The following is a 63,609-nucleotide window of genomic DNA, read 5'->3' as shown; positions in this document are numbered from 1 at the left end:
AGTTGACCTGCAACCTTTACTTATACCAATTACGACATTACCGCTCTTGCTGCTGGTTTCACTACAACTACTGCCCCAGCAACTACTACAACTACTACTACAAGTATCACTACTATTCAATCAATATCATGATCAGTTCCAGACGATTCTTTGCATATTTTTATTAGTATCGCATCAATTTCAGATGTTATTGAGAGTACATATCTTTGAGTACGATGCTTTGAAGACGACACAAGAAGACATTCAATGATATTAACAGACATTAGACGGAAGACTCGACTTTTCTACAGCAACATGAAACGAAGAGAAAACGAGACATGAACCTGATGATTATATGTGGCCAACAGAGTCACAGATGTGAAACCAAGAAGCTTTGCAACAAATAATGAATGAAAAGAAATTATACCGCTATATCAATCCGCTTTGTCACAACCCGCGAGGAAATAAGCAACAACAACAATAACAACAAGAAAGACAACGTGCCATCAGCAATAGATATCGAATCAGGAGAATTACAGCTCATGTTCAAAATTCGATGATTTTTTTGAGTGTATTTTATGTTCAAGCAGACCCTCTCATGACCAAACAGATATCATAGAATTATAAACCTGTCTATCGTTGCCAAATTACATTCCCCACCCCGAAAACAGATCCAAAACAAAGAAAAAGGTGTGTATATATGCGTGTTTGTGTGTGTATATGAAGAAAATGTTTCAATGATCGTAAGAAAAACAAAAATTGTTATCCATACAACGATAGATTTAAAAAAAGCAGTAAAGGCGAAATAGTTGCAAATAAACACCATTAGAATCTAACTTTCTTTGCTTATATTATGTATGAAAAATAATGAGAACGCAATTGTAAACACGTCTTTCACAAACGTCAATTTGTTGGTTTCCTGTTTTCTTTAACCTGGCCTCTGACGATGTCTTGTGAGCTTATTCAATTAAATTTCGTAACTGGAAAAGGCTTCTTTTCTTCTGACTGCTGTGTACTTGCCTCCATCCTCTTTGTAGTTCTACGTTTCCTCTTTATCACACGCTTCTTGTCCATTCTGGACACACCGAGGGTCAAGATCCATGCTTAGGAGAAATTAACCTCAGTCGTACTCAGCATTTCTACGCATGCTATTGCAACATTGACTGAACTGAGTAGAATAGAACTACTAACTTGTTTAATTTTTATTTTTTATTAATGAAACTGAAAAACTAGTCAAATTTTTAAAATGTTGAAATTCCAAGAAAACATAAAAAATCCAAAAATGTAAAATGAGTCTACAATTGATCTAAAAATGATATTTGGTGTACACAATGTTTGTAACGCATTAAATCACAAGAGTAAGTTTATAAATAGCGTTTGATACATAGACAAATATAACAGAACAACATATGTGTATTTTGCTAGGCAGCAAAAAAAGTATTTGCAAAAGCAATAAATCAGATAAATCAGATTAATTGCTGCTTTATTATATTGATTAAAAGTTACTTTATTTCTTAAATTTTCTCTAAGTTGAAAAGTAGTGCTGGCCACCATATTATTCAATGTTTGTCCGGAGCAGCCGCTACATTCTACTTTTAGATATGAAGTATTCAGTCGTGACGTCACACGATTGCGACTGCAAATAAGCAACGCTTTCATGCAGCCACTGTGCCTTCAGAGGATACCTTTCTCTGTTCCTAATGGTGGCGATATAAGACAGGGTTGAATGTTCGCAAGACCATTATAGTATGGCCAAGTCTGATCGTACACTGAATGAGTCTAAAAAGTATAGGTCTGATTTGTATGCTGGCCAAGTACGAATAGAACTTTCTAGAGCTGGGGTATTTTTTAATGTTTAATTTTCATATTTCATTTATTTCTTTTTATAATTATTTTTTTTTTGTAAACTGGTGTCAATTTTTGTTGATAATGCTTTCAGGACGCACTCATGTATAGTAGTATTAAACAATCCTTGATGACATATTGTGTAGAGAAAACCAAATGAGCCACTGCATTTTCAGGATTTGCCTGTGTTTGTACCAGGTGGTTTCAGAACCGCACAAAAGAGTCTGCAAAGTCAAGTATGTAAAAAGACCGAAATTCCATCCCAAAAAACCCACTGTCTTTATTTGTTTCAGTTACAACTAGGATTAACTCTAAAAAGATCCTTGCTACTAATATCTTTCAATATTAACCAATCCCGGCAGGCCAACCCAAATATCTTATGTTTACCCATTTCTAGACTGTATCCCATTATTCATATTATCGATAACATGGGTTCTATATCAGCCCTTGATTGACTTGACATTACTGATGAAAAGTAATTGAATTTCATAAGAAAACTGTTGGGATAGTTCTCCTTGCCAAATATTACATTAGCGAAGTATAATTTATATCATGGTTCGTTTAGGGAAATATTTAAGAATTTGAGCTTCATTTCCGAAATCATGCCCAAACTTCTATTCGTCAGTATGGACACAAAGAGAGTCTGTGTAGAGAAGGTTATATGAGCCAAAACCATACATGGTAAACAAAAAGTAATGATGTGTGTTATGTATATATAATTTAATTATTTGTTTGTTAGTTTAACTGTTTTTTTTTTTAAATTTCATTGCATGTTATTGTAATGTAACATTGTATACTGGACTTGACCTTGTCAAAAATTGAGTTCATTTGTGCTTGACCTGATTGTTTTTTTTATTTTTAAAAATGTATTTCAGTTATTTTCTATATATATGAGCTTATTATCAGGATTATTTTTGATGTAAACAAAGAAGGAGTAAATATGTTAATCAGGGTCAGGGTTTCGGAGATTCCTAAGTAAATTTTATAGGCTATTGTGTTGTAAATAAACAAGGCTCATTAGATCATTCTAGAAGGCTATTTTCCATTATGTAATGGTTGTTTTTAGAAAATGCAAATTGTGACCTGAGGTCAAACAGAGAACTATATTTTCTTGTTACTTTGATGATTTCACCATTAGTGCTTTAACATCAATCACTTTAAGTTGTATTATGTTGTGACCAGTTTCGGCTGAATTTTATTTTCTTCAGATTATCGAATTTAAGTGATTAATTTCTCTGGAAATAAAAAAGTGCTCTGACATAATTCTTGGATAAAGACCTTCATTGGAATTTATGCTGAATCCAAACCTGGAATAATATTTCTGTGATTCAACAAGATATTTTTGACACATCAACACTTCGCTGACCATAGCAGACAATTCATCGCCTTCAATTTTGGATCTCTTCGGGACTTGAACTGAGTTTTATTCAGGACTTTGTATTATTAGAACTCATGTATTTTATTCTTGGATTATTTTGGGGTTTAATTCGCAATACCGTAGGTTCTTTCTTCTCATTTTTCACTTTGTATTCTAGCGAAATAAATTTTTGGTTAAATTTTACAAAGCTTGTTGTCTTCACTCATTTCTGTTACTTATTTTAAGAGCATGTAACACGTGTCATCAACATTTTCCTAAGTGATCTTACCGAGAAAAATGTTTCAAAACACATCTAGGAAAAATCACATTGCTGACCATAATTATTGTATTATTGGTAATTAGATAAACCTTATATATCTGATTGCTTAGATAGTACCCATTGGGGAGGACTGTCCAACATGCATGGTTCGAATGTACACACTCTAATCACTGCATCCTCCATCACCGTTCATGAGAGCAGTTGCCGTATATGAATGTGTGTTTCATATCATATTAGAAGTCACTCAGAGGCATTGAGAGGCTATTCATTTTTCTTAATATCCACAATGAGAACCTTAGTTTTGCATTTCTGGTAAAATTAATTGTGCATGCATATGCGAACTATTTTTCTCTGTAATATGCACGGTATTAATTCAGTTTCCATTGTAAACCTATGCAAACACCATGGTATAAATTTACTAACTTTAAATTTGTGAGTGCATACGACCAAAGACAATTTATTAGTATAGACTCATTCGTAATGGCAGCTTCTGGGTAGAACCAAATGAACCTCTGGATCTAGAGGTGTTTGAACCATATGCTTATTTATTCAGTTCCAAATAGAATGGCATCTGAAAAGATTCTTTTTACTAAAAACTAACGCTCGATATCAACCAATCCTAGCAAGCAAAACCCACATATACTCTATTTTAGATTCACCCATTTCTAGACTAGTCATCATTGCCATATCATTAGTACAGTGAGTCCAATAGGCACTCTTGATTTACTCGACATACCTAGGAATAGTAGTTGAATGCATAAGACAACAGTGCTTTAGGCAACATTGAATATTTGAGCTTCATTTCAGAAACTTAGGAAAAATCTTAAAATAAATCCGTCCGACCATGAGGTTTGTAATTATCTGTATAGATACATTCTTTATGACAGCTTCTGTGTGACGTAAGCAGTACGAGGACAAAACACGCACTGAATGAAATTGGTGGGATATAAAGTCGCGAAGAGTCTTCACCATTAAACACAGTTTTAGAGGCATATGTAATCATAACTGAAGTATGATGTTTCAAAGAATAACTAGGACATAACAAGTTGATGACCATAATTACTCCATAAATAGTACATTGTATAAACTGTATAAATGTGATTACATCGATACTAACCAATGCACAAAGCACTGCACCGGTCATATATTTATCTTCACACCCTACACGCTTCACACCCTACACACCTCACACTCTCTCTATTCATGGAATTAGATGGCATATCTAATAGCGCGTTTAATAACCTGCTAAAGGTCACTCTGAGATATAGAAAAGGTAATCAGTTTGCTTTTTATCCACAATAGATCCATACGTTTGCATATTTACATGGAATCACTGTTTGACGTATTTTCTCTCTAGGACTTTCGGTCCTATTTCAGTCCGGAAAGTAAACCTATGCAAAAAGTAAGGTAATGAAAATCCGAAAACTTTAAATTTCTGCTTATTCATGATCAAATCTATATTTATCAGTATAGATATAGTATCAATGAGGGCTTCATTGTAGATAAAACCATATGAGCGAAGTCATTTTCTACATGTATTAGAACTATGTTTTGAATAGAGCATCAAATAGTCAAGTGCTCATTTCTGAGTCTTCGAAACTTACGTCTGTAAAACGACATATTCCATCAATAAAACACTGTCTCGATCTTGTAGGTGCAACTACGATAAGCTCTCACACGATTATTTAACTAAAATCTAACTTTCATTATCAGTCAATCCTGGCAAATAAAGTCTGTATAAACTATATTTTATGTTCACCCATTTCTAGACTGATTCCCATTTTTACGTATCATTTTCACCGTACCGTGAGTCCAATATCCACCCTTGATTTACTTGAAAGACCTATAGCAGTTGAAACATAAGAGAACAGTGCACATAGTACTGATTGTCAATTATTACTTTAGTAAATATTAAATTTTATTGCATGTTCATTTGTATCAAGAATAGCATTTCAAGCAGCATATGCGTACTTGAATGTCATTTCAGAGAATCAGAAAAAATTAAAATATATCTACATAATCACGTGTTACCCTTTTTTTAACTGTCAACATTCATCTCTCTGCAAGACTGGAATTGAATACCAGACTTGTGATATTATGCACCAGTTGATTAAAAGATCAAGCCGAACAAATGTATGTGTATGAATTAAATTACTTGACTGAAATTACCAGAAAATCACAAAGAACAGAAAATTTAAAACTAAAGAAAGCCAATCAAAATACAAAATATGAAGCTTCAAAACATTCACTGAACGAAGTTGGTGGGACTCAAATTTACGAGGGTCATCACCATTAAAATTGGTGGTTGAAACAAAAGTAACCTTATTTGAAGGATTAATGTTTCAAAACAACTAGGATATACCATATTGCTGACCAAATTTACTCTATAAATAGTTGAATGTATTAATTTCATATATCTGATTACATAAATATAAACTATTATGCAGTAGACTCCGCATGGCATACACAAATCTATGCACTCTACACACTCCGCCCCTTCCCCTTTTTATGGCAACGGTTGCCATATCTGAAAGTGTATTGGATATCCCACTGAAAGTCACTCCTAGGTAGACTAAAGGTATTTAATATGCCTGTTGTCCACAAATAGAAGCAAAGTTTTGCATAGATAATACAATTACTTTGCATGCACATGTGGAATCACCTTATGTCTGTTTCGCTCTATATGACTAACGGTACTAATTAATTTCTCATAGTAAACATATGCAAACCCCAAGACATTAAATTAAATTTGTGACAGCCCATGGTCAAGCGCATATTTATCTGTGGCGACACATTCTTTATGACAATTTCTGAGTAGAGTAAGCGGTATGAGCCCAAAACATGCACGGAATGGAAATGGTGGGACATATAGTCACGAGGAGTCATCGCCATTAAGCAAGATGTTAGAGGCCTATGAAACCATATCTGAAACAGAATGTTTCAAAACATAACTAGGAAATATAACATGGATGACCATAATTACACCATAAATGGTGAAATGTATAAACTATATAAATGTGTTTGCATCGGTCTTAACCAATGTGCGAAACAATCCAAATGGTATAGACAATTCTGTACACCCTACGTACGTCAGCCCCTCCCTATCCTCACACCCTACGCACGTCACCCCCTCCTTATGCATGGTAAATGTTGGCATATCTTACAATGTGTTTAATGTCCTACTGAAAGTCACTCTGAGTTATTGGAAAGGAGTTAAACATGCTTGTTATCCGTAAATAGAACCATAATTTAGTAATTATAGTAAACTTAATTGTGCATAATATCTGAAATAACTGTAGGTCTCCTTTTCTCTATAGAACTCTAGGTACTATTTCAGTCCCCGTAGCACACCTATGCAAATAGCATGATATTGCAAATTTCTTAGTGTACATGATCAAACATATATTTATCAGCATGGACACATGATGCATGACAGCTTCGCTGAACAGAAAATATGATCTGACGCATTTTCTACTTGTGTTAGAACCATGCGCTTTGAATAACGCACCAAAGAGTCAAGTGATGATTTCAGTTATGAGTGTTCGAAACTTAAGTCGGTGAAAGGACTGAAATTCCATCAATAAAACCATGTCTCGATTTTTTTTTCAGTTACGATTAGAATATGGTCTCGAAAGATTCTTTTACTAAAATCTAGCTTTCATTATCGATCAATCCTGACAAGTCAAACCCATAGATACTCTTTTTTATGTTCACCAATTCTAGATTGGTTCTCATTATTCCATATGCTTATAACAGTGAAGCAGAATGAGAAACAAGTGTTTGTCTCATTCACTACCTTAAGAGTTTCCGGTCACTCGTCCTCACCTCTAACCCCCATTAAAAGGTCCTTACTCGGCTCTTGATATTTTGGTTACTTTTTTGCTGAGGGTTTGGTAGTGGTGTAAACACCCACGTGACGCGAGTGAGTCATGCAGGGTTAGAGTCAGTGTCACAATTAAGTATCCAGTAAATTAAACAGTCCCTTTCGTACTACTCTCTATTAACTTGCAGCTATTGGGAAAGGAAAACTCCCTGCAGAGAGAGAGAGAGAGAGAGAGAGAGAGAGAGAGAGATAGAGAGGCAGAGAGAGAATGGTAGCGATCGATATACACACGCTGCTAAGCCTACTATAATTGCCGTGTACTGATTTTTGTTCACAGTGCGATGAAAGTATATTATTCACTTTATGTTGGTGAGAAAGGAAAAATATAGCAGAGTCGTGAATATAGTTTGTATTAAATGCTAGGTATGGTTTAATAGAAATGTTGAGCGACAGACAGGGAGTTGATTGCCAAAGCATTATGAATGAGTTTATTGATGTTGCTAGCAATTGCGTAATTTTGCCAAAATATTGGAAAAGCTGATATGTAGCAGAAAAACATGAATCGATGTATCGCTTGAATTCGTCATACAGATTGATAAAAGAGGCCCAAATACGTTGCACGAATTATCCGATACAAGGACAGAGTCCACTGATAAGCTGGTAAATTTGGCAGTGACCTTAGAAATAGAAGGAAACAAAATTGGGCAGATTTACGAGGCAAACAAAACAGAATATCTGCATGAAAGATTATATCATCAGAAGAACAGGATAATTCGACTGAAGTGATTGCAATTTTCGATGAGGTCAGCGATGAAGATGTTTCAGAACAAGATAATTATAAAGACGCATTAGGCTCATAAGTATACACAAGGCATCCCAACTCACTTCTCTTCAGTGGATATACGAAATGTATTACACTGACGCAGAAGAGGAGAGGGGCTGCACCAGAAACTATTTTACGAGACTGTTGCTAAAAGTGTTGAAGGAAATACGATTGAGGAAATTTACCAACGCCCTATGACAATTGATGTAATTGCACACAAGCTCACAAAGTCTGGTAGAATTCGCGTTCTCGCAGTACTGAGTGACAGATCATTTGAGACTTTTAGTGCTTACGCTGGGCTGAAATTCATTTTATCCGTGTGCGCAGATGAATAATAATAATAATAATAATAACGAGGACTTTGTATAGCGCCTAATGTTTAGAAGCTCTAAGCGCTTTACAACATTAGACAACACCTATAACATAAGAAACATATAATGATATGATTACAAAAACAAGCACCATGAAATTAGAAAACAAAAAAACATGCTGAGAATATTTAAGGTAGGAAACATTATTAGGTCTTTAAGTCTGTTCTTGCAGTCGAAATAAGTGAGTTTTGAGAGCCCTCTTGAATGGGATCACTGTGTCTTTGTGTCTAAGTTCAGTGGGCCCTGGTATGCAAAAAGAACGCTGTCCATATGACTTTGTTTTCATAGTGGGAATAATGAGTATACGATTGTCAGAAGAGGAGCGTAAGTATCTTGCTGGTGTGTAAAACACGGGTGAGGTCGGAGAGGTATGTTGGACTAGAGTCCGACAGTGAAACGTAGCACAGAGAACAAATTTTGTGTTTGATTCTGGATTGAATGGATAGCCAGTCTAAGGTACAGAGCAGCAGGGAGGTGTGCTCTGATCGTGGTACTCTAAGTATGATCCGAGCAGCTGTGTTTTGAACTTTTTGAAGTTTCTGGAGTAGATATTGAGATGAACCAGACAGAATTGAGTTACAATAGTCCAGTCTTGAAAGTACTAATGAACACACAAGTGTTTTAGTGGCATCAACTGAAAGATATTTGCGAATTGAGCTGATGCGTCTCAGCTCAAGATATGCAGCCTTGCATATGTTCGTGACATGTTGGTGCAGTGTGAGAGTACTGTCCAGAGTAACACCTAGGTTTCGTACTGATTGTGTGAATTTAATGTTTTATCAGCTTTCATCTGCAGCTTGTTACATGTCATCCATGATTTCACATCAGAAATGCACCTCTCTACACCTTGGATGGTAGCATCAACTTCAGTTGGGTGGCTAGATTTGTATATTTGGGTGTCATCAGCGTACAGATGGTGAGACACTGGATGATGATCTATGACACTTGAGAGCGACTGAGCGCATAGAATGAAAAGAACAGGCCCCTGTGGTGTTCACAACATAGATCGTAACTGGGCTGGAGTGTATTCCATTTGCAGATACAATTTGTGTCCTGTTGACCGAGTAGGACTTGAACCACAGTAAGGCTGTATCATGAATGTCAAATACATGCTGCAGACGGTGAAGTAATATAGCATGGTCTATTGTGTCAAATGCTGCAGAAAAAACCAAGGACTGTAATTTTTCCGCTATCCAACGCAGAGAGAATGTCATTAACTACTTTTAGAAGAGTAGTTTCAGTACTGTGGCAAGGGCGATATGCAGGTTGTACATTGCTAAAAAGACTGTTTGGATTCAGATGAGATACAAGCTGGGATAGAACAACCTTTTCTAAGATTTTTGATATGAATAGGAGATTAGAAACTGACGGTAGTTCTTTAAATCGTTATGGTTTAGTGTTGGTTTCTTCTGCAGAGGTTTTACAAGAGCAGTTTTGAAAAATAATGGGAATTCCCCGGATGAGAGAGAGATATTAATAACATCAGTTAGTGAAGACAATACTAGATCTAAGCACTCAAGCAGCAGTGATGCTGGAATTGGGTCAAGTTCACACGACTTTGTTGCACTCTTCATCACGATTGTACGTACGAAATCCATAGAGACAGGTTCAAATGCTGCTGATGGTTGCGCCTCAAATCCTGTATCCCAACTGTATGGTGACGACGAGTCAATTGAAATTGTGTTGTCAAAGTTATCTCTAATGGTTTGTACTTTGTCACAAAAGAAATTTGCAAACATGTCCGGAAGGTCGACTGGAGAGAAGGTAGTTGGAAGTGGTGTAGATTTGTTACTTGACATTAGCTTGTTGTAATCTCGAAGAGCTCTTTGCAGCTGAAACTTTCCATGATCTTAGTAGTGTAGTGGGCAGATTTCGCTGCATTGACTATATTTGTGACATTCTTCTTAGCGGCTTCATAGATTTGCTTATGAATAGTGAGTCTGTTGGAAAGCCAAACCCTCTCAGCTTTACGGCGGTCTTTTTTAGCAGTGCGAAGCTGGTCCCTTACACTGCTATACAATGGATAAGACTTTTGAATTGATACTCTGCACTTGGTAGCTGGGGCGTGTTTGTCAAGCAATGAACGCAGGCAGTTATCGAGTTGTTCTGCTGTTGGAGGTAAGCAAGTTGTTAGGTTTGCTTGGATGTCTTGCATTAGTTTGGTTCTATTTATCATACGGAGGTTTCTCTTAGTAGCAGATAAAGGTGGAGGGTTAGCGACTGATACGTCAAGATGGCATATATTGCAGAGGTGATCTGATGCAAGGTCATGGGATACCAGGAAGGACCGTAGAATGTTATCATCAGGTCTATGAAGAATCCAGCCTACAATTAGACCATGTTTATGGGTGGGTTGGTTAACTGACTGTTTGAGGTTGAAAACATTAATGGAATCTATGAGTTTTGATGTGTTTGGGTTTCCGGGACAGTCAAAGTGAAAGTTGAAATCTCCAAGAATAATCAGGTTGCCACCTTTCGAATTGCCATACTCCAGGAGATTCGGAAACTGCTCCAAAAAGAGAGATTCAGCCCGCTTGTTTTTTCTACTTAGAAGAGGGCGGTATAGGCAGATAAAAAGGACTGACCTTTGCTCCGTTGTGAATGTGGTTTGGACTAGTTCAAACGATGTGTGGTCGAAATTGCATGTTGTGGTGTGGTTAAGACGTTTAATCATGGAGTTCTTTGTGTTGATAGCAATTCCACCTCCGCGAGAGTTATGGGGGAACGACTTGATGGAGTAACCAGTGGGTGTTAGATCCGCACACTTGGGCTCATCGCCTGATGTTTTTACCATGTTTCTGTCAGGAAAAATAACTCAATATTCTGATTGTTGATAAAATTAATTATTTCTGTACGCTTTTCCGGTGGTCCTACTGACTGGGCATTGAATAATGCAATACGCAGAGGTATTTCTTGGATCGTTCACACAAAGGTAGACGTATTAATAGGGATTTGAATTAAGTTATCTAAATTAACGGTCGAATTTGTTTTAAAAATTGTTGAGCCGAAATAAGGGAGATAACTGGAATCTTCTTCTTGTTCTACGCCGGCCAGCTTTGAAACAACGTTTCTTTTATCTCTTCTGTTTACCTTTAGGTAATGATGAATGTAGTCCCAGTTCGTTTAGTCTAGAGCACAATGTAGAGTGGAGAGCCAAGGAGTGATCATTTAAAGCAATTAATAAGGGTCCATCATAGCATAAACGGGTAGACTGGCGAGTATCACGATGGCGGTTTGTTCAAAAACAGTGTAGCAAGAGAGTTGAGAAAAGGTCTAATTGTTCTCATTTCCAAAACAAGGAGATGAAGAAACACATATGAATTGAACAGCCAATACATAATGAACACAATAACGTAGATGATGACAGGCAACAAGCACAAAAATCATGAAAACGGCACTAAAAAACGGAACAGCTGCTCAAGCCGGTTAAGCCATAGCGGCCATCTTGCTACATATTCAAGGTGAGCAAACTCCAAAAAGAATACGCCATTATTCTGAAAAAGCCTGATCTGAAATTGCAAGTTACCATAAAGTCGCGTAATACACTGTGTGATGCTTGCTATCCGCCTTGCCTTGCAATCAGTGTACCATCTGATGCGGAGGAGGATATCAAACTGCGACGAGTGGCAGCCATACTCAGGCTGGTTTAACACAAAGGAAAGAGGCTATGAGCATATTATTGTCAATTAGATAAACACTCACACATAAGTAAATAGGAATTTCCATGGCACTGGAACGAAAAAGTCTCATGGTATGGGAACTCAACAATGCAAGGCAACCTGTCATGTAAAATACTAACACTGTAGCAGACAATGCCATTACTAGTACTACATAACAAAATATTACGTGAAGGATTCGTTCTCCCCTTAGTATAGACATGGCTACAGTTCCACAGCTAAGACAGCTCGCACAGCAGCACGGCATACCCATACCAAGTTGCATGAGAAAAGCAGACGAACATGAATTACCAAGACCCATCCTCGCCATGAATCCGAAACAGCCATCGGTTGTCACCGGCACTGCGACAACAAACAAAACAACGGTAAAACAACTAAGACAATATGCTTGCGAGCAGCATATTCATATATCCGTTGGCGCAAGAATAGTCGAAATTCTTGCGACAACATAATCGTATGAACAAAACCGTCTTCATGCTGAGGAAGAATAGAAACGAATGCTGTCCTCGGCTTCCGCTACTGGAACATCCGAGCACGTTCACGCAATTACAAATGCCCGAATATAAATGTCAGAAACGTAGTGATGAATTGGAAAATCACGTGCCCATTATCCCACCCACATGCACACCAGCCAAAGACGCTTAACAATTTCTGACCAATCTAATTCCTGGAATTATAGTTTTGTCAGAAAACTTTGGTCAGGCTCGAATCAAATCAGACATTGTTCTCATCGTTCATCTATTTGTGCCGCTTAGTCATGACAAGGACGGATTCAAAATTACTACTTAGTGAATTCATAGAGGCGCCTGCATGATTCTGAACCGCAAAGACAGCAGCGCCAACAGATATGAAATTGGCAGAGACATCGAAAAAACTCGAAACGGAGAAATAAACCAATGCAGAGTCAGATGGACACTCGAAAGAGATAGCCAGGTCGAGGTCCATCTCCAAACTTTGATGATATCGAGTTTCCCGTGCACGTGACCAAAGCCACACTGAAGAAATTTGAACAATGAACCCAGGTATCGCTGTTAATGTCTTCGCTTATGACAGAGGCTTTTATTCGCTACCATTGTCTCCCCACGGACAGAACGGCAGAACCCAAATTTAATCTTTCTTGCTGAGTCAAATAAAAGACTCAGAATCGGTCTCGCACAATGTATGGACAAAAAGCATTAGTCGGTTGTTTTAAACGGCACAGAAATAACCACATCAAGAAATTACATTGCAGACATTACAAACATATAGTTAGCACTCAAGAACGGCTAAAGATCACTTTTACTGCGAAGGCATCAGTGAAATACCACAACGCACCATCATTTGTGAGCCTCGTATAAACACCCTTTAAAATACAGCCGTGTAACGAAAGATGAAGGCCCCCTACACCATCTACGTGGATTGTAAGTGCCGGAATGTGGTCGTGGATAAATGCACCGAATCTGACCTCACAGTGCAAGTCGCAGATCAGATTCAATGCGGGTTTTGTTACTTCCAGGTTAGATGCGACGGCAAATAAGAACCACCGTTTATTTATCGCTCCCAGAGTGCCGCCGCTCCAGACACAGAAGAGGTATTCCTACAATCGTTCAGCGTGATCCACAACAACATGGATAAATACCTAACGTTTAGGCTGGGGTAATTGTAGATCGATTCGAACCAGTTGATGAACTCGTCCCTGGAGAAGTTAGTGAACAATCAGAAGGAGGAGAACTTCAAAATCAATACTGTCCTACCAATACGGAGCTGATCACAACGAAAGCTGTGTATCCGTTCGAGTACATGAATGACTGGAGCAAATTATCCTCTGGCCCGGGTGGTGGTTGTCCCTGTATCACTGCTCGATCGTGAATGAGTCAGGACGCAAGTACACCCGAATGCTCAAAGATCGTTCCAAGTCTCAGGACAAAGCACAATTACATACCACACATCTGTAATCTTCAGCTATAATTGCGACTGGGAATGAGCATGATTAAGATCCTTACAGTGCTCAAATTCCGCCGGCAGTCCTAGATGGTCCCTACATTCAGATAAACACAGACCTGCTCAACAAGGCCATCACTGAAGCTGAGATGGCTTTTTCAAACTCATGATCAATGCCGTGTTTGGGAAGACATTGGAGAATCTGACAAGTTACCTCTCTAGTACTGACGCAGACTGTAGTATATTTTGGAGAAGGTAAGGCTCTTTGCGTCCATTGTTTTTATTAGTATAATGTATGTTTCTAATGAGGTCCACACAAGGCAATCATTGCTTTCATGCGATTCGTTCTCCCAGTGTTGCATTAATCGCCTTCAGGTTGTTAAGGCATGGTCAAGGCGGTAAAACGTCTCATCCTCGCGATTAATAAGTTCTTCACCGGGTTTGGGTTGGTTGTGAGAATAGTCATACATCCAGGCGAGTACCATGACCGCAATAATTGTAGATGTTTTCGCCCTTATATTTACTCCACAGTAACTTTGTTAATGCAGCCGCGATATCTTTTTCTAAACTGGACCTCATAAACGTGAACTTCTTACTCCACATCGGCACAAATCCCAGCATTGGTCGTTCGTTACGTAAATGGACTTCAGGAACGCGTTTTTGTACGACATCGCACACAACACGAAGACACGATTGGATTATAACGATAGACAAGTATGCAATGGTATTAGCGAAACGACCATTCGCATATGTTTTCAATGTCATTGATTTCTCCACGCAAGAAACTCTTAAACGGGCCAAACATGGTAATGGAACCATGTTTACAAACTCAGGTCGGGCACTCATCATTAGCCCTGCTGAATCCGGTAAAACACACATGTTGCTGAACATCATGATTTTACGATGGGTAAACTGGAATCGGTTGTACGTAATTGTATCATTCAATGACGATGAACCGTCTTAAAATATGCTCAAAGAAGTTCAAAAATCATTACGATGTAGTAACTATCGATTTCGTTTCCACCATCAACGACTCCTCTACCATAGACGAATTGGATCCCATTGAAAACAATATGGTGTACAAGTATGTGATGCCAAGGAATCAAGTCAATACCGCACACATATTTTGACGCGCACCGAGGCTATCAAACAACGAAGACGATTACATGCACGCCAGAGATGGCAGCTGAAGGCAAAGACCAAGAAGACATTGGAGAACCTAATGAGCCACATTCACCCCTATATCAGTCAATGCTGGAAATACCAGTACGAAATTTTTATAAAAAGGCCGCTAGTGGATTTTGTAAGATCTTGTCCATGCAGTTTTGGCCCCCCCCCCCGGAAAGATATAGTGACCAAAAATCCATCTCAAAACATAATAAAGGTGGGTATTTAGGACATTTACTGGTTTTAAACACGTCTATGGGTATTATAATGGGATACTTAATTTGGCTAATGTTGGGTAAACTCGTGAAACAATGAACAATATTAATCGTTTGATGAAATTCCTTCAGGGAAAAGAGTTAATCTCTGGTGTTTTTACAACTGAAACTGAAACAGAAGACTATTCCTCGACCAAAACGTGTGCCTCCACACACGAAATTAAAACGGGAAAAATCTGGCATTAACACTAGAACACAAAGAACAACCGGCATCATAATCTCATACAATGGAAGAACGGCGAGACCAACAGGTACAAAGGTCTTCATATTAACTGTTACCAGGACGCACACCCACCAATAATAATTCACCAAAGAAAGGACAGGACCTTGGGGTGCTTGCAACTCTTGGACTGTGTGACCTTCACGACCTTGAAGATCGATTGGAAATGCTCATAGGTAAAATTGAAAGCTCTGTCTCAAACCTGGCTGAAGTTAGTGAAAATGGTGGAATGAGTAACCGCTTGTTCATATCAAAGAGCATATTGATGTTAAAAGCTGCAATAAGACAATATGTGAACGAACAATTTGATAAAACAGAAAAATGCGTTAATCAGCAAATTGTATATGTTCCCACAAACCAACGCATATGAACGTTTTTGGGGAATATTAATCAAAGTGCTAGAAGAAAAATCTGGAGATGCAGCCTTAGTAAATGGTCGACTTATTTTAGTTTCTACTGGTGCTGAGTTTGATAGATCTGAGAGGCACATCTTAAATGTGCGTGAGTCCTGATCATATTTGTTTCTCATAACTGGAACTAAAGGTATGTGGGGACGGATGGAAATGTGGATAAACGATAATCGAGATCTTTGTCTTGATTTTGCAGCACTAATATTACGTATTGCGAGGCCAGACAGTGACTTTAAAAATTCACCCACGGTTGCCTTGTCAACATCGTTAGTAGCCGGAGATGAAATTCAGTTTGAAGCACACAACATTTATCCAGACTTATGCTTAACTGTCTTTTGGCGATTGTGTGTAAGATTAGATTTTTATCATTATTTCATACTTAATAGAATCTGACAGATGTGACGTGATTGCAGAATTTGCTGACGGTGTGTTGAACCAGCTGGCACGGACGCTACTGCTATCGATAACAATTTCACTCCACTTTTCTCAAGGAATATCTGCATCAGAATGGCGTTACGAAACCCTCGCATGAGCTGTCATTTAATTTTGTTAAGGGACAATTAGAAATTGCAATTTAGAATCACCCTGATGTGCCACAACCAACTGGAGGCCAGCTTGGAATCATCGCAAGTGAAAACTCCGAATCGTTGACTTCAGCACCAGATGCAAAAGTACTCATGACTGTTTCCACAATGGCGAAGTAACATTCATCGATGTCTCCACCCCATTTACGTTCACCATCGAATATTTTAAACCAACACTGACTCAAATGCGAAGAGAAAAGAAAGGTATTGACTGTTATTCAACAAAAACGCACTAATCGTGACATACAAGCGTCTTATCCGAATTGCTCTTTCTGAGCAGCAGCAAGATCATCACTCATTCGCTCTGCGGAGATTTTTCCTTTCCACAATCGCTGCAGACTAGCACACAGTAGCATGAAATGGACTGTTGATTTTATTTGATACTCTATGGGGACAAGGACCCCCCATTTAAGATTCCAACTCCCATGAATGAGACACTCGCGTCACGTGGGTATTTACATCACTACCAATCCCTCGGCAAATATGTGACCAAAACATGATGGGCGGAGTGGGGAGCTTGTCATAGGGGTTAAAGGCAAGAACGTGTGGTAGAGGACTCATAGAGTAGCGAATAAGGCAACATACCTAGTGATTTTCTATATACACCTTTGATTTACTTGACAGACCTATGAATAAGTAATTCAATGCATAAGAAAACAGTGCACCTAGTTCTGCTTGTTAAATATTAACTTAATGAACATAAAATTGAAATACATGTAGACCAAGCAGTAGACTGGTGCATTTGAAAGAACATTTAACAATTTGAACTTCTTTTCAGAAAATATTAAAATAAATATGTCTAATCATGAGTTACATTTTTAATACCACACATTTCATCTATACTCAGTTTATGATTGAAATATATTGCCAGCCTTGTTATATTATGAAATGAAAAAGAAAATGACGAAGGTGACCATCTACATTTGCATCTATTACAATAGAAAATTAGATTTAAATGACAGAAATAAAATTCACCCAGAACGCAAATAATGCAAAACTAAAGTAAATACAATTAATATACAAAATACGCAATTCCAAAACATTCACGAGATGGAATTGTTGTTATATAAAGACATGAGGTGTCAGCACCATTAAGCATGGTGTTAGAGACAAAAGTGATCATATCTGAATGATTAATATTTCAAAACACAACCTGGAAATATCACCTTGCTGACCATAATTACATTATAAATTGTAAACTATATGAACTTCATATATTTGATTAGAAAGATATGAACTAATATGCAATACACTCCACGTGTCATAGCCAAATCTACGCACTCCGCACACTTCACCCATGCACCCTTTTTATGGCAACGGTTGCCATATATGAGAATCTGCTTAATAGCCTACGGTATAGTAAACGTACTTATTCATGGTAAAGACAAAATGATCACATCTGAAGGATTAATGTTTCAAAACATAATTAGGAAATAGCACATTCCTAACCATAATTACTGTATCAATGGTAAATTTTATAAACTTTATATGTGTGATGGCATTGATACCAATTTGCAAAAGAATCTACGTGACATAATCAATACAGTCTATACATTTCGCCCTCTCTCCTTTCATGGTAGCAACTTGGATATCTTAATGTATGTTTAATCATCTACTGAAAGTCACTATGAGGTATAGAAAAAAATATTAATTTGTCTTGTTACCCATAATTTTGAATTTATAGTTGAAATAGTTATGTAAGTATGTGTGGAATCGCTGTAGATCTGTCGATCTGTTGAGGATATTGAAAGGCCCCATAAGTGATATATGGTGCTTTTATTTGCATTACACTGCTGTAAACTGTAAACTGTACAATGTTTTATGTGCTTTTAGCATAATTGTGCGCTGCGGCTTGACGCAAATTCCACCACAGTAAAAGAATGGTTAGCGAGCATCTGTTGTGTAATCAATACATGCGTGCAGCGTCTGCATGGAAATGTCTTACGCTCGTACATATTGCATCGGTTAAACAGCATGGAAAGATTTTTTTATCCATACGTAGTGAGATAGTGACTCCGAGCAAATCTGATCGCTTAGTAAGAACACGTCAATCTGAGTAAGAGGTTTTGAAACGTTTTTGACGAGCGACTGTATGGAAATAAGTCTTTCACGGTAATAGCACACACAAGCTTTCAGACTGAAAATGAAGAAGGTTATTTTTGTATTCCTTATGTCATACTCTACTCATGTCTTCTCTAAACTGGAACTGATAAATAACGGATACGAGGGCTTGAACGTTGTGATCGGACCTGAGGTTCAGGAGAATTACATCTTGGTCAGCAAAATTAAGGTAATATACATTTACCATATACATCTTATTCTGTTTTAAAGTTCAATTTTATTATGCAATCGTCTAACATAAACAGACACCGTTTCAAGGTCGTTTCAAAATATTTAGAGAATCTATGTTGCTTTGTTTATCAAGCTATAAATATTGCATGACGTCATTTACCTACTACGCATTGCGCTATCGGCCATATTGCTTTCGGAGAAATAAATGATGCACCGTTCAGTAAATCTTATTATTGTTATCATCTTTATCAAAGGGATAAAAATTTGTCTGCTGTCCAAAAAGGGACTTTTAAAAAAAAATTGTGAGACACTGTTGTTATTATGGATATTGGATAACTGTTCACGTCCCTATGCATTGTTATACGATGTAAAGATACATGAGAACAACAACAACAACAACAACAATACTACTACTACTACTACTACTAATAATAATAATGTTTGTGTTTGTGTTTGTGATTTGGATTTTTAACGTATCTTTAACAATTTTTCAGTCATATCGCTACGATGTCTGCAGTGTGGCAGTTTATAGTGATGTCTAGCAGTGGGGCATCATGCCGCAGACATGTAGTATGATGTCCCACCCAGTCACATTACATTATCCTGACACCAGGCCGACCAGTCCTAACACTAACCTCTTAATGCTGAGCGCCAAGCGAGGCAGCTGTTAGTACGATTTTTGTAAGTCTTTGTTATGACTCGGCCGGCGATCGAACCCACGACCTCCCGTATCCGAGGCGGACGCTCTAACCACTAGGCCACCGGAGCGGTCCAATAATAATAATAATAATAATAATAATAATAATTATTATTATTATTATTACTATTATTATTAATATTATTATTATTGTTTTTCTTGTTGTTGTTTATATAGTCTGATCTTTGTAGAATTTGGTTTTGTAAATCTTTGGAATTTGATTAAAAGACAGACCAAAGTAGTTCTGATAGTAAATTTGTTTTACTGTGCCTTTGATTAAAGTAAAATAACGAAGCACTTTCAGATTTGATCATAAACACAACACACTCCTCAGAAAATATCTGATGATTTTAACTTGCAGATAAAAATGTTTCCCGTGTTAGAGCGCAAGCTAATTCATCGTTTAATTGCCATTATGTTACAGAAGTGATACAAAGACTCAATGGCCTTGACCCATGAAAAGACTATGAGGTTCACATGTCCATTTTTACACGCTTTTTAATAACAATAATAAAAGGATAAACATGTTGCCTGAAATTGCGGTCGGGGACAGATTCAGCAGGATGCACGCGTCATTTCATAACCCAGACTTTTCATGCTCAGTACGTCTACACAGATTATTATATTTTCCGTTAATATAGTTTGAATTTAGTAGAAAAGAATTAATAATATTTATAATTACTTATTTTTATTATTATAAATGAAGAAAAGTAGTCAACGCTCAAAAATTATTGAAAAAAAACATAATTAAACAATAAATGAAAAAAGTATGTAACGAGTGTTAAATGGATCTTAAAATAACAGTTAGTGTTCATAAATGTTATTATGCATTAAATAACAAGCATAAGTTTGTAAATATTGTTTAAAACATAGACAACTGAACAGGACAAAGTTATGTGTAGGGTGTTAGGCAGCAAGAAATGTATTTACAAAGCGATGACTCAGATTAATTACTAATTGATTATATTATTATCTGTTTCTGCAATGCTGAGGATACATTCTATTTCTACACGTGTTTTAACCATGTGCTTTCAGTACCGCACCAAAAGGTCAGGTGCTTGCTACAGTAACGAGTCTTCCAAGTGTAAGTGTGTGCAAGGACACAAATTCAATATAAAAAAATCATTTTCTCAGATTCTGTAAGTAAAACATTTTCTCAAGTTTTTTATTGTTACAAATTTGATACATCCCCAAACGACTTATTTTACTAAAATCTAACCTTCTTTCTCAGCCAATGCTGTCAGTCCTATCCTATATATATATTGTATTTTATCTTCGCAGATTTCAAGACTGGTTCCAGTTTTTCCATATTTTTAGAACCACCCTATATCTACCCTTGATTTTCTTGACAGACGTATGAACGGTAGTTGAGTTAATACGAAAGAGTGCGCATAATTCTGCTTGTCACATATTACATTGATAAAAAATTAAATTATATCGCAAGTTCATGCACACCAATCTTAGCAATCGTGCATTTCAGGCAACGTTTAAATGTTAACATCATTTCAGAAATCAGAAAAAATAAAAGCAAACAAATCTGTCTAGCCAATAGTTACATTTTTTTTAACACTATTGCCACTTATTTTTCTTCAATTTAGGATTGAAATATTCTACCAGCCTTGGTTGAATTCAAAATGTGATTGTCTTTATGTGTATGCATTACTACAGAAAAAGAGATTTAAATGACATAACTTGACTAAAATGCCCCCATAACAAATATCATAAGCTAGGCGCAAGCCAGTTAAAATACAAAATGCTAATTTCTAACACATTCAAAGAAATTAGTGTGACTCAGCCATATCTAAAAGTGGTGTTAATATCCTGCTGAAAGTCACTCTAAAGTGTATGAAAGGTATTAATTATGCATGTTATCCATAAATAGACCATACTTTTGCATTATTTGTTAATGTAATTGTGCATAAAAATATGGAGTTTCCTGACATTTTTTGATTTTATATTGTCTGGTTATCTCGACATCGGCTGGACATACGCGAACAGTAGTAATAATGAAAATACACAGTTAAATGCAAATTCCCTTGTCCTAATACAACAAGTCATCTAAACCTTCAAACAAGGAAGTTTTATTAGAGACAGTGATAATAAAATCGCGCTTTACTTCCAGGTTCCAGGGATCAATCCCACTACTGCGAAGAGCAAGTATCTCTGTCATAGACCAGAGGTTTTAATTTGGCTCTCCGAAGGCCCTCATCACAGCTTTAGAAGTTGATCAGATTGTGGGGTTTAGTGTATTTGGGGTTGGGGATATCTGAATAAGAGGAAACATATGAGAACTGGTTTCATTAAAATTTCCTTAGCTCTGGATTAGTCTTGTAAAATCTTATAAATAGGCTACTTCTTGATCATTTGAAATGCATATATTCTCAAAATATAGTTCTTTTAAGATATCAGAGTGTTTCATTATTCTGAAATATACGACGTATAAGTTTATTTTTAGAAGCAAGTTTGATCGAACAAATCATTATTAATTTGAATGATATGATTCTAAAAATATTTTTGATAATAGTGTCTTACTCATATAGTTCGCACTTTGATTACATGGGAATGGAATTAAATCACGAAATATTTTAACGCAGACAGCATGTTCATAAAATAATTCTAATTGTTTTAAGTGTGTAGTCATTAATGCGCTTGGTTCTCCCAATTACACACTTCACTGTTACTTCCAAAGTTCAGTTGTTATTTTTTAGTTATCTGAGAGGCTCTTCAAATGGATAAGACGAAATGGTTTTCTTGTTTTTTAGGGGAAAACAAAATAAAAAACACTAATACACAAAAATCATAAAATTCTCGCGCAGAAGAGCCTATAATTTGTTTTCTGAATATAAATAACCAAATGACAGGTCAAATCAATATATTCAAGGTGAATTATATATTTTTAATTGGATGTCGCTTTTGAATCTTTTGTTTCTTACATGAATCAACATATTAGTTTTCGTATACACATAGACTTAGTTTTTAGTCACATAGGGTCATTTTCATGAATGAAGTTCCAAAATGGCTGACCCTTCGACACTTCCGAGGTCTTTTCATGGTAAAGCCAGATGATGCTCTGATTGTAGGCCCAGGTTTAAGGTGATACAACTCAGAGTGGGCCGGGTGACCCAGACTACCCAAGACGCTCAGACCATATAATTTGCGTTGTTTATTAATTAATTTAATTATATGATGCTAATAAAGTAACATTGCATGTCGAGCTGCCTTGTCCAAAATCAGTGAAATTTTTTTTACATCTTAAGCTGTGTCAAGGACTTCGTATTTCGTTAGTTATAGATAGACATTGTGATGATTGGTCATAGTGTGATTTTGTGGATGGACTTTCTAATTATAACTAAGATCCTTCCAGAACTTTGTACTTTTGACCCTTTTCCGAGTAAATCGCTACGTCTTCGTTTAAAATATAAATCTTATTTATTTCAGATTTAGTCATTCAGTTGCTTTAAGATCTTAGCATAGTCAATCATATTATTGTTGAAATTCACTTCCGGCTCGAATTTTATTTTTTCAAATTATTTAATTCTAGTATTTCTTTTCTGGAGACACAAAATGCTCTACAAAATAACGTTGTTGGAAATAGAGACTCGAATTTATACTGAATTTCAAATAAGGATTTAATTCTTGGATTGTATTATTGTCATCCGATAAAAGACTATCGGCACATCAGCATTATACGGGCCACCACAGGCACATCAACACTTTCAGCGTTGGATTTGATATGTATTTTCACTAGAGTTTATTCAGAACTTTAATTATTAGGATTTGTGTCAGTATAAAATTATTTGGAACTTAATTCACAATATCGCAAGTTCCTTTTTTAGATTTTCATTTGTATTCGGACGAAAACAAGTATTTGTTGAATTTTACACAGATGGTTGCTTCTCACTCTTTTGACTTACTTATTTTAAGACTATAGAACCGTAAGAGTAAATAGGGCGCTCGTCCTTGGGATACAAGTGTCTCTAACATATTTTCTTTTATCTAAATGTGTGTGTGTGTGTGTGTGTATTATGTGTGTGAATGTGAATTTATATTGCTCTTGAAGATATTCCACATAATATTATGCCTGGGATCTTTTTGCACGATAACCCGCGGAACTCTTTTTGCTCTCTTTTTGTTTTCGGAGGTGTATGGTCCAGCCACAATTGAATACCTTTTTGAGCGTTGTCCCACATATTCATCAATCGGTTTACCAGATCATTTGTCTCTGAATTTTCCTACAACTGTTTTTCTGGTTTTACTAATTGCTGTTGTCACGATTTTGCTTGATGCGACATCCATATAGACATCGCCAGTTGTGATATGCATAAAAAGTGAAACAATGTCGGTATATCGCATCTTAATACAATCCTGGTAAAGTTGTTTGACTTTGTAGTAATAAAACTCGTATACAAGCAGCTTTGGCAAGTCCAGCACTGATAGGCTAACATATATATGTTTTGTCAGATTTATTGTCGAATGTTTTACTATGTACGGCAATGAGTCCACCATCAATGATCGTTGGGGGTTTAAATGTAGAGTCCGCACTAAGACTTCAAAGCTTATCTTGTTCATTATTAGGGACAAGATCAACTCGAATTCAGCTTCGTAAATCCTCCATCGACCTGCCAAATACAGAATTATTCATGAACTCAAAGACTTCTTGTAAAAAACCATTTGGACTTTTGTGTGCAGATCTATATTCAGTTCGATATAAGGAGTCATTCAAGCTTGTTGGCGAAACCCATGCACTTTACTTACACGCATTCTCAATCATAAATACAACTCCAGATTTCGTTCTTTGTTTTAGGTCATGAAATTTGGAACAAGCTTGGTGCATTCAGTAAATTTAATAACTATGAAGCGGTAACACCTATGTAAACATTGGTTGGTTTATAGTCATATCCGCCCTTCTCTCTCTCTCTCTCTCTCTCTCTCTCTCTCTCTCTCTCTCTCTCTGTATGTGTAGATCTCCAGCTATGATAATCTAGCAGGTTTTATATCTGTTGAAATGATAACATTAATGACACTGTGAGCAAATATATTCATTTGTTGTTTAGATAAATCGCATCATCATTTAACGGAAGCTAGTAAGTTGAAAGCATTAATTAAGGAAGCAGAGAACGCATAATGAAGAGCTGACAACACTTATTGTTTAACTCTTATTAAAAATATTTGCCATCCTCTTGTGATAAGAGCTTTCGAAACGGTTGAGGACTGACTATATGGACATAAATCTTGCACAGTAATAGCACACAAATGCTTTTATATTGAAAATGAAGAACGTTATCTTTGTGTTCCTTATGTCCTTTTCTACTCATGTCTTCTCTAAACTGGAACTGAAAAATAACGGATACGAGGGCTTGTACGTTGTAATTGGACCTGAGGTTCGGGAGAATTACAGCTTGGTCAGCAAAATTAAGGTAATATACACTTAATATATGCATTTACTTCTGCCTTTAAGCTCGACTTTATTAAGAATTCACCTTACTTTAACAGACACAATCAGATGACATTTTTCCCTTTCCTAAAGCTGGCGAATGATTGTACGCTGGATCAATCTATAAGGAAGGTTTGACTGTACACGGGACCAGTCGGAAAAGAATAGTTTTGACTGTACACTGGGCCAGTGTGAAAAGAACATTCCAGAACTGGAAAAGTCTCCATTTTAATTGTTATATTTCATTTATGCTCTTTTATGTCTGTGAACTGTGTCTGTATATTTGTTGATCATGCCTACATGTCCATTCAGGATATATACATTTTTACTCTAGTGTTGGTATACTATCTATAGAATGCTTAATTATTTAAGCCAAGCACCACTCTGTGGTATGTGCAAAAGTGTCTTTATTCAAGTCTAATCACCAGTCTGGGGTATGTTCTAAATTGCCTTCATAAGCTTCTAAGTTTACTTGCTTCCTAAAGTGAGTTCTTGATGAAACGTTTCTATTTTTAAACAATCATAAACTTGATCGTTTCTGATTTAACAACTTAACTTTTTTCAATACTGCAGCGCAAAAGAGCATTGAACATATTATCATAAACCATTTCACTGATTAAATTACACACACACACACACACACACACACACACCACACACACACACACACACACACACACACACATATATATATATATATATATATATATATATATATATATATATATATATATATATATATATATATATATATATATGATGCGAGAAAGAGGGAAAGGGGTAATAACTTTTCATGAAAAGGAAACGAGGTTTGCCGAATTCAAATTTATAAAAGTGGCATATGTGATACAGCGTACATAATATACATCTATTATATTCATATCACATACAAAAAACACGTTCTAGTATTTGCAGTTAAGATTCACTACAGTCACCTGTATATTGACGGAGTGAATGAACTCTTCACATCCATGTTCACCGCAGTTCTCATCTTTTTCGCCTATTCAGAATCCTCTTTGTAAATTGATAAGTTGCTTCTTTTTTGGAGATTCTATTTTCAACGACATTAATTAAATAGCTTAAATCGTAGTATGAAACGCACGGGGAATAAAAGCTATGAGAAATGACGAGCCAACAAAAGGTAATTAAAACATTTAAATGTATTTCGATTTGATTTAAATTTTTATTATCATTTAACTTACATTACTACCAACAATACGATTGTTTTTATCTTCCATTTCTCTTTCCCCTTTCCTATGGTCATTTAGAAGATTTTACCACCATTCAGACGCCTAGATGTTTGACTTAAGCAGGCATCCACTACGCTCGTTTTGTCATGGATTTTCGCCCGTATCTTGCTGCGATGAGAGAGAGAGAGAGAGAGAGAGAGAGAGAGAGAGAGAGAGATTGTTGTTGCTGTCGCTGTTGTAGTGTTTAACGCCACTTTTCAGCACATTATAGGCTATACATGGCGGCCATTATAAATGGTGAAGGAAGAACGCGGGAAAACCCCTGAAAGAACCACCGACCCACGATAAGCTACTGGCAAGCTTTCTCACAAAGCCACATTGGCTGAACCTGAGACTCGAACCCACGCAGATAGGTGAGATGGCAATGATCCGTAATGGTGAGTGCTTTAGACTAGTCTGCCACTCAGAGCCCCGAGAGAGGAGTTGGGTGGTGTCGGTAGAAAATTTGCTATAAGTTCATTTTTATTGTTCATCCATATATGTCTCTGCTGATTGACTAGTCTCCGCCTGACGACAAATACAACTTATGAGTTAGAAGGGGAGAGCGTCTTTCTGGCATTTTAATAATTAAAAATAATCTGTATTTAAAACAATATTATATGTTTTTGCAGTATGTGTGTGCCTCCTAACCAACAAATGCACTGTAAAATCTAGACAGGCTGTTGTAGCTTTGTATTATTGGTATTAGCAACACTTTATTTAAATCCCATATAATATGTACACATACCGTTACGACGACCTATGTTATTGTAGGTTACTTGTTGTAGTTTTGGTCTCAAACATTTCATCAGCCCCGAATTTGTATCTCTCTCGCTCAACAGATCTGTGCGTATTTGGTTATTTACATTTTTACACATGAGCGAGAGAAAACGAAAAGAAGAAGGGTTTTCAACGAAATAGTGTATCATGTCAAATGCAAGTAGAAATCGTGGATATTATTATTATTTGTCTTGTTATTGTCTTTATGTCATCAGTGATTATTGATTGTAAATTCATCTCTTATATAGAGAGTATATGCGCGATAGACTACTGTTGAAACCATATTGATATGTGCGTAATGGACAGATTAGAATATGATATAACAACAGTAATGAATCCCAACACTTTAAAAAAAACATGTCATCTTAATGAAATAACTACTAGCAATTGTTATCGAATCAAAAATATGTTGGTTTCATTACATGTAAATCCATTAGATCATTATTTCAGTAGGATAACCCAAGTATCAGTCATTGTTGGCTATGCTAGAAAATCATATGCTAGGATTTTACTTTTTTATGCAAGAATAAATGTTCTATCAACAATTGTTTTGTATAGTTCACTAATTATGTGGTACAGATTTATTTACTTGTGTGCAGTACCCGTATTGAGTACAGACATTTTATGGTTTTATATTGTCTTTTTCACTACAGACTGCACAGTCGCGAACAGTAATAATGATCAAAATACACAAATAAACGCGAACTACGTTGTCCTAATACAAAACGTCATCTAAATCTTCAAACCAGGAAGTTTTATTAGAGGCACACAGCTTGGATAGGGCATCGAAATCGAAGTGATAACAAACCCGGGCTGTAATTCCATGGTTCAGGGATCAACCCTACTACAGCGAAGAGCAAATATCAGTCTGTCATATGCTAGAGGTTTTAACTTGGCTGTCCGGAGTCCAACATCACAGCTGTAAAAGTTGATTAGACTGTCCGGAATCCAACATCACAGCTTTAATAGTTGATTAGATTATGTGGTTTGATCATTTGGGGTTGGGGGACATCTGAAACATATAATAACTTATCCATTAACATTTCCCTAGCTCTGACGCAGTCTTATAAATTCTAATAAATAGGCTACCCATTGACAATTTCAAATGCATATTCTCAAAACATCGCTCTTAATGTTTTAGATTTGAGGGTCTTTCATCAATCTGAAATACACGACATACAAGTTTACTTTTAGAAGCAAGTTTGATCGAACAAATCCTTTTTTTTTTAAATGGTGTATTTCTGAAAGGAACTTTGATAGCAGTCTTAATGATTTAGTTCGTACTTTGATTACATAGGACTGGAATTAAATCACGAAATATTTCAATGCAAAATAATTCTAATTGTTTTAAGTGTTTATTCATTAGTGGCCTTGGTTCTCGCAAGTACGTACTTAGTCATGTGAAGATACTAGTAAACACTTCAAATGGATTAGACTAAATGGTTTTCCAGTTAGAGGGGAAACGAAACAAAACACTCACACACACCAATCACAACATTCTTGCGCAATAGATATCGACAAACCATATAATCTGTTTCCTGAATGTATAAGAACCAAATAACAGGTCAATTAAATAAATTCAATGTGAATTATATATTGTTAACTGGACATGGCCTTTGAATCTTTTGCTTCTTACATGAATCAACGTATTAGTTTTCGTATAGACATAGACGTAGTTTTTGTCACATATGATCATTTTCATGAATGAAGTTCCATAAATGTCTGTCACTTCGACACTTCCGAGTTCTTTTCATGGTAAAGCCAGATGATGCTCTGATTGTCGGCCTAGGTTTGGTTTTCCGTTTAAGGTGATAAAACTCAGAGTGTGCCAGGTGACCCAGACTACCGTCATATTTTTGCACAGTCGGAAGAAGCTCACATCTGCCTTGTGTAACAAGAAAAAGAACGGCCACATTGAACTACTCTCAAACCCTTTGTTGTTAACATTACTTCGGAATAACCTTATTGACGTCACAAGGATTCGATGATCTTCTCTTATCTAATAGTAGAATAAGCAATTATTTGGGCTCATAGAACCTTAAATATTTCTCAGTTCTTTTTAATTCTAAAGCTACATGAATACCAATTGGTATTTCCTGTACCTATTTTTTCATAATGACGATCTATTCTTAACATATCTTGCCCGATAATGATCTGCCAAAACGTATTAATTTGGGAAATATCTCTACGGTTACCTCTGAGTTTTAATCGGAGCGTCTTTGGTCTTTTCAGCCGCATGCTAACAATGTAAATGCTACTCATAGTGAACTGCGATAGAATAACAGCTTTACTGACGCAAGAACGAGTCTATGACATATTATCAACAATAGCGACGTAAGCGATTATTCTAGGTTATTGAATCCAATGAACTTTCCAATTTTTTTCTACAGAAAAACATACAGAAATGACATTAAAAAATATGAATATTTCGCATAATGACTTCCAGTTTTCTTTTAAATACCTATCTTTAGCGAGGATCTATTCTTCGCTCATCTAGCCAAATGTGTGGAAAGTATCAATACAACTTCGGAGAGACAAAGTTATTCAACTGGCATCGGAAGGAGACCAATATGCTCTGATTTATTCGTGCGCTTGTGCGATGCGTTTAAATTTAGTTCACATTTTAGTGTTCGATGTCATTGAATTATGACAGAAATTGTTCTTTTTTTATTTCATTTTATTTTATTAGTATTTTTTATATATTTTATTTTTAAAGACCGAGGATACTCTGATTTTACATTCTCACGTCAAATATACTTTTAGTAACAATTGAAAATCTCATTATTTTGTACTTTTGTAATAGATCAGTGAGTTCGGTCACATTAAATGAATAGTTAAAATACATTGTTTCGGTTGAATCTCTGTCTAGAAAATGTTTCTTCCTGAGAGCTGAAGATTGCATTCGCTAAAAGTAAATTAAAACGAATAAGGAGATAAATGCATAGGTAAATACATTTTTATGCGTCTAATGCAGCACGGACGGTTTATGTTAAAAGTCACATGTCTAATGTTACACGGACGGTTTCTGTTGCTTGCGTGAAAGTGGCTTTACTGCATCACATTTTAAACACGGATTCAATCTGTATCACTTAGAGACAGAGTCGAATTATCCCATTACACAACAAATTACTAACACGCATTCAATTTGTACCACTTAGAGACGAATCCAATTATCCCATTACACAACAAATTACTAACTTTAGCCACTGCTGTAAATCCGCTTATAAAACTTGTATTTCAAAGAGAGTACATTACTATGTATTACAACTATTTCATCCCATTCAGTATACAGTCTCAAGCCGTTACTCCTAAAATTACTATTTCGATGTCTGAACGGATCATATTAGCATAACGGAGTAAGCCCTTCGTTTGTCGAAGTTTGGCCGCCTTTAAATGCTATTTTCAGCCTTGCAAGATTGAACAGAAGCATGATTAATTTTATCTGCGACATTTCAAAGAGAGAAAACGAAAGCAAAGTAAAATTGCTGAAAATTTCTGCACTAGAGCACCTCTAAAATTACGTCCCGTAACTTTGTAACACATGCTACCTTGATTTCAACAGGTGTTGTCTTTCCGTAGAATTATTCCACTAATCCAAATGTATTGAATATATTCGTTTTTGTTTTGTTTCAATGATGACAATGGTTATTATTATTATTATTATTATTGCAGGACATTATCACAAATGCTTCCAGATTGCTCTTCACGGCCACAAAACATCGAGCTTTTATTAGGAATGTTACCATCATTGTTCCCCAAACATGGTCCCGAAGTCTTGAAGGAAACGTAATATCAAAGCCTTCGTCGCTAGATTCGGAATACATCTTGATTGATATTCCGTCCAACAAATATGGACGCGAACCTTACGTGGAGGGGGTCACAGAATGCGGAAAACCGGGGAAGTTCATGCACCTGACACCTGGACTGCTCCTAATGGAGGATGCAGAGAAAACATATGGCCCATGGGGTATCAATTTATTTTCCATACTTTTGTCAAACATCGGATAACAGCCAGAGAGTGGCAGTACCATCTACTGGGCGTAGGAAGAATTAATAGAAAGATGATTAAAAAGTCAGTTAAACAACTTCAATAATTGCATATAGTTGACATAATCAGTTGTAAGTATCCAATATTTCTAAAATGAAGACTACAACCAAATTTAACTTTGCATCCCAGAAAAATGAAGTACCACCAATGAATGTAAAATAATATTATGCGAGTTATTTATCACTGAAACTTAGGAATTTAGTTGTAGAAATTGAAAACAAAAGGCGCAAGAGAAGAAAAATTCAGTGGGATAGATATCAGCATATATTATATTTGTCTCACCAATGAATTTTAACACTTATGTAGGTATTTAAATTCATTGGTGTGAAGAAACAAATATTGCCTTTTAATTTCGTTTATTTAAACTGCCCAGATGATAGTTTTACAACAGCTCCAGTCATGACTGCTTACCATTTATACAGGCTGCATGTATCGGGAATATGCTGCCGTGCCGGGGGTTTTCCTCTTTATATTTTCTAAAATTTTAGAAGATGTTATGGCCGTTTCAGCAGTTTTGGAAATAAAATGTAGTAGATTTTACAATGACACGCCGTGCTATGACAACCAACATCTTGAAAATAAATTTCCGCATTTTGTCAGCGCAATTGAAGCTTTCTCAGACAAGGTAGAATGTATTTCGATAAGCCTGACGGATACATCATTTAGAGTACAAGAGGGGTCCTATCTGAAATTAGAGAGGCCCCTGGCGTCGGGCTTATGGATTTGAGTACTCTCTCTCTCTCTCTCTCTCTCCTGTATCTATCATTCCATATTGAGATAGAGAGAGAGAGGATTAGACATTGAGGGAGAAATATCACATGATGAGCTCTAATACATTCCATTATACTTCTAAAACTTCAATTTTCTTATTACAGCAAAAATCTCAGTTTCATACTCCTTGGATTTATGCATAGAGTATTGTTTATTCTCACGATTTCCCTTTCAAATTCATGGCATTATACTTCTTGACAAAATGCCTGATGCAACGGTAACTTGGTGATGGGAAAAAAATTCGATCTTTTTTATACGCTACCCGCTTAATCTCTTAGTTTTATCCATGTCCATCCGTCCTGCCAGGCCACGTCACGATTGGTCAGGTCCGGCATACAGTGTTACCAACGTCCATCCTTCCCATCAGGTCACATCACGACACGTCAGGTCAGGCATGCAGTGCTATACATGTTCAACTGTCCCATCAGGCCACGTCAAGACACTTCAGGTCCGGCATATATTTTTCAACCCATGTCCATCTGTCACATGATGTGACATCACGTCAGGTCAGGTCTGTCATAATTTTCTTTCCGTTGAATAACAGTTGAAGGCCTTCGTGGCTTAAAATATTTTTATAGGCTTACCGTTAAGAAGAGTTAAAAGCAGTTCTATTTTCCCCGTTTTCCTGCAAAACTTTAAGGCGTTACAGCCCCTGTTTGACTTAGACATTGTTTTCCAGTTTTGTTTTATGTTCAACAACGTTTGAAGGACTGTGTAGATTAAAAATCAAATTGGTATTAGGCTTAGAAGAACTGGTTTAATTTCGATTTGTACTCTTTTTCGACCAAAACGATTCCAGAGTTATTGCCCCTGTTTGACGTTGGCTTTTGCCTTTCAATTTTATTTCCACTTAATAACTTTTCAACGACTTTATGGATTGTAATCTTTCGTATAATGATGAATAACATTAAGAAACCCAACGTCAAAATCGATTTTGACCCCTCCCCCATTTTTTAATGAAGTTATGGCCCTTCTTTGACATAAAATGCTGCCGCATTGGCGGTAGCAACCATGTTGTAAAGACAGTTGTCTGGGATTATTTTTAATGTCACATGTTACAATTGCTCCTGTGGAAATCTTGTTCGATTGTTTATGCGTTAAACAATATATTATATTGTATTAACAAGTGTAAGACACTTCCTGCATTTTAACTTCCTTGTGTCAATCTTCCTTGTTCGAAATGTGCCAGAATCATGACAGTAAACAGAAAATAGTTCCTAAAATCGTCTTTGGAGATATATTTTGTGATTTTGCCGAAACACCAATGACTATTTTTATTTTCCCTGCAGTTTTTTTTTTCATTTTTGTTATTTATTGTTCCTATTTGTTCCCTTTAAAAAAGAGGAAGAATATTTTCCCCAAGCTATGTGACAGAGGGAATGTTTCAGAACAATCCCAGTTCTGACCCCTAACCCTAATTCAAATTATAGACATAGACTGATCGTATAGTCGCTTTTACTTCGTAAATTCGTTCGGCAGGAGATCCTCTCCAGTCAGGAAAGGCGCTCCTCTGCGCCTCTTTATAAACAGAAGCGTAGTACATTATCGCCTGTGCATTGCGACAATGTGTACAGGATTAAACAATGTTATTCCGAGTGGATAAAAGTGCACTGCTCGCTTGAAGAAAGAAAACCTTGTTCATTGATACCTTCAATGAAATGCCTGTCTTTCCCCTCCTCTCTCTCTCTCTCTCGAGCTAAGAGCAGCAACTTATGATCACTAGAGGCCCTTTGTCATTATTTTGATAAATAATTTTCTTTCTTTGCAACTTAAGTCTTTTAATGTGCAGAGATTATATATTATCCACAGTACATCAATACAGCTGATTATGACACGGTCAAATGCATATGCATAATAATGATTTCGAGGGCGGTATTCATAGTATATGCAATGCAAATAATTTTAATTCTTGATTTACGATTGAGTAATAATGTTCTTGATGTCACAGCTCACCTGTTTGTGCACGAGTGGGGACACCTTCGATGGGGCTTGTTTGACGAATATAAACGGACAGTTAATTACTTGAATCCTTACTTCTACATGGACATGGAGACCGAACAATATGAACCGGTTGTGTGAGTATAACTAAATAACGTATGTATATTTTGATCAATGAATCTTAGGACACACCTACACACGTAAGTACGGATGGATGGATGAATAAGCAAATTAGAATAAGTTACTCAGCTTGGATATATATATATATATATATATATATATATATATATATATATATATATATATATATATATATATATATATATAGATATATAGATAGATATAGATATAGATAGATAGATAGATGAAACCCGATGGTAATAAGACCAGTGTGCTATAGCAGTTATGGAGACTAAAAAACAGAGGGACAGATGTTTTTCTCCAGCATTTTCCGTGTCTTACGATTCCACAAGAAAGAACACTCAGCTTTATGGTTTGCATTACGTTTGTTAATGAATTTTCACATTGCAAAAACAAATATAGAAATCATTAAATAGATCAAGGATGATGTATCTCTACAACACCAAGGTCATCACCAAGGTCGTCGCCAAGATAACATCGATTAAAAAATAATAAGCTTGAGTTTTATATAATGCATTAATAATACAATCATATTTAACTGATTTGTAAATCTTCAGTAACTTGTTTGGCCGAACAAAGAAAATTTGAGTAATACACCCCTTTGCAGTCCTAAACAAATCCCATACTGTTTTTGACTTTCGTTTCAGCTATGTCTTGCTTGTATTATTTGAAATATTCGATGCAATATGCCTGATATTTTACAAATGAACTACATGCTTTGATTTCATACGATGCTCAACAAACACGCAGTATTGACTACAAAGATAATTATTATTATTTGTTACAAATAAGTCATTATGGTGGTGCATTAACTGGCCGAGAGACTAATAAAGAGCTTCTTACACTTCTGTATAACTGCTCTTAAAAACTACGGTTGTTTGCCCTCCAGTGTAGTGGCACACCATGAGATGTAGACTTGCCATTTTGATCATTAATTATGACATAGCCCAGCTGATCGTCTTGTTGCTTTACATCACTTTAAGCAGTCTAGCTACATTAGCACACACCTTCAATAGTACGGGAGCGGATTTTGCAGAGTATATAGATCACAAGTACTGATCATTGATGGTTCATGTGCAACACAATGTTACAGGTCATATATCAAGTAAGTAATTTAACTGAGGCATTAAACTAACCTAGGTGTGGCTTTAGTCGTGATTACAGACACTTGTATATAATTCTTTTTTGCTTTTTGTTTATATAGGACTCACTGTATTAATTCAGTCTCCATAGTAAACCTATGAAAACAATATGATATTAAAATTAAATAACATTAACATTTTGAGTGCTCGTGATCAAATTTGTATGTATCATTATAGATGCATCCTGGATGGTAGCTTAGATCCAGAGAATTCCATATGAGCAGCGGCATTTTCGGGATCTATGTGTGTTTAAAACGTGTGCTTTCAATAACACACCAAACAGTTAGGTGCTAATTTCAGTAATGAGTGTTCCAATATTAAGTCTGTTAAAGGACTGAAATTCCATCAATAAAACAAAGTCTCTATTTTTCTTCACTTACAACTAGGACTAGCCTTCTAAAAGATTCTTTTTACAAAAATATGTCTTTCATTATCAACTAATCCTGACCAGTCAAACCCATATAAACTTTACTTTCTCTTCAACCATTTCCAGACTGGTTCCTGTTTTTCCAAACATTTAGTACCGCGAGTCCTTCAAAAAAAACCTTTGTCAGTCTTTAGACATATTGAAACTTGAAAGCATAGTAAATTTATGTGTTTTTTTTAAAGAATTAAAATGTATTATGGTGACGGTCAAAATTCATGCATGCATACATACATGCATACATACATATCTTTATATATTAGATGCTGGAAGCTGCACCCTGATGTTAAGACAATCCCGGAAATGTGACAGCTTCTTATTTCAGTTGTTTATTGTTGAATATTTTTGCTTTGCTTATAATTTATCAACACAAAAACAGCTAATTTTTTCGTGACAATCTTATTCCAGAAAAGTCCTTTCTGGCGTGCATCATATGTCATATAGTCTCTGTTTTTGAATAACCTCACGGACAGGTTGCCTCACCCCACTCACAAACATATTGCACTTTGTTTTGTTTCTCTTTCGTGGAGATGGGAAGGGGGCACTCCGTTGTACATTTGTGTGTTTCGTTATACGTTGTATGGAACACTGATAACAGGGGCAGGCTTAGCGTAAACTATTTGTTTCAACAGATGTATGAAAAATATCAAAGGACAAGCTCTTATGAACTGCAACAAAGATAAACCTTGTGATGTGACCAAGATAAGGTATCCACTCCCACGTGAATGTAGATATTGTCCGGTTGAAGACCAAACAACTCCCGTGTCGCTGATGGGTCATTCTTACATTGCATCCGTAAGTTTAACAATGTTCGGTTTAATTTCTTTAAAATATAAAACTAAAAATTAATTTTGCTCTGGGCCAGTATTGTTTCGAAATTTAAAATGTTGACGTTCATTTAAAATATATCGGGTCATTTGCTCAACAAAGAAAATAAAATACCACTTCAATGGAAAGGGCGATTCAGAGGGATACAAGATCCAAGAGAAAATCTATACTAGAGACTTTATCTATTCCTTATTTGAGTCTTTACGATACCATAACTTCTAAATTCCTTCAGAGACACGTATTATTTTACATACTTTAAGTGTTTCCCGTGCTCAATATTGGCAATGTGGTTCTCATAAATGTGCTGAATTTACGACATTTTCATTAATGTAACTGTTTGTGGGTGGGTATTCTTAAATAGTTTTTAAACATGATTTCATAGTACCGTTTTATATCTGAATCAACGAGACTAACATTTAAGGAAATGGAAAGGTTGAAGCATTCACTTTTGACCTCGCAATTTTAGGTGAAGAACTTCTGCGAAAACGACAATGATACTGCAAAGGATTACAGACACCTCACAACTATCCCAAGTGATCAGAACATAAACTGCCACCACAAAAGCACATGGGAAGTCATACGAGAACATACTGATTTTCAAGGTATGAAGAGATGGAGAGAGAGAGAGAGAGAGAGAGAGGGGACGTTATAGGCTATTGTTTGGAGAAATAGTTCTCACTTTGGTAGCGGCTGGACATTGATAAACGTACACAATTTTAAAAAATATCGCCCATATCACTTTTGCATATTTTTCCATTTACTAATTTAATTTCATATCATCTTAACATCTTACATACTCTCGAGCCTGTATACATTTTCATCGAAACGGAGACAGGTTCTTCAAGAAAAATAAAAACATAAGTATATTCTGACGTGTCTGAGATACTGTGTGGTGAGTTTCAAATTTACTAATTTGGCCAGACTGAAGGTTTGGATCAATATAATGATAATTAATTGCTACTTTACTCACGTTCTAGTGCAGAATGAGACAAGAAGAAAGCTGTCCATATTCGGCAGGAGATCATTTCTGCAGCTTCCAGTCTTCCAAAGTAACAGTTTCAAATTATCGAGCCAGTTTTACTCACATAGCATGCAAGTTTATAATAATGTTTTATGATAATAACCGCAAGGTACACCACTCTGTAGTAATTGAATATACAACACCTTCAACCGTTGAAGATAATTTAAGCGGATTAATATGGGTTATATCACTTCGACTTCACTATCAAACTGGCGAACGATTGTTACAGGACATGCATCAAACAAACACCATGTTATTGAGCATGGACTCGTTTGATGGAAAGGCAATTATCATTATTACAAATTAAGCGACATCTAAGAAAAATATGCATAGCTTTTGTACTTTTATTTTCCTCTTTAAAGGAAGAAACTATGCAGCCTCAGAGAGTACTGACACAACACCCATTTTCAACATAGCCCACAGCGGACCAAAGGTTCGAGCGTTTGTTCTGGATGTTTCCGGAAGTATGAACAGAATCGTCGCTTCGTCCGGGGTATGTACCTTTAAGTATTCTATTGTTTACTCCTACAAAATCAGCGAGAGAGGTTATGGAGGTCGTAAAATTGGGTTCGAATTGAAATGAATATATATTGCGAGACTAGACTTCGGGAGCATTATGAAGTATCGCAATTATTTTGAACAGCTCACATATGTGCATATGTAATGTAATAGTTTGCATTCAAAATTAATATTTATATTTTATTAAACGATTCGTACATTTACAATTACAGTTGTACATTCTTTTTTTTACTTTGGTAACAAGATGGCTGTCCATATTTCACAAAATAAATGTAAAACTTTGGATCTCACGAACAATGGGCATTATAATGTATTCAAATTTAGGATGTCGAACGTTTGCATTCTTTTACAAAGCGGGTGAAAATAAAAAGAATAGCAAGCAAAATTCACATCAGGTAGCATATAGTTAACCCTTTATAAATCTAGTTTATCTGGCAGGTATGCTTATATTACCTGTCTCATCTAGTATAATCTCGTGTCATGTCATGCATCTAACATTGTGTGGGTAGGGGGTGGATTAAATGGGGACTATGTAGTCGCTAATAGATTGTATGGGAATTTAAAATGTATGAGTGTCTCTAGGTATATAGTTTTGGCCACTGTAAGGAAGTTTATGAATAACTGGACTTCATAGTGTTGAATCTATTTGCTAGATAATATTACTTGTATCTAGATGGTTCTAAAGTGATTTTAATCAGAAATAAAACTGCTCTTTAAAGTCACTTTTTAAGCACACACACACACACACACACACAGACACACACACACACACACACACACACACATATATATATATATATATATATATATATATATATATATATATATATATATATATATATATATATATGGAAAGTCGTAAAGGAAATGGATTTATAATGATATAATTCAGCTTTTCAATAACAATGCAGGTTCTTTTCATTATGAGGACGCGATGTTTTGTCCAGTTTTCTTTTTCTCTCCATATTTTTGAAAAATGTATGTGCCTTTCCTAGGCTCTATAAGGCAGTTCTTACATCATTACTATGATCGCCAACGGGTCGGGGCAACTTTATAGCATTTATACAATCGCAAACGGCTCCCGGACAACTCTTGCAGCATTTATACGATCACCAACTGCTCGGGACAACTCTAATAGCATATCTATGATTTTCAACACCTACATACATATCTGTGTCTGTCTGTGTGTGTTTGCGTGTGTGTGTTCTTCTGACTCGGCTCGTTCATGGATATTATACTGTTTATATACCTAAAACGTTGATATACATATGGTGATGTTGGTGGTAAAGGCAAAAGTGTGTTAGTGCGTTTAACAGACATCGAAAAAGCATATTTGACTGCCTCCTGATGGTGAATGCCATTCGCAAAAAATCATGTTTCGCTTTCTTATGTGAAAGAATTTTATAAATGTATATCAAATACAATTTTAATGCATTTCATGCATCTAATAATATTTTTAATAAATATTAAAACTATACAAATGATGAATATGTTTTTATAAATTTACATTTTTACAATGTATTGCTGTATATACTTATTGTCCACGTTGTACTCTTATGTATATTTAATTTGCATTGTTTGTTAGTTAGGTTTTATTTATTTATTTCATTATCTACACTGGACAATATTTTGTTGGACTTGACCTTGTCCAAAATCAAGTTTATTTTCAACTTGATCTGAATCACTGTTTTTTTTTGTATTCTGCAAACAACTTACACATAGCGAATAGATTTCCTATGAGTAACGGTTGACTGTTAGAATTATTATCTTGGCCTGAGCCAAGGACATTGTGTTTACCACATTATGTATTCTAAATATAACTTAGATTTAATTTTATAAACATTAGGAACCTTCTAGAAGGATATTTTCCATGAGATTTTTTTTTTATATAGAAAATGCTAAATGTGAGCCGATGTCAAGTAGAGGACTATGTGATAGTGTTTCTCGAGAAATAACTAATTCGTGCTTTAAGATCTGAGCAAAATCCATTGTATTATTGTTGTGTCCAGTAGTTAATTTGGACTGGACTTATATTTATTCTTCTAATTATTTATTCACTGGAAATACAAGGTGCTCATCAACAATAACATTCTTGCAAATACAGACTTAAATATATAGTGAAATTACAAATAAGGATTTATTCTTGGATTGGATTATTGTGATTCAACAAAATAATGTCGGCACATCACCGCTACACTGGCCACCAAAATCACATCAACACTTCCACCGTTGTATTTAATTTGGATTTTCACAAAAGTTTATTCAGAAAGTTAATCATTAGAACTTGTGTCTTAAGTTCTAGGAACATTTGGGATTTGATTCGTAATACCGTAAGTTCCTTCTTTTTATATATTCACTTTATATTCTAGGGATTATTTGTTGAATTTTACAAACGTTTGTTGGTTCTCACTCGTTTCTATTATTTTCAGACCAGAGAGTCGTAATAATAAGGATCATTTTTTAATCAAATGCAACAAAAGTACACGGGAGCTTTTCTGTTTGATCCCGGTTTTACAGAAATCAAAATAGTATGGAGAAAACTAAGATAACACATTTAACAAATGCTTGTTTATTTTGATAATCACGTTTTTGTTTTTGTATTTTTTTCTTCAATTCAATGTTTTCCATCTTTTGCATTTTGTAGTTCATACCAAGAAATTGCAATCTTTTATTTAAAAAACAATTCGATTGGTATACCTAATAATTATTTTTGGGAATAATTCTCCAGTCCAATTTACCACGTATCCTTTTCTTTTCTTTGATATTCATACCAAGTGGCTTATTTTATAGCTAACATTTTATAATTTAAAAACACAATTACTTCATAGATTCATATAAACATTTTTTCTCATGTTCATGTTTGAAAGCCGCTGTATTATTATTTTTGTATTGTATTATTATCTGTTATTTATTAGACTTGGTACACCATCTAAATATTTGTGTTCGATGTGAAATGCTTCCACATTCTATTTATAAGAGTTCTAATTAAACGGTCAACACCAACATATTTCCCGTCATTATACGTGTGCTACAAATTTCAATCTTGATATCATACCCCTTATTATCCTTTCTAAACTTCTATGTGTCGTCCTAGTCGTCTAGCCATGTTTGACTATATTATATATGTTATTACGCAGCTTTGAGTCAAACTTTCTTCTTATGTGTTCATGTAATTCTTCAGCTAATTCTGTTGTCCACTTCAACGTTCCTGTTTGTTATTGTCCTAGACCAAATGTATACTTAAGATTTATGATTGCTTTGACGGATATTTGTTATTGTTGCACTACCATTACTATCTAATTCACGGAAGGTTTTTTCACGTTGTGATTTAGAATGAATGATGGCATAACAGTGATCATGATTTTTTGCATATCACTTCAAGATTGATTACCAGAGGGTCAATATCTAACAGAGTTTCTGGTTCGCAATATTGATAACATGTTACGTTAAACCTTATTTTGTCAATAAAGGCAAACTGTTTCATTAATATATGTTTTGCCATCTGTTTTGATGACGAAAATCTGTTATTTGCTCTCACACATAGAACACGCATCACTCAGTTTTTGCATAATTAAAATCCTAATAATTTGTATCAGTTTGGTTTATGCACCTATGCTGTATTGTAATTCCATATTGTTTAGTCAGGTGTTCATTGAAGTTACTTGGTTGTTGTTTAGAATCTAGTAAAATATTGATTGGGGTCTCACGTCTGTATCTGTGTATAATGCAATAAATGCATTCATTAATAACCACACATATTCTTATTCATATTTAAAATTTCTGAACTAGCCTATACAATATGTTTACCAATTGTATTCATGTTTTTTTTTTAAAGAAATTATTTCTAGTACACATACTCCAGATTAATAAACACAATTTAATGTTTTAACTCTTAGAATCACTATATTAGTTACACAATGCTTACCATCACCATTAAAAAAGGCCTTTAAATGAACAATGACTGTTTCTGATTGTTTAGTATCTTTTTGTAAGATAATAATAATACTAATAATGAAGACTTTGTATAGCGCCTAATCTTTAAAAGCTCTAAGCGCTTTATAACATTAGACAACACCTATAAGATAAAAAACATGATATGATTACAAAAACATGAAATTAGAAAACATTAAAAAACATGTTGTGAATATTTAAGGTAGGAAGCATTATTAGGTCTTTAAACTTGTTCTTGCAGTCGACATAAGTGAGTTTTGAGAGCACTCTTGAATGGGATCACTGTGATATCATTGCTAAATCAACCTCTTAAGTTCTTTTATATTATTCTTGTTCATAATTTTCTCAGTCTAACTGTTTGAAAGTAGTTCTGCTTTTATGAGAATGACAGCGGTATTGTGACAGTCAAGAAAAGACGTTTTTGCTTTTGTGAAATGCCCTTACCTCTTATTCCTGGCAACACTAGACGTTTCCCATTGGCAATAATATCTGGCAAAAAGAATTGGCTAATCAAGGCAGCAGCACAGGATGGAATCCATCTTATGTATTCAATTGTCTCCATGTAAATGTTATATCCAGAGCATGGCCTTTACCATTGCTCTTTCATGTTTTTAATTTTTGTTTTGCATATTCTTTATTTTCTCTATTTTGGTGAGCTCTAAATATCAGTCCAATTTCAGTGGATTGTTATATTATATGATATTTCAAATTAAAAAATAACTAGTTTTCGCTTAAATAAACCAGAACCTTTTGTTGCTTTTGAATTTGCTCATCAGCACTTGTTCAAGTTATACCTGTTATACCTAAAATTCCCAGCACAGGTAATACCTTTGGAATAAGCGGTTGAACGAATGGCATGAAAGCGGGCAATATCAATCAATTTTTTTAGCATATTTTGGAATAAATTATTTTCTACATCATACTTTCTCCTATTTGCTACCATGAATTTGTTACAATTATTCTATTATTAAAACCTTTTATTTGATGCATCTTTAATGAATTCTTTATTAGTAGTTGTTTCACAAACCCCGTTTCTTAAATTCCCCACTTCTGTTTGTTTGTTAGTGGTACAGGAACCTTAGTATAAGACATTATAATTTATGGGGTCAACAACAATACTAATCCTGCAATTGACTGTATTTAAAGTTATGTATTATCACTGTCAATGCCAGCATGACAATTATATCTAATATATGCACCCACTGGGCGTTAGAAATTAAAACGTAAGTCCCGTGAAACTTATATATCACTGTTGATCATTATGAGCTCTTCAACATGCTTGCTAAAATCGAAATGAAATATGGCATATGTTTGTCAAAACTCCAGAAATATCTACATTTGCGTCTGTATTAAGATCTATGTATATATTGACATGGTCTTAACCCAGCATGAATAATTTATACTCAGTTTATCATAATAATTATTGCAAACTCAGGATACTAGGCCCTGTGAAGTTTTGCAAAAATGTGATTATTGAATATGATATGGTTTTGATTTGAGTAATTACTTCTGGTGATACTCTCTAAGCAATAAAACATATTTTAAAAGTTGTTCTGGTGCGTTTGTTGCGATTCACCATTTTGGATATAATTCATCAATGTTATGTTGTTGTCTATCTACGTTCATGTGCTCAAAATACAACTGTTATGTAAAATGTGGCAAGTAAATTTTGATTCAATATCACCTGCCATAAAACCAAAAATTCCAATTTGTATATCCACAGTCTTGTATAATCAGTGTCCTAATTCTGCAAGTGCCACTGCTTTCATCATATATTATTCAAGGAGATTCCTGTGTAATATAATACTGTATTTGATACTACTAAATAATATATTCATATCACAATATTCACCTAATATGCTAGATAATGGCAACAAGAACGAGATATAAAGAAGATGTTACTTTGTAAACCACTAGTAGATAACCGTACATTAAACACTGCCCGGAATAAAGCTCCTGTAACTGTTGTGTCATTAGCTACAGTTCCAGAGTTTATCAACTCAGCACCACAGTTTTATTATTTTTAACTGAAGCATATCCTCTGCCACTATCTTTAATCCACTGCATGTTGGTTGCTGAACTGGGTTTATGATTATGGTACTATTGTGTCCTGTACAAGATATAACGAAATGTGGTCCATCATCCATTGAATTCTGGGCACTAAGAACGAGGCTCCTTGTATTATTAACTAATGATATCGCATCATTAGCATCATCATTTTTATTATGAGCCATAACAATTTGTCTCGGATCGCAATAAAACTCGTAAGTGGTGGTAAATACATAGTTTTAGTTGTTTCCCTGTTGTGTTGGTCATCCTTATTCATAATATAAATTCTCTCTCAGTAAATATTCAACAAACTGACCACATTTTGATTATCTTTAGAACTACTTCGATACGCTGATATAACATGTTACAACTATACATACAATGGTTCATAATAAACTGTAACTTTTTCATTCCACTATTATGAATTAAATTACTCAAGTTTTCTAATCAATCTATGTTCTAACACATACTTTGTTATTTTTTTATTTGTATTGTTTACTTTATTTCTCATGCTCCATTGGATAGCTCAATTATTCAATTATTTTTTTTTTCACCAAGAGCTTCTGCCTACGGCTCCCGTCTGTGTATACCTTCTAATACTTTAGAAATAATTTTTGATGCTAGTGGTTTATCATATCTTTGTGTTTGACAGTTTGCTTGTTAGAATATTGCTACCATCTGAAAGCCTTTTTTTTTTAAATTGCCAAATACATTCCAAAGTATGGATCCACCAATAATTTTCTTCTTCTGTATATCGCGTATGTGTCACTTACATGATTATCGTTACTGATACCATACTGATTTTGATATTTAGTAAAACGTATTTACAGGCACTTAATTACCTCATTTGCCCGTATGTATAATAGACAACCTGGTAAATGAATATAATATACTTCAGCTTCTTCCATTGATATATGAAACTGTAACTCAAACGGAAGGTATTAACAAAGAATTAACATATATTATCTTTACAGTTTATCAGAAGTATTGTCTTTTATTCTAATATTCTAGAATTATAACCTACATATTAAATATAGTTTTCGGAATTGTAAAATCAGCTTTGTAGCTATTTCCAAGTGTTAATGTGTATTTTTGTAGTCTTGATCAGTCGTTATGCTATTTGATGCCAAGCGTTATTTGCTATTGGTGTAATCTGGTTCAATCATTGTTATTTTATGCCAAGTATTATTTGCTATTGGTGTAGTCTGGTTTAATCACTGCTATTTGATGCCAAATCAAGCAATTATTTTGACCGTGCAGCTAATGTCAATACCATTTTATGATACAGGTAGTATAATTAATGTATATCATTTACATCATACCAATATTTGACATTGTTTTTGATGTGATATAAAGCGATGAACACAAATTTATTTCAGCAATGATTAGCGAGAGCTCGGTCTTTATTAACAGCCAAAACAATCTGAGATGAAAATTATACTGTAAAAATATGGGATGTACCATGAGCTGCATTTCCAATATTAAAGAATAATGCAGTTTTGAATATCCTTTTGGATTGTATACGATTATATGATTACATGTCATTTTCAAATTTGATTTATACCGTTTAATTTATTGTTTCATGATCTAATTTTATGAAGTACATAAGTAGTTTCTTTATCAATAAACTGTATTGCCATTTTCATATTTTACGCATAATGACTGTAACTTTACTAATAAATCATGCTGGTCTCTATAATATTTTATGATGTCGCAATATATCCTTTTAAATTTCTGAGATCTTTCATTATGTAGACAGGGGCCCCGAGTGGCCGAATGGTCTAAAGCCCTCTCCGTTAAGGATCATTATCATCTCACTTCTGTCTGCGTGGGTTCTCTCTCGGATTCGGCCAATGTGGGTATGTGTGAAAGCTTGCCAGTAGCTTCTCGTGGGTCGGTGGTTCTTTCCGGGATTTTCCCGGGTTCTTCCTCCACCAATAATACTGGCCGCCATGTATAGCCTATAGAAAAATGGCGTTAAACCATATAACACCAACATCATTATGTAGACACCCAGTTAAGTGTTTGAGCTTTACAACTGTTTCAACGAACCAACACTGTAATGTGTCTTTGTATTAAATCTTTTTGTGATTAACTGATAAATTATTATCTATTTTCCTCGAAAACATTATTATGTAAAGGGTCTACCTTCAAATGTGCTAATTTTATGCGGTCAATATACATCTCCTTGAGTATCATTTAGGCGTCGTTTTTACATAATTTCATTGGTAATTTCATTTCAATATCTTAGTTATTATCACATTCCTTTTTAAATCCAGGACCATCCATTTTTTAATTTCAGTAAGACCTTATTTAGCTTTGTTTGCCATTACAGTTTGTAATTTCGCCCAGAATTTTTTAATGGCCTTTAATTTCAAAGAATTGCTTTCAAAACTGACTATTGTTGTGTCCGGATCTACGTCTATCAGCTCTGAGGGCTAGGATAAAGTTGTTCTTTTTTTAACATGTTTCTTTTTAAATTCATGGATTTAAACGTTATCCAAGTTTATAACATACCTTTATGTTTCTTTCCTGCTACATCATTTCCATGACCTGGTAATGCTAATGTTTTTATTAGTTCCATTTAGTTTTGTTCTAGCTTTTTTAATTAACTAATCTTATTGCGCATCTCTCTTTTTTTTTGAACCTCACGAGTTTTATTACATTTTTATAATAGACTGTACTGCACGAGGTTTATTATATTTTTGTAATAGACTGTGCTACACGAGTTTTATGCACGAGTTTTATTCTATTTTTGTAATAGACTGTGCTGCACGAGTTTTATTATATTTTTTCAATAGACTGTGCTACACGAGTTTTATATTTTTGTAATAGACTGTGCAACACGAGTTTTATTATATTTTTGCAATATACTGTGCTAATGTTAGATAGTTTCTTTAAATCATTGCTTGCGTAATTTATTAGCTAATTATTTGTTTTCTTTAAAATTTCATTTTTCAATACATTCTTTAGAAGTGAAATTACCAGACTATGATATACAAGAAAAATGTTCACAAAACCCAGATATATAATTATTTGATGTAACTTGTGTGCTTATTTGATCAGCTCACAATGGTTATATTCATGCCACAGATAGTATCGATCATTATTGTGACAAATGCAATAAATTACAAGAGAAAACTTTAACATAATGAATATGAAATTATTCAAATATTATATATTTCACAAACATTAAATATCGAACATCAAATTTCTCATAAACCAGAACAGGCCAAATAAAGATGCACCATAAAGCGGGAAAGTTTATTAAAACACAATCACTAAGAAAGAAAAAAAATATTAAGTCTGTTTGACTGTTCAAAAAGTATCTAATCTCTTCCAGATCCCTTTTCAAACAAAACCTTGTAAACAATAAATGTAGTACAAGAACATGACATGATATGGGTTAAAATACGATCTAAATATGTTTACTTGTTTTTCTTGGTACGCAACGATTCGCAGGTTAGTGTAGTATAACATGTTTATACTTGATTTCAATCACTGCATAGTTTTCTATTTTTACAATCTGTGAAAACAGCTAAACACTATCATTGTTCTCTCTCTCTCTCTCTCTCTCTCTGCAGATGATGTCTATTTTGATCTTTATTTGGACAATGATATACCTTTTTCATTACAGCAATAATTGTTTTCTTTTGGTCTTTTCTTAATTATTCTTCGTGCATACCCTATTTTCTCCATTAATACACTGTAACTATAAAATAGAATGAATATAAAATGTTTGGAACACTAACATATACAACTATGATGCAGGATTGGATACAATTAAATATGCAACAATAAATTAAATATTAAATATAGAGAATATAATATAGATATAAGATTCTTATATTTAATTTCAAGCATATCATCGTTGTTTCTTCTTTAATTTTGCAATTTTAAAATTAGCAAACCATTATCATGCTACAAAATATGCACGTAATGAAAGAATGCTAAATAATCCATGTAATATGGCGATACCTTCCAGACTTGTTTCATATGCCAAATCAATCTCTTCCCTCTACAACGCGTGAAGGTGACACCCTTCTTGTAAACTTATATCGAACTCAAAGACGACATTGAATTGGCTTTGGACATGTTCAAAATATCCAATTTTATACTACACGAGCGCAATATTAGCACCAGATATTTTATGTAGGTGAAAGAGAAGAGTGTTTAAAAATGTTCTCTGGCGATTTTGTGTCATCTTGAGATAGGTAGAATTGTGTTGAGCTTCATAGTTATATTGCAAAATGGGATAAAACCCCAGCTTCATACAGTTTTAAATAACGCTCATTTGTACAGAAAAGCCTTAAATGAAAGGGAATGTTGACCAATTTGTCAAATTTCCTGCATAATTACCAGCACTGAGTCTCACAACCACTTATCATTTTGAAACAAACAGTGCACGGTGAGAACAGATGGTATGATGCAGCCATATATGTCTACTGACTCACCATTCACTAAGAATCCTGTATTATTTATTTTGGGACATAATTATCCCATTCATTAAATTTTGTATGCAATGTTGTATTTCACATTCATCAAATTAAAGATATGAATAAATAATTAACACAAAGTTTACATTTCTAGAGGTTGGTAGTTATCTTGTAGTGAAAGGGATAGTTACTGCTATGTTCTTGCAAAATGGTGTTGCAAGGCTTAGTTTCTATGCTTGTTTAGTTTTTCGTTTTGTGTGTTTGTGTGTGTGTGTGTGTGTGTGTGTGTGTGCTTATTACGACATCAGAACACGTTTCACCTTGCGAACTAATACGGTGAGGTAATAAATTCAATTTCATCTTAATTGCACAGGTAATACTTATTAAGCAAATGCGACTACGCAGCATATCATTTATGTTTACTCTCGATTGTACCTGGCCTAATTTTGGAATGTGTTCTCTCATTTAATTCCTTATATTTTTGAGGACATACTCGAAGCAACATAAGAGTCACAGGAAAGCTGCACAGCGCCCATCGTCTTGAAATAACAGCTAGCTTCAATCGTGAATGTAGTTGTAATTGGTTTTGTTCTGAGGCTTTGTCTTCTTCACGCTTATTTTCGATAACCTTTTCATTCAATGTCATTATAGTTGACTCGCATCGAAGAAATGAGGCAGGCTATAAAATACATTATTGCTGTGTTGATCCAGGCTTCATCATATCTAGGAATAGTCTCCTTCTCCAATTCTGCAACAACCTTGGCTCCTTTAAGAGAAATAAAGAATGACACCGATCGCCATATCCTTGAAAACATCACTTCGTCATTATTTGCCTTCGGTGGAACAGGTATTGGTCAGGGACTGCTAAATGCGAAACTGGTAAGCAGCAAAGAATTTGCATTGCCATTTAATTTAGGACTTGATATGGATTGAATATATTCTTAGATTGCCTATACGAAGAGAAAATGAAAACTTTGATTCACCAGCACCAAATTCATGAAACATTAAACGTTTGCAATGTATTAAATTTATCAGAAACTGTACTTAGAGTCGATATGTCAGAATAATCAGTTTGAAATGAATTAGTGTTCCTCTCAGCCTGGTGCCTCATCTGGAAATGGAACGTACAAGGTATCAGAAAAATGTCACTTTAAAATTAAAGCCAAACTTAACTGGTTGTAACGGTGCGGTCTCTCAATGCAAAATGAGCCATATATGTTGCTCACTTTAAGGCCCACATCAGCACATACAATATACCAGACACCAGGCACATATAATTATATTGGTGGATCAAGAGTGGGCTTTGGTTTTAACTGACATAAAAACAACTTTCTCGTCTTAGCCGAAGTAATTTTTTTCATAAAGTATTTTATATAAAAAAATCCTGTTTGGAAAATCACCCTCGAGCACTATCCCCCTTACCGAAGATACAATGGTTGATGCTGAGGATATTAACAACGCCATGTAAAGATATGAAAATGTAAATGTTTCTAGAGTCAAACGTCTACATACCATTTTAGGAATAGTACTTCTCCTATGCTTGTTGCACGTCAGAATTACTTTATCGCTATTCTCATGGCTAGATTTGTAGAACAACAGAGAAACAACGACATACTGAAACTATACTTTTGATCATATTACTAATATTTGATTTCGTGGTCATAAATGTAATCGTAACTTTATACAACATTTTAATTAGTTTTTGTCGTCTGATTGAAGACGAAAGGTAGAGGTCCAAATACTATGTTGTGATAGATGCAAGTTTTCTAAGCTTTATTTATATGTCCCTCTGCTCTGTATAGCTTAATCGGTATTGGAGACCCGACAGTATGAACAATAAACGGGTCACATTAATGCTTATTGTTGTTATAGACGTTTGATGTTGTAAAGAAGTTTATCTTTTAGACACATTTTATCTGTATTTGTTTTCTTTTTTTTTACTCACACCAGGGACGTATACGTGTGCATGTACAAGTCCCTGATCCGACCTTTCATGCTTATATTTCAGTTATTTGAGTCCAGTGGAATGAGTACGAAGGAGAGCGAGATAATTTTACTAACTGACGGAGAAGAAAATATACCACCCTACATTGCAAACGTCACGGATGCACTGATAGAAGCTGGAATCGTGGTTCATACAATATCGGTCACGGAGGACGCTCAAAAGAATTTAAAAGATCTGGCTCAGGCAACTGGAGGAAAGTTTCTCACATTTTTAGAGAAACAATCAGTAACATTTATAGACGTCTTGTCTCAAGTCATCGTATCCGGTGATGCTATTCCAGATGCAAATACTCCCGAAGCGGTTTGTAAATCCTGTACTTCATATTATAATGTTATAGAGCTTAAACAACAATGCCAGTGTGCAATTTATAAGTAGTTGGGTTAATTTCTTGTCAGGTTGTGGTAAGGGGCTGTTTTAACACACCTATAAGAACATCTTGGATAACTATTTAAAATATATAATGGCATATTTTGCTTTAAACTAAGTAAAAGGTCCACAGATTTTAAGAAAAGTGGGCAATCTATGTCAAGGCCATTCTGATCACTTTTGTTTGGCATTGCAAGATGTAGATTTGTGCATCAACAGGTGAAATGTGTGGTATCACGTTTTTTCTTTTTGTTGTTGTGCAAAACAACATACTAATGATTCTTCATATCGTCCATTGCAAAGACTGGTTTTCTTCAAAATATATTTATTTCAGATAGCATCATATAGTAAAAACGTATTGGCGAATGAAAACTATACAGAAAACTTTAAAGTTGATTACGGTCTTGGAAAGGACACCAAGCTGATGGTAAAATCGACAGCACCATCATCCTCGCCAGTGTTATTGACGGTTGTTTGTCCGGACGGAATTAACTTTCAGAATGCTATTACATCTACAGGAACTCAAACTATACTTTGCGGTGACAACAAAGCTTCAACAATGGTGAGTATTCTGTCCCCCTGTCTAAAGTCCATACACAGTTAATTAAAGATTATTCATGTGGAAAATCAATTAATTTAGATCGAATATGTAAGTAAATTTTGTATAACAGTGTGAAAGTATACGATAACAGCCAGCGAGGTAACCACGCTTTAATAATAATAATAATAATAATAATAATAATTATATATATATATATATATATATATATATATATATATATATATATATATATATATATATATATATATATATATCACTATCTGAGTGACACGCCCACACACATTTATTTATTTATTATTCTATTTATTTATTTCTTTATTTAGAAAGGTCGAGAGGTAGAGAAAGATTTTAAAAAGAAAGCATTTCTACGTAAAACGGTTCCTTATAGAAAAATCATACATTCTTTTAGCCACGTAGAAACAATCCCAAGAAACCTTCAACACTGCTACTGATTGGGAAATCTGACAAAGTGCAAAGTGCATTTTCCTTATCATTAGATAATGAGTATATTTAAGCAAACTTATACAGATATTTCTTTCCTCCAGGCGGGTACATATACTATTACCCTTTCTTCTCCTGAAGCTACTAGCTATAATGTCTACGTTACATCATACCCACGTGGTTCAACTGCTGATGTCGTACGTGTGAGATCGTGGCTCTCTGACACTGAAATTGACTTTGCTTCCGCTTCTACCATACGCTTGTACGCGGATGTGGAAAAAGGAAGATCGCCGGTTTTAAATGCTAAAGTTACAGGAATGCTGATCCGTGGAGACGGTTCAGGCATTAACCTGGGTCTCCATGATGACGGAAAAGGTATGGGGAATGAACACGAGAGATGAGTAAAACAGGCTGACAACGTATTTCCCGATTGCGCTTGCTTTTTTCGTTTGTACTAAACATGCACAAGTAACTATTAGAATAATGTCTTATTACAGTGCCATTTCTTATTCAACTTTTATTATGAATTGATACGAGCCATCTTATTTACTCTTTCTTTCTCGCTTTCTTTGGCCTTTTAAAATTTAGTTTTCCCATTGATTCATATTCAAAACTCTAAAATTATATTTGTATTAAGCTTCTCCAAACTTTTCAAATTTTTAATTTAAAATTAACAATTCATATTTTTTTTAAATTTGATTTCTTTTCTGAGCGGATCTTTATTTTTGTCACTAGAAAATAATGACAAGCCGGATACAAATATCAAGGTTAAAAAGAACATTGTTAATTTTCCTCAAGGGGCAGACCTATATGAGAATGATGGTCTATACACGACCTACCTGTACAAACACTACTTTATCAGTGATGGACGATACAATATGAAGATAACAGTGTCCGGCGATGAGGGAACCATAACGTATTCCTCAGCATCTGGTCAGAGAGCGCCTACTTTACCAGGAGGTATAGATGGCTATGGGTTTCTTTATGAGATTCAATGTTGAAGACGAATATATATGCATCATAAAATAGTTGGAACATACGTTCATATTCATCTTTAAAAAGGAAAAAAGTAAATATCGATCTGTATTAAATGACGCACATGAGGATATCTTGTCAAGACAATTGCTTTGTTAATTTATCTAACATTTTGAGGAAATGTTGCCCACCAATACATGTAATCTTATCTGTTAGAAAGACTAGAGACCCAGCGCCTGCAACCCTAAATATGGATATCAAAATGTTAAAGAACACACTTACACACACACACACACACACACACACACACATATATATATATATATATATATATATATATATATATATATATATATATATAATTTACATTGTTACTTTTTTAAGATTTTTTTCGTTATATGCTAAAGATAATTGTATTTTGGACTTGACCTTATCCAAATCAAATTCATTTTCTACCTGACCTGAATAGTTGACTTTATTATTATAAGTTTTTCGAAAAGTACGGGTTTAAGACTAGGATTATAATTAAAAGAAGTAAACATATTTGTCTTGGTCTGAGTCAAGACATTGTGTTTTCCATGTTCTTTATTATAATTTTAATAACAGGCCTTCTAATTATAAATGGGATTATATCTTATATCTTTTCCATGTTCTTTATTATAATTTTAATAACAGGCCTTCTAATTATAAATGGGATTATATCTTATAAACATTTACAATCTTCCAGAACGGGATTTTCCACTAGGTAATATATTTTTTTCAAAGGAAATGCTAATTCTGACCAGAGGTCAAGTACAGAACTATATAACCTTCCTGCTGAAATAAAATATGTATTCGTGCTGTAAGATATGAGCAGAACAAGTTGTATTAATTTTGTGTCCATCATTTTATTTGGGCTGGAATTTATTTATTCGAATTATTTAATTCAAGTGATTTTTCACTGAAAAGAAAAGCTGCTCGTAAATGCCATTCTTGGAAGAAAGACTTGGGCTGATAGTGAACTTTTAAGTAAGGAAATATTCTTGGTTTGTATTATTATTTAACATTTGGCACATCATTACTGCAGAGGTCACAATAGAGACATCAAAGGTTTCAGGGTAGGATTTATGTTAGAGTACCACATAAGTTTGCTAAGACCTTTAATCATTAGGACTTGTGTTCCAAATTATATGGTTGTTTGGGAATCATTTTGCAATACTGTACGTTAGTTTTACATTTTCACTTTGTATTCTAAGATATGAATCTATGTTCTTAGATATGGCCTTAAAGGTCACCGGTAATACTCCAACAATTTCTATTTATATCAGATTTGCGTTACATGATTAAAGATAGTTATACTCACACTAAAAGAACAAAAAAAAATTGTCATGTGTAAAGAAGAAATAATAATTTAATTATTCGAAATAGAAGGATACAACGCTGTTACTTCCCCTTACTTACAATTTCCCATCTATAGAGGACGCCAACCGGAAATGAAGTACATTTATCCCTACAATACGAAGTACATGCTTCTTGTTGTCGTAAAATAAAACACTATAAACTATAGATAGGGAATATTTAGATGAAACTAATGAAAACTAATTTACTGTTCAGCCTTATATGGGTATGCGTGCACGACGCACTAGATTGTGTCGCTTTCAAAACTGTTCCATTGTTTCAATTTATTTTGAAAATTCCCGTTAATACGGGTAAAAAGAATCAATGATGGCTCCCATATGTCGGCATGCTTTATATTTTTTAAAAAAGATGAAAGAAATAGGCACACTTAAAGAATCCAAAGGAACCAAACTTGACTTCTTTTGTCAGCCGACTTCAGAAGAAAAAATCGGCACACTAAAAATATACCAAAGTCAAGTTTCCGGGGTTGGTTTGCATTGTAATAAAATAACCTATGTATTTGATATCCTATAGGTAAGTTTAAACAATGAGTGTATTGCTCCCTGCCAGTTGCGATTATCACCCGGGCTTCTATTTGTTTGTCATATGTACTCATAATTAATGTTTGCAGGGCAAATAGTATACACAATAATAATTTGCTTTAATAATACTTTTGTAACCCATGCTAGCAAAAATATTATCATTTTCACTCACATTGAATGTATTTGAAAATAATGATTTTTTTATTTGCGAGATATCGACTTATAGTTAACCTGGATTGTATACAATCTGGGTAAGTTTGCAATAAGTAACTTATCATGCGTAAATGGCAGGTGCCTTCAAGCAATCGGGTGATACTTTCGTCTCATTTGCGATTTTGTTATTTGACATAAGCGATACACACTACACTAAGGATGCATACGCAAGCCGGCATCCGCTACATCTACGGAGTTCGTGGATATATATTTTTAAAAAAATAATTTTCGTATGATGAAAAAAGAAGGAATGAATGATAACAATGCAAGGTTAATTTCTTTCAATTTATTTTCAAACAAGTGAATGTTTATCAATTTATTTTGTACCGTGAGTGTGTGTGTGTGTGTGTACGGGGGGGGGGGGTACAAATTAAACACAAAATTATTTTCTTTCAAATTTGTACGGAATAATGGAGCAAATATGATCGACGGTATTGACCAGTAATGACAAACTTTCAATTTACGCGTGCACAAACTAAGTCAACTTGAAAAATAAAAACAAACAATAAAATTAACTGGTAAGAGCTTCATATTGCAGCAACTAATTACTGACACAATTCTTGACACTATTCTCTCTCTCTCTCTCTCTCTCATGTGTAATCTAGTATGTATTGTATGCAGCTGTGTTACAACGTGAAGCCTAAAATAAAGTATATTTGTTATAATATTTCATGTACACTACCCTTAGAAAAATATATACATATTATGTGGAATATTATCTGTTACGTATTTTTGTTTCATAAATGGTTATTGATAATTTGACCGGAAGACTTAAATTGAGAATGTCGTTGTGCAGATGCATATATTTTTAGCATAAAAAATGTAAATAAATATTTTAACTAGAACAAGCAAGGTATGTCAGTTTGTGTTTTCTCTCATAAATATGTACGTTACGAAGTATGATTATTTTCTTTCAAAGAATATCAAAATAGTTTGTCTAAATTTAGTTTTTTCCTAAAACCTATCTTACATAGCATCTACTTTTTGTTGAAGAAAAAGAACGTACAAACTATTGTTAAGTTTGGCCGAATTGTATTTCGAGTTGGGTCGAATTGTCTTGGGCCAAATTCACTATAATCCGGCATGCATTATACAACTTTCCCATCCCTCCCCTATTCGATCCCACAGATTAAATACATTTTTTGCTGGTAAACATGGTTTTTCGGAAAAAGAAACAACTCTTTTTCCCATCATCACTCTTTTGGTTACATCCGTATGCAACACAGTGCACCATATTTGCTGTATAAAAGCACGATCATACGCTATATCACATATACATTTACTTGGGGCAATTAAGCACTTGAATAGCTAAGTTGAATAGAAGGGATAAATGTACGTCATATCCGGTTTTGGCACGCGGAAACTACCGATTGTGTACGGAGATTGCCGAATAGCTTTTACATTTTATAAAGCGGAGTTTTAAGTCTAATTAAACATGTTTATGGTGTGCATACATAACTAATACATTTTGTTTATAACTATAATAATATCACACGTTTGTACAATAGAGTTGGCCAGTGACCTTTAAACTAAGTCACAAAAAGAGCGAAAGTCAGCATATTTTGAATAATTCGGATAATAATTTGTTTCCCTCGAATTCAAAATGAAAATGTAAAAGAAAATCTTCCGAAATCGTAAATGAAATCCCAAATAGTCCTAAAAGTTTTATCACAGGTCCAAATGTATAAAGTTCCAATTGAATCCCGGAAGTATCCCAAATAAATTTTAATATTGAACCCGTTGATGTCCCCGTGGTCTCCAATATGTTAATGTGGCCGTAGCCTAGGTTGCGGCGATGTGCTAAGAATCTTTGATATATCACAATTGTATACTTTAAATGTTGTTGTCTTAACTCACTAAAATTCAAATTGATATTCCAGTCCAAGAATATTATTGATGAGCACTTTGTATTTCCAGTTAACAATGTTTTGAATAATAAATTCTACCGAGATGAAAAAAGAATACAACAATAAAACAGATTCTGCTTCAAGATGTTAAGGCAAGAACGGTTAATTTCTCAAAATAAACAACATTGCACAAAAAGTTAAGACAAAAAGTAGAACCATGTTGATGGTCAAAAATTTGTTTTCAGAATATTCTAAGTTGTCATAGATAAACCAGGTTTTTCCATGGGAAATTTCAATGTCCTAGACTCTAATTAACAAAAACATGTTTGCCTCCATTGAACTTAAACATAAATATTGTATATGTATTATGTTGTTTACAAAATCAATGTCATTAGTCACGTATAAAGCAGATTTGATTTTGAAGTAAGGTAATTTACAAATTACAAACATATATTACATACAATCATCATGAAAATACAACAAACAAAACAAACTCATTGTACATGTTATATAAAAAACTATCAACTGACATGTGCTCTTTCTAACCTAATTATGACTTGTGTCACATTTTCTTCTGCAGTCGAAGAAGCACGACCTGTAATGGAATCTGTTCAAGACTTTATGCGGAGTATTATTCCAAATGAATTTGTGGTGAAAAACTACAGTTCTTCCGCCCCCGACACTTCCCCACCGGATGCCATCACGGATCTACGTATTGCTAATGCAACTGCGAATGCTGTTCTCCTTGAATTCACAGCTACAGGGGATGACTTTGATATGGGCAAAGGTTAGCAACAATAACGATGAACATTGTTTCCTGAAAGATGTATTAGACTAACATATAAGCTGTAACACTTACATGTAATGTTCATTCTCACAGGTTCGATGCCCGTTGTTGCTCAGTACACTTGAGAGGTCCGCAGTCTATGCTCAGGGGATTTCTTTGTGTTTACTGACTTCCGTCACTCGCAGAGAAAGCGAAGTTCATGATAATAACTTTGAGAATGTTTTCGATTCAAATAAATTAAAAAAGAACGGTAGAAAGGTAACATTCGAAAAGATTTAGGTACCAAATGAAGTCAGTTCTTATTCTATTTATGCATTTTTGTTTCTTTTCCTGGAAATCACACAAAGTTTGAGCTAAATTTTATATTTCAAATAATTAAGACCATTATCTCACATGAGAATAAACGATTAATAGATAGGAAAAGATGTTTCACTGTATTGACAATGCAATTTACACTCAATTATCAATACTTGTTTCAGGATACTGATACATACATACATACAATCACACACACACACACACACACACACACACACACACACATATATATATATATATATATATATATATATATATATATATATATATATATATATATATAACCTGTATGTGTGCTTTTAGCCAGGTATTATGAGGTAAGAACGTCAAACAGTATCCACACTCTCATCGACGACTTTGACTCCAGTATGCTTCTCGACACCACTGACATAATACCCAAACCGTCAGGTGAAACTGAACAGTTAGTATTTGAAGGAAGTACACCTGGATCCAGTAAGAACGAAGAGCTCTGGTATGTTGGCATCCGCGCTGTGGATAAGAATGGCAATAAGGGAAAAGTGTCTAATATCATAACCCTTGGAAGAGCAGCTTCATTCAATGTCACAGACAACCTTACAGTTATTGAAATAGTGGACCCTGATATCGATATACATCTGGAAGATGAAGTTGATAAATCGAACACAACAACATATATTGTCGTTGGCGTTGTGGGTGCCACGATACTCTGTCTTGTAGTTGGTGGATTGTTTCTGTACAAAAAGCTAAAGAAATCTGGACGAAAGGAAATAATGAACTATGGTAATTCCACATGTCATCTTCATTGATTAATTACTATTAGTAATTTTTAACTATAATATTACTTATGCCTTTCAACAATGCAACAATATAGAAAAATTGTGAGTGCAGTACAACAACACAAATGTACCTTAAGTAGAGAAAAAAATGCGTATCTACAATTGTCGGTGTATTATACATTTCTGATGATTTCAATGATGCATCACATCCGGGCAGTTTTGCAAGCAATTGACGTTATAAAAATTTGCTGATCTATTGACACGACATTTACGAATGCAGAACACATTTGAAGGAAAATATAATGATGACTTTAGATGCGTAGGAATATACTGGACCGATATAGGGACTATCGGGTGTCAGTAGGATCCACCGTGAAACGCGTTAGGGAAATTATTGTACCTGATATTTAATTGACCACCTATTGAATCGGTACGGCTCAGATGATACCATGGTACACACATATCTTCTTGTTTCAAACACTTTTAAGGAGCTCTCGGTCTTCATTTTGCTATTACATTCACTGGATGAAGTGTAGTTTAGTCGTTACGTTGATCGCGCTGTCTAACTACACTATAATTTTAGGAATATGTTTTAAAGTTCTCATGGCATATTAGTTATTACACCGTGTATTTTGACCATGTCACTTCAAATAAGTACTGCTAATATCATACACTGTAGGGAATTCTAATTTCTCTTATCACCCATGTTACATTATATTAATTACAAATTGGTAAAGATATGTTTTAAATTCGCACTATAACACATTACATACTTTGGGTGGGTTTCTAAACTTCAACAAATATTAACAAAGTCTGACAACATTTAAACATCCATTCAAAATAACCCCTATGAAATGTATAAAATACCATATTTACAAATATCTTTCCACTGTAGTTGAAATACATTCAAACCATCATGAGTTGTGGTCAATGAGTAAGCTAAGCTTCAGATTGAAACCACCATACATTTCTTGATATTAGGACCCAAGTATTCTCAGCAACGATCTGATTTGACGAGAAAATTGCTCTCAGTGCCATATCCGGCTATTAGCATATTTTTACTGCTTTTAAAGAAGGCGATGCATATAAAGAAATCTAAAACAATTATGCAATTATTTAACGGATACCGGACGATTTCAAAAACGTACTCAAATTGTGAATGCCTCTCTCTCTCTCTCTCTCCATTCGTTTTTCAATGTAAGTCATTGTTTTCATCTTGAAATATGTTGTAATATACGTATTATGCAGGAGGAGAGCTAATCTAAGTTGCCAGAACTTACACACAATCCATTTTTATCCTAGCAATAATAAAATATTTAAACCAAATATAAGTACGGAGAAGAACATGGACCTTTAAGACCATCATATTCTCATCTATCTAAATTGAAACATGACAAAGCACTTATACAATTCATATGTCACCTGTTGTAACACTCATCAAATAGAACCATGGCAGCCACATTCTGAAAGGATACTACCATCACATTTGATACAGTCTTTGTCCTGTGCATATAGAAACTGAAATAATAAAAGCCATTTCATGCAGATACTTACGTTGGTTGCGAATTCAAAATGAAATTATGCGAAACTTGATCCACTCTCTCGTTCAGACGCAAGACGTCATAGAAAAAATATTTTTTATAGCTGTAACTCTCTTCCACAATTTATTTGACAAGGCTGATATATTTTGAAATATGTAACCCTCCATTATTGATATACTGTCTTTGCAGAAGGCACGTGTTTGACCCCAGTTCCTATTAAACATGAAGTGGATATAGCTTCCCGTGTAGAAGAAACCATAATGTGTGCTGAACCTGGTCTTGCTGGCGAAGAGGAAACTAACTCGCCTCTCATGAAGGGACCGGTAGATATTCAAAGATTATTATCTTTTAAAGGATTATGTTCATTTTGTTTCTTTCAATGCTCCAATATTGTAAAGCTAAACCTGGATTTTGCATCATCTTTATTTTGGTATACATGAACAGAATGATATAATATGAATGATATAATATGAATGATATAATATCAATTTTCAAAGTTAATTATTCTTTTATGATTTCTGTTATAATTTTCCAGCTCCACGTACACAAAAAATAATCTGGTCATGCACATGCAAGTATATATATATATATATATATATATATATATATATATATATATATATATATATATATATGATAGATTGATTATAGTCATAAAAAGTAAAAGAGTATTAATTTACTATGGATACTTAATTGACCACTCACCCACACTGTGTAGTGTAATATTCTGCGTATTTAATTAAATGCATACATTACCATGAGTTATTCTAATTTTTTGGGCTGGACAAAGATTCATTGTGCCTGTCTGTACCTCGGGGCACGAAAACCAAAACTAGACAATGCTGACACTATGTTGTCATGGTTTCCTTTCTTCTTTTTTGTAGTGATGCAGAAGAAGACAACCATCATAATGAGCCTTTTTCCATATGAATTGTGGACATTCATATTAGATATGTAATGCAATGAGTGTGAAGAAAATACACGTGGCAAGAAAGGCCTGATGACGCTGTACATTATTCCATTAACAAAATTGACAATACCGAATGACATAAATATTATATGTTGTCCTTCTACACCTCTGCTTCTTTCGGTTACAAATCAATCTAATCGATTATCGATGGCCTACTAATGAACCATGCAAAGAACTGACAGCTTATCACATGTGCTTTCCCGTAGAGACGACAATCTGAAACAGTACCACTTACTCATCAAGTCTTTTCGAAGTTCTGAACAGAACCTGATTAATTATGAAGTGTATAATGACATTTCGAGATTTAAATTACAATATTTGGTTAATGTTTACATGTTTCTTTTATACGTGTACTGTGTATATAATGTGTCAATGGTACATTTATTATTAAGAATACAAGCTGGTTATGTTGATTGTTAATGATATGTTACAAAAATCTTTTGTTCAAAAACACTAGGTACAAATAACTGCACTTTCTGAGTAATATACACAGCACTCTCGATACATATCACTCTTGACACACACCACTCTTTATACAGAGCACTCTTGATACACATGTCTTTCAATAATGATACATCAGGATTATTACACGGTTCAGAGATCAATGGTGTGTAAGTACATACTGTTACGTTACTCTTCTTATACTCTTAAGATACAGCTTTTGAATTTGGCGTTTTAATGGATGTCTGCATGTGGGTATAGGGTGTTTGTAATATAGGGAACGATATGGACTGGAATGACCACATTCAACCGTAAGGAGTTTAATACTGCAAAGGGGCCATATAGCAATTTAACATTAGAATGTCAAAAATTGTAAAATAAGAATGGACCATGCTGTTAAGGACAAACACCCACCCATACAATGAAAAGGACGATGAAAGGTAGGGAATAGACAGTGGCTACCAATCAGCATTCACTCACACACTCACAGTCTTATATGGAAGAGGTTCGGTGCATAAAATGGAGTAGGGAGACAATGACTGCCAACTAGTCTGACAGATCCACACACGTACTTAAAGAAAACATCCGCACATCCACACATACAAACAAAAAAAAAAAAAAAATAAACGGAAGAGGGAAAGGAAAATTATGTAATGATTACTAACACATAATGAACCCAACAACTTGACTTCACTATCCAGTACCAACGTTTGAACCAAAACATACGAGTGAAAGGGAAGTTATGTGATAGTCACCAACACACCTGCTTACGATCGAATGTACAATCACACATGCTAAACATTGGCAGCTCACATATTTAGACTCATTATTCCACATATCATTACACATGCATAAAGGGCGCAAGAAAACCTATATTATTTTGTTTTTCTGCATACAAACGTTACACAAACAAATCATACATGCTCAAAAGGGCTAGAGTATAGATATTTGTGTATGCATCCATTTACAAACACTAACATGGTGAAGCTGGCGATCAGTGAGTAGTATCTTTTTCCAAACCCTAACAAAGACAGTTGGGTGTTCATACAGGCCATTAATCACTGGCCACATTGCTTCATTCGTTACACCGCAGGACCATTTCCCAAGATTACACGGACAAACCTTTACGGTTTCACGTAAATATCTCTGCGAAATATTCCTGTCTCTATGAGACTTGTTATAACCCACTTTGACTTCCCATATGCCTGGCGATCTAGATTGCACAGCACATTGGAATTAATTATTGACGAACCGATGTTAATCCGCATCTTGATTCTTTGAGTACGGATGAAAATCTGGTGAAACCCATCCTTTTATATCCAAGTGAACTGACTAGAAATGAGTTTTAGTACGATGCCAGCGGTAGCAAGTCTAGTTCTGGCTAAGTCAATCAGAGCACGTCTTACTTGTTATATCCATCATCTGATTTTGTACACTCCTTTGTTTAGAGAGTTGCGTGATTCATTTAATACGTAAAAAAAAAAAATTATTCGTACGCTGAACCAGGAAACACTACAGTTCTGTATAGTGCCATGACCGAGGAGTAGACAGTAAATCCGTCCTTATACCAATCATGGCGTTATTTATGTTGCTGCTGGTGCTACTACAACTACTTCTGCTACAGATACAAGTATTACAACAAACACTCAGTACATAACATTATCAGTTTCAGACGATTTGTTGTATTTTTTACTATTATGGCAGAAATTGAAGATGTCATCGACAATGCCCATCTTTCAAATACGACAATTATAAGAAGAAACAAGAAGACGATTAAAGCTTTGAATATTGTTAGCAGTAAAAAGGAGGAAGAAGCAAACTTTCTCCATCAACAAGAATGGAATAGAAAACGAGACATGAACACAATGACTGTACGCAGCCAACATAGTGAGAGCAGTGAAATCGAGGACATATTACAACATATCCTGGCTGAGCTGAAAGAAGTGATAGCTTATATCGTAACGTGATCGGTTCAGAAATAAATCCATAAAACAAATACCTATTTACATATTTATTGACAACTTACACTATATACTCT

At 34.8% G+C, this 63,609-nt stretch overlaps 1 protein-coding gene across 2 annotated transcripts; it reads left to right on the top strand.

The window, feature by feature from the left end:
• Positions 1-18,643: 18,643 nt before the first annotated feature.
• LOC149770038 (calcium-activated chloride channel regulator 1-like) lies at positions 18,644-61,550 on the top strand. Of its 2 annotated transcripts, none has more exons than XM_089949491.1 (15): positions 18,644-19,021; positions 30,836-31,130; positions 33,931-34,057; positions 36,260-36,422; positions 36,922-37,057; positions 37,839-37,969; positions 49,083-49,310; positions 50,440-50,736; positions 51,137-51,364; positions 51,910-52,180; positions 52,604-52,765; positions 57,340-57,546; positions 58,168-58,623; positions 60,350-60,483; positions 61,045-61,550. In XM_089949491.1, exons 1-15 carry the CDS (start codon positions 18,875-18,877, stop codon positions 61,045-61,047), a joined length of 2,985 nt encoding a protein of 994 aa, XP_089805617.1. In that variant the 5' UTR covers positions 18,644-18,874; the 3' UTR covers positions 61,048-61,550. The 2 variants fall into 2 exon arrangements, with proteins under 2 accessions (XP_089805617.1, XP_089805618.1); XM_089949492.1 differs by lacking the exon at positions 18,644-19,021 and adding an exon at positions 24,907-25,137.
• The last annotated feature ends 2,059 nt before the right edge of the window (positions 61,551-63,609 follow it).

Source organism: Sinohyriopsis cumingii, unplaced genomic scaffold (genome assembly GCF_028554795.1).
Source record: "Sinohyriopsis cumingii isolate HCF-2022 unplaced genomic scaffold, ASM2855479v2 utg002820l, whole genome shotgun sequence".
NCBI lineage: Eukaryota > Metazoa > Mollusca > Bivalvia > Unionida > Unionidae > Sinohyriopsis > Sinohyriopsis cumingii.
The sequence above is the reverse complement of the archived record's forward strand: the minus strand, read 5'-3'. Positions and strand labels throughout refer to the sequence as shown.

Excerpts from the sequence above, each read along its gene's own strand:
- LOC149770038 (XM_089949491.1), top strand. The coding sequence starts at position 18,875 with ATGAAGAAGGTTATTTTTGTATTCCTTATGTCATACTCTACTCATGTC. Across the intron at positions 19,022-30,835 it reads TCTTGGTCAGCAAAATTAAG|GACATTATCACAAATGCTTC; the intron begins GTAATATACATT and ends TTATTATTGCAG. Across the intron at positions 50,737-51,136 it reads ATGCAAATACTCCCGAAGCG|ATAGCATCATATAGTAAAAA; the intron begins GTTTGTAAATCC and ends TATTTATTTCAG.